At 42.3% G+C, this 56,993-nt stretch overlaps 4 protein-coding genes across 5 annotated transcripts; 1 reads left to right on the forward strand and 3 right to left on the reverse strand.

Moving 5' to 3' along the window:
• Nucleotides 1–5,346: 5,346 nt before the first annotated feature.
• Nucleotides 5,347–13,471, reverse strand: stt3a (STT3 oligosaccharyltransferase complex catalytic subunit A). 2 transcript variants are annotated; one of them, XM_084450175.1, is made up of 18 exons: nt 13,402–13,427; nt 12,385–12,506; nt 12,136–12,196; nt 11,926–12,047; nt 11,458–11,603; nt 11,197–11,287; nt 11,010–11,116; nt 10,712–10,876; nt 9,177–9,357; nt 8,785–8,940; nt 8,413–8,504; nt 7,989–8,144; nt 7,524–7,712; nt 6,866–6,982; nt 6,601–6,703; nt 6,282–6,470; nt 6,037–6,152; nt 5,347–5,800 (listed from the first exon to the last, which is right to left on the reverse strand). In XM_084450175.1, exons 2-18 carry the CDS (start codon nt 12,470–12,472, stop codon nt 5,762–5,764), a joined length of 2,118 nt encoding a protein of 705 aa, XP_084306301.1. In that variant the 5' UTR covers nt 12,473–12,506; nt 13,402–13,427; the 3' UTR covers nt 5,347–5,761. The 2 variants fall into 2 exon arrangements, with proteins under 2 accessions (XP_084306301.1, XP_084306300.1); XM_084450174.1 differs by having other exon boundaries at nt 5,348–5,800; nt 13,417–13,471.
• Nucleotides 13,472–13,959: 488 nt separating this feature from the next.
• ei24 (EI24 autophagy associated transmembrane protein) lies at nt 13,960–19,167 on the reverse strand. The gene is made up of 11 exons (XM_084450431.1): nt 19,058–19,167; nt 18,160–18,290; nt 17,376–17,521; nt 17,160–17,220; nt 16,926–16,992; nt 16,685–16,809; nt 16,401–16,520; nt 16,061–16,172; nt 15,857–15,968; nt 15,655–15,729; nt 13,960–15,535 (listed from the first exon to the last, which is right to left on the reverse strand). The coding sequence occupies exons 2-11, from the start codon at nt 18,199–18,201 to the stop codon at nt 15,373–15,375; spliced, it is 1,023 nt and encodes a 340-aa protein (XP_084306557.1). The 5' UTR covers nt 18,202–18,290; nt 19,058–19,167; the 3' UTR covers nt 13,960–15,372.
• Nucleotides 19,168–24,338: 5,171 nt separating this feature from the next.
• Nucleotides 24,339–30,450, forward strand: LOC311319070 (beta-galactosidase-1-like protein 2; the record flags this gene model as incomplete). The annotated part of the gene is made up of 19 exons (XM_084450521.1): nt 24,339–24,430; nt 24,920–25,105; nt 25,203–25,271; nt 25,794–25,889; nt 26,409–26,517; nt 26,611–26,703; nt 26,846–26,927; nt 27,065–27,129; nt 27,259–27,343; nt 27,571–27,708; nt 28,031–28,111; nt 28,220–28,326; nt 28,481–28,627; nt 28,720–28,791; nt 28,913–28,991; nt 29,091–29,178; nt 29,273–29,384; nt 29,675–29,791; nt 30,364–30,450. 19 exons carry the CDS (start codon nt 24,339–24,341, stop codon nt 30,448–30,450), a joined length of 1,905 nt encoding a protein of 634 aa, XP_084306647.1.
• A 2,954-nt stretch (nt 30,451–33,404) lies between these two features.
• b3gat1b (beta-1,3-glucuronyltransferase 1 (glucuronosyltransferase P) b) lies at nt 33,405–35,555 on the reverse strand (the record flags this gene model as incomplete). The annotated part of the gene is made up of 4 exons (XM_084450522.1): nt 33,405–33,491; nt 33,659–33,955; nt 34,073–34,584; nt 35,444–35,555. The coding sequence occupies 4 exons, from the start codon at nt 35,553–35,555 to the stop codon at nt 33,405–33,407; spliced, it is 1,008 nt and encodes a 335-aa protein (XP_084306648.1).
• Nucleotides 35,556–56,993: the final 21,438 nt, after the last annotated feature.

The following is a 56,993-nucleotide window of genomic DNA, read 5'->3' on the forward strand; positions in this document are numbered from 1 at the left end:
ACTGGTCTCTGCAAGGGAAGTGGAAGGGACAAAACTACCTTGTGCTGAGTGCTTCCCAACATCTGCGGCGGAATTACTGAGTCATATGGGGTTACCAAGAGGTTCATTACGATGACTGGTTGAATGACACCCTACCCTGGGTGTGGAAAGTTCCGGTCGATTACCTTAAGAGTAATGTCTATGGACCTGTCAGACGCGGGGATGTTCTCACAGGCCCATACAGACTTGATATGCATGTCCAGAAACTCCCAACCACAGCCGAGCTACGAGCGGTGCCAACGGATGACTTCATGAAGATTGATGAATGTGTAGCCCGAAAACTGCATGAGCAGCTTAATGACACATATTACGTCAATGAAGGGAGTTCACCCCGGTGCGAACTATGGCAAGTCTGGGAAAATGGATGGGGGGAATGGAAATACAACTGTGATGCCGTCTTGGGTAACCTCACGGTTAAGGGGACGTTGCAAGCGTGGCCTGAGAGCTATGCTAGGGATAAAACAACGACATGGTATGGTTGGAAGGAGAAGGAAGTGAAGGAATGGGTCTTTCCGTGTCTTACGCCCGAACGAAGCTATTGGGCTAAGTATCAGTACCTGGCTACCGTCTACTCCAAACTCCGTAAAATATGGCCTGCTATAGTATACCATGAGCAGTGGTATGTGGAGCCACGGCCTTGGAAGACGACATGTGATACCGCTAACACAACATGCGTGATTGAACTTGCCCGGTCCGACTGCTCTCAGCTCCCTGCTTGGGAGAGTGCATGTAAGGAGTGGTATGATGACGAATACCCTACCTACTATCAGGGGGCGAAATGGACAGGATCTGTCAACGGGTCATGGAGACGAACGGTAGAATCCCGTGACGGTGGATGTACTAAGGCCCTCTTAGGCCGTATGGCTGAGAGAAAGAATCCTGATAACATCAACTGGCAAGTAATTCCATACGTAGGTGATGGCTGGCTGGGTTGGGAAGCTCCTGGCGCCGCTGTGGCCGTACCTACTCGCCCTGCTGGGGCTGGTTGTCACGGGCTTGGTGGCCTACGCCCTTGTTAAAGGCGGGGCTAAAGCCATGTTTGGGGCATGCAGCGTCAGCAAAAAAGCAGCTGCAAAGGATCCGGAAGATCGATGGCCACTCCTACCCTTACGAGAGCCACCCGAGTGTGGCCTCCACCCGTATCTAAGGACGGGCGACGGGTGGGAGCCAGTGGCACCTCCTTTGACACTGGTTGTGAGTTCAAGCCTCAGGTGATGCAGAATAAACATGCTATTGCCTACTCAGGCATTGTACTGTTTGGATTTTAGACACATTTTAAAGATTTTTTAATTTAAAAAGTTTTATAGAGGCTCTCATGCATTTGTCATTTGTCCTTTCTCTTCCTCAAAACGCCCGGCCCCAATCCAGTACTGTGCAGCAGCTGTAATTTATTTTATTTTTCTTAAGATCAGTACGTACATTTTATTTGTAACAAAACTGTCCAGGGAGTGGGTAGGGGTAATATGTAAGTGTGTTATGTTTTTGCCCGGTGTTCAAAAAGGAAAATTATTTGAAAATTAATGATAAAAAAGGATGATCTCACAGGGCAATGAAACTCGCTCTGGACACTGTTATCATTAGAACACTGTGGGCACTGTATAATCATTAGAAACAGTGATATCAATGATTTATTTGATTGTTTATTAAACAAAAATATGAATATATCCTAATATCAGTAACAAAAATAACATTGTTGCAACTAAAATAAAGTTTGTCTTTCTTGTCCACTTCAGCTCAACTTTACAACACTATTTTCTAGCTACCCTCCACCTGGTGCGATCATTTGACGTGAGTAGCAAAGGCTACCTCAACTGCAGGATAGAAAGGCTTAACAGCATAGTACTGTTAGTCAAAAGCGCTTGTGTGAGTAAATGACAAATACTGTCAAGATGATTTCTCCAATAAAACATTGCGATAATTATGAATTTTCAAATAAAAATGCAAGGCTCTGTCCTATGATCAAGGGGATATGTCACTCTCAGACGTCTTGAATATTTTATCCCATAGGCTATTGCACAAAATGATTCAGTAGCCGACCCTCAATCCTCTTCAGATCATGTTTTAGGAGCGTGCCAGTGTTAAGAGAGATAGGGAGGTCCCATTCTGTCAAAAAGGTATTACGTCATATAAATTTAATAGTGGAAAATAATCATGGATAATTATGTAGGTCAGTTATGTAAATTGATGAGCGGAAGTGCAGTCCATATATGTTTTTTTCTGGGAGTGGTTGTGTAAGTTAAAGGAGTAGTAAAGGGAAAATGCATGTTTAGCCCTGTTTTAAGATTACTTATGATCATATACAATGGTTCAGATCAAAACGTTGACAAAGCTAGCATTTTCGAGAAAGCTGATAATTGTTCTACCACCATTTTGGTCATACAATGGATGTGGATGGGCATCTTGAAAAATCATTCAAAAACATGTCAAACTCTCGATTTCAAAGACAAGAAACTCACCTAGGTGTTAGTTGGCGTTCTGACATATAATTCACCATAAAGTAAGATTCTAGTTCATCTGGAAAGGCTTTTTAAAATATTTAGCATAGAACTTTTTAGTCGCAGCACATATGTGTGTAAACTTCCGCAAACTAGGTAGCCTAGCAACATAAACAATAGCAATAGTAGTTCCGCTTCCTGAATCCCCTCTGCGGATTGATCTACACATCTACAATGGTCGCTTCAATACAAGTCAATGGATTTCATAAAATGATCAATAAAACCCTACAGGACTCATACTTTGCGGCGAATTTGATGTCAGAACACCAACGGACACCAATTACACCCTCGGTGAGCTTCTTGTCTTTGAAATCGAGAGTTTAACATGTTTTTGAATGATTTTTCAAGATGCCCATCCACAATCATTGTATGACCAAAACGGTGGTAGAGCAATTATCAACTTTCTTGAAAATGCTAGCTTTGTCAACGTTTTGATCTGAACCATTGTATATGATCATAAGTAACCTTAAAACAGGGCTAAACATGCATGTTCCCTTTACTACTCCTTTAACCGTTTCCAGATGTGGAGACCGTCGGGAAGATGTTTGTTTTCGCACTGCGGTTCTCCCAAAGGAATTATAGTAAAGGTAAAGTCGGTGAGTGATTTTCCATATGGGATTTCGTAATGGAGTTGTGGGTTGTCACATTTATTCAAATGAGTGAAATTTGAATTTCCCGGGCTTTTTTGCCAGCGTTTTTTGTTTATTTTTGGGCATGGGGAGACGAGTGTGTGCTGATTGGTTGTGTCACATTTGAATGTATGAGTGAAATCTGAGTTTTGCGGGCTGTTGATTCTGGGGGGTATTTAAAAGTGTACGAGGGTGTGTGTGTGTCTGTGAGAGAGAGATTGAGAGACCTCTGTCTCACCGAATGAACGGCTGTAATTCAGCCCTCCCGCCTCTCTGCTGCAATCCCCAAGACACATAGCTGTTCCCTTGGGAACTGGTCGACGCGGTCGCTAATTTACGAGTTCCATCGGTGTACCATCCGCAAGTTGAAGCCTCTTCCGACATGCCGGGTGGTCCCAGCCACGTGCTGGCTCAGTCGTCAAAGCTTTCCCTGAAAAAAATAATACATTAACATTAACATTGGTAGCCAATAACATTACACTACCATCTGTTTGTCTCTGTATGTCTCTAGTGGTAATGAATGTGTGTGTGTGTGTGTGTGTGTATGTGCCTGTCTGTGAGTCTCCCCGTGTGTGTGTGTATGCCTGTGTGCCTCTGTGTGCATGAGAGAGAATTTAAAAATGTATTATAGAAAGAATCATACCGTCAACTGTTTTACACTTAGAACCAGCTTTTTTGGAGGCAAAGTCTGAGAGAAAGAAATGATTGAGGAGTGAGAGAGCTGGATAGGTTTTTCAACATTTGAAACATTGATTTTTCAACATCGAAGTATCTCAAATCAGCAAGAGCAAAAAATCAACAAGAACAAAACATTGTACAATCACTCTGACAACACATGCAATGACCCCCATTGTTAGTCTTTGCAAACCCACAGCCTCCCAGTCTCCAGACGGACACTCTACCACCAGTCCACTGAGCCATCATCAGTCATGCATATTTTGATCTCTTTGTAATGTTACCTTGATTTTCCCACCCCCACCCTACCCCCGACCCCTGCCTCTACCTACAGACATACACCAGTCCTGGGCTCGGATCCCCTCCCCCTCACCCGGGTCCGTATCCTTTTCCTACCCCCAGCCTACCCCAACCCCTGCCTCTACCTGGGCCCAGGCACATTCACGCACACACAGACACACACCAGTGTTTGCCATACCTCTCCCATGATGCTCTTAGCCTTTCTTGCTCTGAAAATGTAATTTAATGCTCTATAAATGTTCTTAGCCGTTAGACAAATATAATCCAGGAGCTTGCTCCAGGTTGCCTGTTTTAATATCTGTGTTGCTTTTATGGCTCTGTGTGCTACTAACCCTGTTCTGCCTCCCCTCTCCCTAGTGCCTCTCTCTCTCCCCCTATCTTCTAACCAGGTCCAGTGGATGCCCCACTATCACCAGCAGACCACCCTGAGTCCAATAGATACCCCTGTGTCTGCTGTGGATGTCGTAGCATTTAGTTAATTTAGTATAGCGCATTTCATACCCAGAGGCAACACAATGCGCTTTACAGAGAACAAGGGAGGTGAGCATACATCCCACCCCTACATATTCCAGAGGGAAGCAAAAAAACAGTATCACCCAGGGGCCAGATGTAAATGTGACAACCCACAACTCCATTACAAAATCCCATATGGAAAATCACTCACCGACTTTACCTTTACTATAATTCCTTTGGGAGATCCGCGGTGTGAAAACAAACATCTTCCGATGGTCTCCACATCTGGAAACAGTTAACTTACACAACCACTCCCGGAAAAAAAACTTATGATATGGACTGCACTTCCGCTCATCAATTTACATAACTGACCTACATAATTTTCCATGATTATTTTCCACTATTAAATGTATATGACGTCATACTTTTTCGACAGAATAGGACCTCCCTATCTCTCTAGTGTTGTCTCATTAACCGAGTATGTGTATGAAGCTGATGGCCAAGCACTTTAATTCAAAAAAGAGATTGCATTAATCTGAGTGGTATCTCCAGCAAAAATATTCAAAGGCATGTTTTGGGGACCCCAGAGACCGATATTAACTGGTTGAAAATTAGTATAATAGGGACCTTTAATATACAGTACTGACATGGCATATTTTAGAATTGTGGCTGTCATTTATTCTCCTTGCCAGTGCCTGGTAGTCCTGGTGGTACAACTGAGGTTAACTATAGATGGTACAGGGCTTGCTTGAATGATTTCCAAAATAGAACCACTGAACCTAGATTATGAAAGTGAAATCTTATGGCACATTCTACAACACATTCTACACAAAACAAACACCACTTTGTTTATCTCTCTTTAATTGATCACATTGTAAAAATTCAAAAGCTCTCTGACTGACAATGTGTCTTGGCCACTGATTACAGAAATCACCTCTTGAAACTGGACGTTAGAACACCACTTCCCTGTTACCAGATGAGACACCACATTGGTAGGTAAACAAATCAAAATTAAAAAAGGAAAAAAAACAAAAAAACTTTCCCAATTACTGATTCCCAACAAAAGTATAAAAAGTTTGATTTTCACACTCATCTGCTGACCACAGGGGAAGGCTTTCAGTGCTGTGTGCTAAAAGGGGTGTGTCAACACTGACAAATCCAAATACTTTATTATGTCCGTGAGAGGCCTCGGTTGTCCAGATCTTTTACCTGGAGGGATAAATAGAGGGGATTGTGAAAGATTAGTTACAATGAACACAAACCTGTATTGCTTGAATTCACAATTCAGTTTGTTGTTCCATTAAGGGAACAGAACAATAAAGGTTTTGGAAACAACTAAAATTAGCATCTGTTACTAAATACGCCTAGGCTAGCATTGTATGGTTTATTTGTTTGGTAATTGAAGGGGTTATCAGAAAGAGAGGAAGGGGAAGTGTGAGATTTACCTTGTATATTCTGACCAGCCAGTGCTCTGTTGTGTAGGCCTCCTCCAGCACATCCAGTTCAAAGTCCTTGTTGCCAATCTCAGAATTTCTCACTCTGTCATAGCCAGGAGGGCGCTCTGGAAAAGGGGACAAGTTTAGGGTCATTTTCATACTGACAGTGCCATATACCACTGTGAGAACCTGGCAAAGTATAACAATCATCTCTATCCAAACTTGACATACAGATGACATAGGAAGTTACTCACTGGCCTCTGTGTAGACCTGGCCAAAACGATAGTAACACATCTTATACATGAGGCAGTTGAGAAGGACTGGGGAGCCCTCACGGTCCACACGGAACTCTCCAGTAGGGTTGTAGTAGTCGTGCTCCTTGATGTGCTTGCCTGTGTCTGTGCTGCCCCCGATACGCACCATCCACAGGAATTTGTTGATGTCTACAGACAGAGTGTGAAAACCACTGCTCAAAAAGCTACTAGCTATAATATACACAGTCAGAGTTCATCCAGAGCCAACAGGGCGAGCGTGGGTATTGATACCTCAGTTTAGCTGGTTATGTAAACATACCATCGGATGAGTAACCTGTCAGTCCACCAAAGATGACCAGGACATAGCTGACATCCAGCTCCCTCATGATCTCATAAGCCTTCTCCTCTGTAGAGGCCATGGCCTACAAACAACATTACATTTAGATATGGTTGTGCCCTTCAGAACGGAACCCACCAAAAAACATAACATCTTTTAAAAAAAAATTAAATAAAATCTTTAAAAACATAAAAAAGCAATGGTATTAACAAAGGGAGAAAATAACAAGACCAAGAGGGCCTCTCACCTGGCCCACTCTCGAGATGTGCGTGTTGTTCCATGTGTTGTTGTCCACTAGAATTGTTCGATTTGCCATGGCTGTTATCTGATAGCCGTAGTCCCACCATGACATCACTTTAGCATCCTGGAAAAAAGTATTTATTCACAGAGGGCATTTACTTTTTGAAAAGCAAACTAACGCTTCAGTAGCTGCCTGTAGGGCTGTCAACTGAACACAGAAATTATATTGGTGAGAATTTTTGTGGAACATTTACAGCTTTTTGTAACACACTGAAAGGTTATGCAACACATACAATGAATACTAATGTGGAATTTGTTTTGTCATGATTAGATGATGTTCAGGATTTGGGAGGCTGTGTGACGTCTGACCCGTGCGGTAGCCTACTAATCAAATCTTCATTTTTAAAATTGGTTGTGCATTTACGACTAGTCGAAGTTCGAATATTTATTTTACAGACCTAGTTGCCTGAAGGAGTATTTTTCCCAACATGGCCAGAGGTGAGGGACAATATGATCGTGTTTTTAGATAAAAGTCTATTTTTCTCAAATTTTTATTGGGATGTAAAAATGTGGCGAACACATGGTCAATGATGATATTTTACACAATTTTAAATCCCACAAGTGTATCTATTGATGGTGTGAGGGGATAGAGCCCCGGCTCTGACCTCAGGGGTGTTGTGGCGGAGCCAGTAGTAGGCCTCTCTGAAGTCATCGAAGATGATGCGGCTGCCATCGCCGCCGCGGGCCGAGAGCACAATGGAGGGGGAGGAGTAGGCTTCGCTGGTTACCCAGGTGGAGTGGAAGGTATAGGTGATGAGGAAGAAGGACATGACCAGGATCATACCGCTGGCCACCTGAGGAAGAGTAGGACAGAATCGTACAATTATACTGGACAAAAAGGGACATGATGAAACAGGGCTTAGTGGACCCTATACTAAATGGGCCTGTCAAATCCTGTTCTTACTTAAGGTCTTGAGCTGAGACAAGTTCCTCTAATGCTGTACTCAGCTGGAGCAAAATCTAGTGCAGAGCTGCATTACATTATATTATGAACTCACATCTACTTAAGAACTCACATCTACTAAACAGCAACACCTGGTGGTCACAGCTGACAGTATGGTCGTGCTCACCTCATTCTTAATGGGGTATGTGGAGTCCGTCTGCTTCTTGGCCTTCTTATCTGGCCGGCTGACGTCCAGGTTCTTCATGTAGGTGGTGAGCACCTGAGACACGCCGATGCCAGACAGGATGCACATGACCGGGGCCAGCACCAGCATCAGACGGACCTGGGGGGGAACGCAGCAGGATCAGCTGCACTCAACTAAACTGGTTTGATGACACACACAACGCCATTATTTCTTGTCTATTTAATGTGTGGATGTAGAAAGGATACATCAGTTGAGACGACCTGTAGCCATTCTGTCCTCTGCATGGCAAAAGTAAATCTTGCAGTAGCAGAAAGATGCGGTTTTGAATCACAATAGAAAATACATCCAATTCCACAATCCTAAACATCCGGAGCAATTTAGGAGTCTTGGCGTACTCTAGACTTACCATGACAGCTGAGAAGTACATGCTAGTGACTCCGTACATGATGATGAAAATCCTGGCATCAGACAGGTTGTTGAAGCAGTAATACAGACCCACTGTGAATAAAACCATAACAAATCAATGAATGCAACAGAAACCATTCCTGCTCTCCAGTCCCATGTCTCTGAACGTGACCCCACAGTATGAGCTGAGCCGGAGTGTCTGTGTGTGTGTGTGTGTGTGTGTGTGTGTGTGTGTGTGTGTGAGAGAGTGAGTGAGTGAGTGAGTGAGTGAGTGAGTGAGTGAGTGAGTGAGTGAGTGTGAGAGAGAGAGAGAGAGAGAGAGAGGGAGAGAGAGAGAGAGAGTGTGTGTGTGTGTGTGAGGGAGAGTGTCTACCTGGAAACATGAAGACAAGCAGCTGCAGGTCAAAGTAGTAGGAGGACCAGGTGGTGGGCTGGTGCTCAGAGACGGAGGCGATGATGGGGATGTTGTTCTTGGCATATGAGGGGTCCAGCAGCGAGTAGAATCGTCCCGTCCAAGGGGAGATCTTACCTGGAGGAAACAACAACACAGGATTAGTGGTTTGGCTACACATGTACTGCTTTGTTGTTGACACATATGCGTCAGTGAGATATTCATTATCCCCACATATGCAAGACCACACCTATACCATACCAACAGCTCAACATCACTGACAACCCAACTACCACAGCCCAGCATATATGCATTCAGATGAGTAGTTGAGGAGTATTGCCCTCTGTCAGTAGAGCCATGGTGCCCCTCCTTACCGGTGAGCATAAGGACAGTTCCAACAGAGAGGAGGACGAAGCCCACCAGGGAGATGACGCTCTTAAAGAGGACCTCAAACTGCTGGACATTGAGCTTGCTCCGCAGGTAGTCCACAAAGGCATGGATCTGACACAGGCCAAACACCCCGAAGGCTGCCATGTGTTCAGACGACTGCACCGGCTGGAGGGGAAACAAGGGGGAGAGATGCAGAGTGTCGTGAATTCATTTGATTAAGCCCTAATTAGACCCAACCCTTTGTTCTAATTAAGATGATATTACACGTCTTTGAATAAAAGAGTTTAAGCTGAAGCGAGAAAGTTCTGATGCAAACAGACAAGGCAAACAGGCCAGAATGTGCAGATGTTCTGATACAAAGATACAAACAGACAAGGCAAACAGACAGGAATGTGCAGAGTGATCAGCAGAAAAGTAGAATCTGCACTAAGGAGTGAAAGGCGAATGTACTAGAGATTAAGCAACAGGTGTCTTATCTAAAGAATGACTAAAGCAAGAGGAAAATGTTGTTGCTCCCTCTATGAATGATAAAGTTGACACATGCTAAGATTATGTGCTATTTAATTAAGTCTTATCTACTGAAGGCGGGGTTGTTTTGACAACCAGGTGCACATGAAGTACAATGTTTTTTAAAAATTGGCCTGGTTCAAGGACGAAGCTAATGGTGAATTAAAACTGTGAATCAGCTCACCCACCACCAGGGGGAAGCACTTACAATACAGTTTTAAAACACCATTAGAATTACACGGGAACTCTTACCACTAGGGGGAAGAACTTGCCATGTATATGTTAATACACCATTAGAATCCTGCCAACTTAGGGGTGTGTTTTAAAAAATGGGTTGTGGTCAAGCTAGAAGGGCGGGGATAGCCCAGAGAAGGTATATAAGCTGTAGTCAGTTTGAGTGTGTGTCTTCTCGAGAACCCACCGGTCTTGTTGCCTGTACTGCTGAACAAGCAATAAAGCCTGTTGCATCGGACTCTGAGTGTTTCCAGTGTCTCATTGATTTGACTACAACTACTGAACAAAGAACTTTGAAGATTTGAATTACCTAGCTAAGGCGTTTGACACGTTAAGAGGTGAACCCATAGAATATTGAATAGAATTCATCCTGGGCTGTCCCACTCATGGAATCTTTAATCTTCGGCTTTTATGATAAATGTAAAGACTGGAGTACACATAACTAACCACAAAGGCACTATACCACTTTTTTCTCGAACAGAACAGTTGGCTTTGCCATGATTGTAATCAACGGGGTGTGGCTACAAGGCAATTGGAATCATCCACCTCGGCAAAGCTGAATGTTTTGTTTGGAGTGCTCAGTCACGTAAATGAAAGTGTCTGTCCGCCTCCGTCTTCTCTACATTAGTGTTACCACAGTCTAACTGCCCCATTTTGAGGGCAAATTTACTACCTCCTCATTCTCCCAACAATGGGATGTGAAGTCCATTAGAGTTCTCCAGTTCATCTTAAGTTGTAGGGGGATAGATATACAAGGACAGCCGAGTGGTTCGCTTACCTGGAAGCCGACAAAGGAGATCTGCATGGAGAGGATGGTGCCCAAGCAGTAGACGGTGCAGTAGGCCACGTAGATACGGTGAGAAAAGCGTCCAGTGAGCATAAGGACCAGCACGTGCAGTGGGATGAGGTTGATCAGGAACACATAGCCACCCCAGGAGGACACCTGCAGACAGAAAGAAAGAAATGGTTACTTACTGACAGACACTGACGGGACGGGAATTTTATCTGGGGCAGACACCTGTCAGGTTAGCATTTTGCTACAGAACATATTGAACGTCAGTCTCGATTTAACTCGCCATGTAGAAGTATGCCAGAGCACAGATGGAGGACCAGTAGACAGAGCCTGTCTTGACTGCCTTGATCCACATGTAGTACGTCAACAGCATGCAGAAGATGGCAATACCTGGGTAGAGAAAACGCATGGTCAACTAACGATCAGGGATAATTCCTTTAGAGACCCATCTCTGTGGCTGAGGCCTGTACCTTCATTGTCATAGGAGCCGGCCACAGAACGGGAGATGTACCCAGGCACCACTGCAATCATGGCTGCAGCAAGGAGACCAGCACCAGCATCCTACAGAGAGACACACAAGTCATGAGTCACTGTGCAAGAGTTAGCAACCCCCACCACCAAAGTTCTAAAGCATGAGCTCTGTCAACTTACGATTTATTTTATCAAATCCCCATTAATTATATTGTCATCCAGTGCATGTGATGAATTTTCTGCCGAGACTGCCGATGTACCTTCAGCTCCTTGGTGAAGTGATAGGTGACTATGGTGGTGAAGGAGGAGAAGAGGGGGGCCAGGAAGACGCAGACGTTGCGGATGTCTATGGTGATGTGGAAAAAGTGTAGGACGTGGTACAGGGCAGCAGAGGTGACCATCAGACCTAGAGAGAGAATATGACAAGAACCAACAGTGTCAGTTTTACCTAAGTGCCAAAGTCAGTTGAATCCCAACACTGTCTGTGAGGAACAGTGCAGTGCTTTTTTTGGTCAATCTATAATACTGTGAGGAATGCTTTGTTAATCTTAACGTTCACAAACCCCACCCTACAGCACTCCAAACAAAGCGGATGATTCCAACTGCCTTGTAGCACCTTTTCGTTGATAACAATGGCAAAGCCGATTGTTCCGTTAAAAAATAAGTGGTATAATGTGACTCCAGCCTTCCCAATAGCTTGTTTTACTCTTGACACATCTCAATCCTACCTGGGTATATGGTGCCACCGATGATTCTCCCCAGAGGATACCATGCCCGGTCATCAAACCAGTTATGGAACTTGTAGAATCCCTCTTCAGTCAGGAAGCGGGTGGTGCGGTAGTTGAAGTACCTAGGGTACAGTAAAGCATGCTCTAGCACCAATCTGACCGTGTATGCTTTAGTATGAGGTGTATCAATAAAATAAATAGTGGACTTACGGATCAAACTCATGGATGACACTCTCAAACCTCAACACAGAAAAGAGTCTAGTACAGAATGCTGAGGATGAGAGAAGAGAGAACAGGTCTCAATAATTGTAACACAAAACCCAGGAAACAATTCTATCCATTTACATTTGAACTGTGACAGCACAAAAATGCATGGGCATAAAATGACGTGAAAGTACATAGGCGGGCCTCATCTTAAGTTTGTGGTGAAGTATGAAGGTTTGGAGCAAGAGAACTCACACAGGATAGCAGCCATAGACAGGATGAGCAGCTTCAGCAGTGTGTCCTGTTTCTCATAGGACAACCGCAGGAAGCCCAACTTGGTCATTTTCAAGCAGGGGTGGACAACTATCCCTTAGTACCTATAGGTCGAAAACAAACAGAACATTGACAATGTATGTGTGCTTCACTTAAAGTTGGACATTGCCACTTACTTATATAATATTAAATACTAAATAGAAAGAAATGTGGTAAATATTATAAAGCAATGCACATGAATTGATAACACCCCCCCATCTGTCTCAAACAAACTAGTAGCCTTACAGAAATGACTGAGATCAATAGTCAGCCACTCACTGTCCTGTTCCAACCAGAGAAGGACACGCAAGGTTTATTGTGGCGTGGGGATGCAACCCGGAAATAGCTACTAGCACCAAAAACGCCCTTGTATTTCAGCCAGTTAGCTAGCTAGTTGTAATTCAATCGCTTATTGTCAGCTTTAACCAATAACAACCATACAACACAAGCAATACTCAGTGCACTAGCTGATTAATTACAACTAAATAGCTAGCTAGCTAGCTACCTAACCTAGCTAACGTTAACGCAACGCTGTCACTTGAAAGCAGCCGCAAAGTAAACCCCTCAGCCATAAAGTGATTTGGCAAACACTAGCTAATAGTAACGAGGGAATAGGTGGCATGCATGCATATACTATTGGTGGAATGTAAATGGCCGGCTAGCAGGCTAGCTAATACAATCTGCAACCGTCCGTGTTTTCTGGGGTACGTGGCTCAAACGACAGAGCAACTACCAGTGCGGAGGCAATGCTGCTCAGTCCATCCAATACAAGCCGACGTGCAGTAGCTTCCGACAGCTAGGCTAGCTAGCTAGCTTTATCTAGTTAGCTCTATCATAACAGCAAGGGGCAGGTACTGCATCGTACTTTATATGTTACATTCATCGGAACAGTTGAATTAAGTGCACATATACAAACAGGTTGTTACAACTGAAATACCATGATCGAGCTCGTTTAATTACTTCATTTGCACTTACCCGCTCCGTGCCTGTTTCACGTACACTTTTCACACACAACCTTCCTTGTACCTAATCCCGCCCATTCAGGAAACACACTGTGATTATTGGCTTCGCGTCGGTCCTCGGTTGCCTATCCTTTCTCTGATTCGCTGAAAAACTGTCATTCGAATTTTTGTTCTGGGGCTTGAGTAGTGACGTGTCCTTTGCCTGAGCAGCTTGAAAAAGAGGTTGCAAGTATGGACAGCGACACTCATAATGGATGGATGAATGAATGAATATAAAAAACATGCAGACAGATCATCCTCTGGTTCTGGTACTACTAAAAGTGTTAATAATTTAAATACTGCTAGTTCATAAAGATCCAGAGGAAACGTTCTTCAAAAGTACATGGGAACTTAGAATTGTCATCAATCATTGTCATCATATGACCTGCAGTAACTATGAAATCTATACGAAACACTACAACGCTATAACTAAAAGTCAAAGAAAGGGAAATAATGGGTTTCATCTTGTCAACATGTAGTGTATACTGACCAATTTTATTGAAATTGAATAGGCATAATACTTTTACAAAACCTCACTCACAAATATCAATCTGCATACATAAACACTATGCACTTCTTACAATAATTACATACCGTTTCAAAAACACATCCCCTCCCCCAACCCATGACATAAGATGACATACAGAAAGCTAGATGGTGATGATAGACACCCCATGGTGAGGTTTTGGTTAAACATTCAGAGCCTAGTGACATCATGTGCAGTACAAATGATAAGAAGCCCATATTCTGTATGGATTTATCACTGCTCTAGGGGAGAATATAAGCTTCTCCCCTATTTGATAAGGTATAACCCCCTTTTCAAGGTATACACCCTTTTCAATCTGAAACCTGTGATGCATTCCTATACTACACTGCTTGGTGTTGCGTTGATCAAAATAAAAAACAGATGAAGCAGTTTGGCAGTGTCATCTGACCCAGCAGCAGAGTCACATAGCTTCACCTACCCAATACACACCCATACAAAAATGCTTGTTTCAAACAGTTACCTTCACCCATCACCAGTGATTTCATATTTGGAAGTAAGGGTACTCTTTTCTTTTTCTGGGATGTTTAGACCAGCTCCCTTGCTGAAGTGTAAAAATTAGATAACTCTTAAAAAGCACTTAAAGGAATAAAAAAAAAAAAAACGCTCCCTTTGTTTTTACTGCACAAGATGTAAGCTAGCAATTACACGGCACTTCATGTGCAAGAGAACAACCGGTCTAGGAGTGTCACTTGCAACACAAAAAAAGATACATGTCACAAGAAAACACCTGTGCTTCTCTTATGAACACAAATATTATCCTTCAATTGAGAGTGAGAACTTGTTTCTTTTACTCACACACTTGGATGAACGTCTACAGTTACTGGCTGCATCGGTCTGCTGATTCTTCACACAAAACAATACCAGGAATCACCTGACCATTGTCAAAGACTGGATCTACCTCTGGAAAATAATGTGCTGTAACATGAGTTTTGGTAAAAATTTAACCCATTCCTTTTACTCCTCCATATCAGCTATTGGTTTTTAAACCGCAGTAAACAATGGTAAACATTGCAATTGTATCATGGGATGAAACAGCAGAGAAACCCTATGTGACTGTTTGTGCTGTATTTGAAAACGCTAAAAGCACTCAAATGGCACATCATACATTAAAAAAAAAGTTAAAGGAAAAAAAAAAGATCACATGAGTGTTTGAGTGAGGCACAGGTCAGTCAAATCCCAATACATCATTCACAATAAAAGCGCACCTGATCAGTGCACATAAAGAATATGCAAAGGGCCGTAGAATTAGTAAAAACACTTAAAACACTCCCCTGAACTAAACAAGCATCATTCTTTTACCCGGTGAGAGACTCTTCTCCTAGAATCACATACTCTTCATTTCCTGACTAGAGTTGATGCTCTTCTATCGCCCTCTAGTGGACATCACTGGGAGCACAGGGGTCTCTGGCGGGTGGGTGAGATGTGGGGGGACGGCAGCTTCTCAGTGGAGGTGGAGGAGGTCAGAGAGGACTGCAGGTGGACTGTCTTGTGGAACAAATTGTTGCTGATCAGCACCACCAGGGAAAAGAGGCGCAGCTGGAAGTGGCTATTGGAAATAAGAGTTGAGTGTTAAGAGGGGTGGTTATCAGTGTTTGTCTCTCTGCGAGCAAACTAATTTGGCCTTATGTCAGTAGCTCGTGTTATCTTGTAAGTCACTATACTCACTAGAGCTTCGTTGGGGTCTTGGCTTCATTAGCGCTGATGATGAAGAGAGGGAAGAGTATAGAGAACAGGCAGCCACTGTATAAGAGAGGAAGACATACACATTCAGATTCAAATATGAAAGGTGATGCATCACTACAACTGAAACTGTTTGTGAAACTGTGTGTGTGTGTGTGTGTGGGGGGGGGGGGGGGGGTTGTCTTACCTGATTATATATGAAGACGGTAGAGCAGTTAAAAGAGCCATGGGGAGACCAAAGCCAAAGTAGTAGGGCCAGTTCCTCTCAATGTTGGACAGCCGTTGGTGCATCTCAATTCCTTTAGTAAAAGTAATTAAAAAATGGGTTAAAATAAAACTACATTTTCTTTGAGCATAATGCAATGTCAAGAAAAAACGTCTTTGAGCTCACCATGGTTGAACCAACGATACTCAAAGCAGTATAGGGAGTAGAGCAGAGACATGTGGAGAAGGCTGACCATCTGTCCAATGGCATCGATGGGAAAGAGGCTTACAATCATACCCTTGAGGATCATCATAAAAACATGGTCAGAAAACATCACAAGGTGAAACTGAACAAGCTAATGGACCACATGTGTGAACATGACAAGCCTTGACTGAACTCATCAACACTGTAAATGAGGGAAACCTCAATGCTTTACGAGTATAAATAAAGGTTTGAAATGTAAAAATGATGGTTATCAGCAGTGACCAACCGTCACGAGTCATGTTTGTATGACGTGCAATAGTACCTGAATGAGGAAGAGGGCCTGCAGGAGGAGGTTGAAAAGCATGTCTGCGATAATCTTGCTGACGCTAGGGAAGGGTTGGGCCTTACGTCCAGAAACCTCAAACGCCAGGTCAGCTATGTCCTACAGAGTTACAACCAGAGGAAAGCATGAGCCTCCTGTTCTACTAGATCGGAATTGCAGTACGAATACTCTAGGACAGATTGTGCATTCTCCTTGATTACACTTGTAAACATTCTGTGGGGAACCACAGAACACCACCATCTGTGTCCTTACAGAGGCCTCACCTGGAACCAGATGGCGTTTACTATCTTGCTGAGCACAAACAGAGGGAGCACCCAGAGAGCACTGAACACGGAGGTCAAGATAAACTCCAACCAGGACCAGACGTTGCCATGGAGAGAGGGGTCACCTGACAGGAAATAGCTCTTTGAGTGACAGGTTTTTCAACTGCTTTGAACAAGTCACAATGCAGATGGTTACGGAAGAACCCATCCCACAATTCTTAGTTGACAATTCAGTACATACCGATGATTCTTGCTGTGAGAGTCTGCAGCAGTGGAATAAACACCCGGTAGAAGAGAAACAGACTGAGCTGTGGATGACAGGGGGACAACATTAGAAACAATTGTTTAAGTCTTAATGGTATTCTTTCTCTGTCCCTCTCTTAAATATTCAACGTTTGCAGACATGCATTTATGGTGCTGTGTGTTGAATTGTATGCCATAATGTTATAAATGTGGACATCTGGCTGTATCTTACCCAAAACACTCCCCCGTTCCAGGCACAGCATTGAAAAATCCTACTGGCTAGTTTAGGTTCACTGAAAGAAAAAGCAACATGACAAATGACATCAAAACAACCGCTGCCATTACCTATGGCAGAAAGCTGCCGTACCACGACACTGAAAGTTGAATTGAAAAGTTTGATGTTCCTCAAGAGGAACAACAGCTGTCCTGGGGAATCTTGCATGCTTACCTCTCTGGTTTGCGCTCTTCGCTCTGGGCCCTTCTTTGTGCGAGGGCCCCGCTGGCTCGCCTCCTCCGCTGATCTTCCCTTTTCAGCTGGATGCGGGCGTCCAGCTTGGAGATGGTTCCAATCCCCAAAATGGAGTCCTTGATCCCCTAAAAGGCACATAATCTGAACCTCATCTACTGTAATATGCAACATATAGTTCCTTTTTGCGAGTCCTATGAATCCAAGAATAGAACCTGAGCCCCCAATAGACTGATCTACATTAATAAAACTTAGCTTCTGTATAGACCCTATTGAGCAGCACAATTAGCTTTTTAGCAGAGCCATTTACACTTTATGGAATGCAGCCTAGTTTTCCTAAATGTGCTCCTTCACTTTTCTGAAATGAGCAGTCATGAGCCCATGGTTATGCATAGTGAAAAAAACGAATGATTGGTTAAAACAAAACAAAGGCCAATGGAGATGCTTTTTCAGGGCATAAAATTGCCATCTGGAAGCACACAATGCTAATGTTAAAGGTAAATAACAGGATGTGTCAATATTTGGTCAAGCCTCACAAAATGTAGACTGCCTGAGGGTTCGCCGAAAACAAAGTATGTTTCATGTCACAGACAATTTTAGCAGTAAAATCTAACGGTTCAATATTTGAGCTCAGTACTAGGCTATACAATGGATCTTTACAGAGCTTGTTGTGACACAACCTTTAGAGACAATGCCATAGTTCTGCACTTCTGCACTCTAGCTCTAATTGTTTCACTACTGTGTAATGGCAGGGTGCATTGCTGACCGTCGCAACATTGCGGAGGAAGGCCCTGACGCTGTCTGTCATCTCCAGGCCAGCTGCAGATCCATCAACTGCAGGAGGGAGAACTGGGGACCAGGTCGGCTCTCATGGCAGGGAGGGGCTCACCCAGTAACCTGTCAGAAAACAGTTAAGCCAAAGTTAGCCAGTTAGTCAAAGGGAACTCTAAATGCCCCAGGCGAAGCCAGTTAGGCAAAGGGAACTCTATATGCCCCAAAATAGCAGTTCTAACAACAAACTCCTCCTAGAAACAAAGTAGACAGATGTTGCCATGGCCAGGGTGATGTATTGTATGCTAAATCATTAGCTTGTTATCTTGGCTTGTGACTAATTATATCTTTAAAGTCTGGATGATGGTGACATAATCAATTTCAGCCAAGTCGTCAAACCTTCGTTTCTCCACATTGAATCTCAAGGTCTACAGCTTGTTTGACTTCTGAGTAAATGAATAGATCAGTATAATAATAATAATAATAATAATAATGATAATAATAGAACAGAACTAACTAGCTAGCGTAAATAATAACCTAAATTAAAGCTACATAACGTTACCTCGCTCCACACAGAGACTAGCTAGTACTAACTACTAACGTTAGTGTTGAACTATGTAACGTTAATCACGAACTTTGTTTATGATTGACTTATCAAGTAACATGGCAAATGTAGCCTATCAGTCAAAAAGCAAGGTAAAGAAAGAACCTTGGCAAGCTAACGTAACGTTCGATACGCTAGTTGGCCACATTTTCTTTATAGCCAGGGTAAGCCAGCTAATTTAGCTAGCTAGCTAGTCTGCATAGCTAGCTAAAAAGCAAGCAGGTGATCAAATTGGTAATTTCAAAGACAAGGCAGATAGCTAATTTAGCACATATCCAACTATTCTTACCTCATACGACAGCCTCACTAAAATCTTCACTTTACCCCTTCTTGAGGCTTTTACACTTTTCTCTGTTACAACAACAACAAGCCCTAACATAGGCCCGTAACTTATGTATTGCGCAAGCTCAGCCTCAAGGAATTTTGGGATATGTAGTTACTTCTTGTAGCAGGCAGGAACAGCTCGATCAAATCCATAGTAGGCTATTTTCTTTTCAAGACGTACATGAGGCAGATGTCTCACAGACAAATAGAAAAGAAAGACCTAGAGGCTGAGATTAATAAATGTAGCTCACAGAGCGAAATCATAGTACTTTATATTTTTTCTTGTGAATATATTTTTCTTATTCCAGCTCACGCGTTGAGGGTGAGGAAAGATGAGGTGTGGCTGCCCACTCACCACCTGAGGTCCGCCCGTCAGGACGTCGAGGATCCACCTGCACAGGGGAGTGTTAATTTCCAGGTAGCCTACCTGAGTTTGGTGACGAGTATGGACGGGGGGGGGGGGGTGTAGTGGAATTAAATCTGATCTAAAGTAAAAAAAAAAATTGCCAAGGTTCGCTCAAAGAGGTCCAGTCTAATTTATTGAGAAAACATACGAGCGCAAGGACTTAAGGATAACGCACAGTGAGTGGTATCCAACAGAAGTGCCCCCGAAAGGTGTTGCAGGGTCTTATTCAAGCTTCCATGGATTTGATTGGCTAACCCATCTGTACACGTCGTAATAGAGTGGCGGACATCCCTCATCAACAACCCCCTATGGGGCAGTGATAGGAGGGACCACAATGGAGTGGTAGTGGAGGAGCTCCTAGATAGGAATGACCTGGTAATGTTAAATGATGGGAGGCCCACCAGGTTTCATATTCTAAGAAACTCATGCAGCCACATAGATTCATCATTAGATTCATCATTTGCTTCATCAAACTTAGCCAGAGTGGGAGAGTGGGATGTAATGGAACAATACACGCCGGGGAGTGATCATTTTCCAATTTATTGCAGGTTTGGAAGAGAGTTGAGAGTTGAGGGAGAACAGCAAGGGGCCAGGTATAATTTCTCTCGAGCTAACTGGGAGGAATATCGACTGGTAGCCCAAAGGTTAGCTAGAGAGGTCGACAGTGCTGGGTCAGTGGACACTTGGAATTCTTCCCTTAGTGACATGGTCCATAGAGCAGCTATAATATAAAAGACTAAGGGCTCTTGCAAGGAGAGTGATAAAGGCTGCAAAAAGAAACAGTTGGAGGAAATTCTGCGGGACGTTGGGACCTGAGACTCCGGTGGGGGACCTGTGGTCAGCAGAATGTCAGGGATTTACAAGAAGAGATCTATTCCTGTGTTAAGGACAGGGGATGTGGAAGCTGCAACCAACTTAGAAAAGGCTGATATGTTTGTGGACTCATTCCAGGCAGTGCACAGCTCTGAGAGTATCGGGGAGGAGAGAGGTAGGAAGAGGAGTGAAATCTTAGCAGCCAATCAGTGGAAGCTGGGGCGGAGCTCTGACAACGTATGCCCAGTACTGAGAGATGCAATCAAGTCAGGGGCCAACACATCCCCAGGGAGAGATGGTCTGTCCTATGAGCTCTTTAAACATCTGGAGGAGGAAGCTTTAGTGGAGATTTTAGCTTTGATTCAAACTGTGTGGGAGGAGGGAAAGCTGCCATCTGAATGGAAACACGCAGTAGTAATTCCAATCCGGAAGCCAGGCAAAGATGGGTCTGATCCGACATCATATCGACCTATAGCTTTAACGTCAGTACTCTGTAAGATCATGGAGAGAATGGTCACTAATAGGTTAGTGTATTTCTTAGAAACTAGGGGTCTCTTGACAGAGTATCAGAAAAGCTTTCAGTAGGTCTACCATGGAGTCAGTGGCAGTTCTCGAGCAAGACATCAAGAAGGCATTTGTGAATAAAGAGGTTGTTGTAGGAGTGGTTTTGGATATTGAGAAAGCCTATGACTCTTTATGGAAGGAGGGGCTGCTAATTAAGCTGTATGACTGTGGAGTTAGGGGCAGGATGTTAAACTGGATCCAAGACTTCTTGAGGAAGAGGACAATTCAAGTGAGAGTGGGGGGGGAGCTCTAAGATAGTGGAGATAGAAAATGGTACCCTGCAAGGAAGTGTTATCAGCCCAGTCCTGTTTAATGATGGTATATAAAATACTAGTCTTTCTCTCCACTGAAGGAGGGGAACTGTGCATGTCTGAGGGAGTAGGCAGCATTGCATGGAACTAGGTATTGCTTTAGATAGATGGGAAAGTTGAAAAATATAAATTTGGGTGTTCGCATTACACTAGTCATTTACTGTAGATAACCTTCAATTCGGATATGCAGGTCAAATGCAATTTCAGATTAGGATAAAAATTAGAACTCCCATAATGCCACACCAGTTCCACTTCAGAGTGCTATCAGACCATCTCAGCGTGTCACCCAGAGACTTTGAAGACATTCTGATGTGGCATTTCAAAATAAAGGCCCTCTAAAATGTCCTATACAACCTATAACGTTCCTCCAATTTTGGATTAGGATAAAAAGGAGACCCCCCATAATGCCAAACCAATTCCACTTCAGAGTGGTAGCAGGCCAAGTAAGACTGTCACCCAGTGATTTTCAGGACATTCTGATTGGCATTCTCATGGCATTTCAAAATAAATGGGTAACACTTTCCAATAAGGGTACATTAATAAGCATTAATTAATGCATTTTTAAGCATTAAGTAACAGTTAACTAATGTCTCTATTAACCATTTACTAATATTATTTATGTTAACTAAGGTTAACTCACCTAACCCTAACCCTAACCTTAACTAAGGTATTAAGTTACATTAGATAACAGTTAACTAATGTTTTTTGTTATTGTAAAGTGTGACCAATAAAGGCCCTCTAAAATGTCCTATATGATTTACTATTTCCTCCAATTTCAGATTAGGAGTAAAAGGAGACCGCCCATTATTCCACACCAATTCAATGTCAGAGTGCTAGCAGACCACTACAGGTTGTCACCCAGTGACTTTCAGGACATTCTGATGTGGTATTTCAAAATAAAGGCCTTCTTAAATGTCCTATATGATTTACTATTTCCTCCAATTTCAGATTAGGATTAAAAGGAGACCCTCCATAATGCCACAACAATTCCACTTCAGAGTGCTAGCAGACCACCTCACAGTGTCACTCTGAGACCTTCTGAACATTCTGTTGTGGCATTTCAAAATAAAGGCCTTCTAAAATGTCCTTTATGACCTAGTACTTTCCTAAAATTTCAGATTAGGATTAAAAGGAGATGGCCCATAATGCCACACCAACTCCAATTCAGAGTGTCACCAGTGATCTCTGTTTTTTTAGTTTTGTTTGTTTTTTGAGAATGTTGGCTCTTCATTTAAATGAGGAGTCATCGGCTTTAGATAACATTCTATACAAACAAAATAATATGATTCATGAGAAACAAATCACACTAATCACTGACTGTATTAGGAAAAATTACATTTTCTTAGTCTGGATCTGTGGTAGGCTATTGTAACTACAATTTTAAATTAAATTGAAAAATAGGTAAATTAAATTTAATTCAGATATGCATATTCAGATATGCAATATTATTCCTATAGCATCTATAGCATCTGCTGCACTGTAAACGGAGCTTGGATTTGCAATACATTGGCAGAGCCTATCCACCAGTGCACTGTAAACGTAGCATGTTTTTCTCAATCAATCAAGCTTCATGTGTAGGCCTATAGCACATTTTATACATGGAGGCAACACAATGTGCTTCACGTGGCAAAACAGGGGAGGGGATATTTAGGCTATATACCCTGATCATTTTCGATATCTGAATCAAGATACATTTTCAAGAGCCTTTGATTTAAAAATCGATGGCGATCCCTATGAGCCCTTGTCGAGAACAAATATATTAAATAGGCTACTCGGTCTAGATTCCCATTCATCCTCTATTTAACTTGAGTCGTTTTCCCAATGAGACGTGATAATAGCACACTAGGCAATTCATGTCTAAGAGAGGCTATGTGATAGATTAGAGAAATATCTCCTTTATTATAATCTAGAATGGATTTCTGCAGCAGAATGAATTGCATTCAATTGAGTTCACCCTCGGAATTGACAGATCGCCTACAGATCGCCTACATTGTATCAAGAAATGAGTCTACTTCTGAATTTAAAGGTGCTCTGTTCGATTTACTGCACTTTTTGTAAAAAAAAAACTTTTTTTTTTTCCAATATATGCAATAAATAGGTCCAGGGGAGTCATAACTATCTGTACAGAAAATAGCCAACGGTGTAGTGCCTGTGGAGCAAATGCAGAATTTCATTTTATTATGAGCGAAGCCGCCCGGTGCTGAGCCTCACCCCCTGAACGGCATGGAGTGAAAACGCCCATTTCTTTATATCTGATACGCTGCACCACTGCCCCATCTAGTGGCCGAAAAAAATCGAACTGAGCACCTTTAATAAAACATGCGGGAACGCGCCCCAGTCCCGGTAGTGTCAGGCGGAAACTCGGGCGAGTTCGAGCGCCGTGGCGAGGACTCAAGGCAGCCCCCAGGATGAGTCAGCCCCCAGGATGAGTCAGCCCCCAGGATGAGTCAGCCCCCAGGATGAGTCAGCCCCCAGGATGAGTCAGCCCCCAGGATGAGTCAGCCCCCAGGATGAGGCAGCCCCCAGGATGAGGCAGCCCCCAGGATGAGTCAGCCCCCAGGATAACGCACAGCGCGCCGAGAGCGCATTGAGGTAGAGAGTTGCGGCTGTGGAGGCAGGGTTAGGGTTAGGGTTAGACGGGCGAGCCATAGTAACAACAACATTGACATTAGAAGCAACTATAAGGGCTTCAAAATTCACAAAACTAATGTCCTGTTATATTGAATTTGTAAATTGAAAGTTTCACTTGTATATAGGCCTAGCCTATGTGATCTTGCATTAGCAGAGTAATGATGTGTTTGAAATAAAATGCATAGGCCCCTATCTAGGACCGTAGCCTGAACATTTCATGAACACAAATACATATTTACAAAATAAATACTAATTTGTGGTCTGAATTTATTTTCAGTAGACCTATTATGCAAATCTTCACATAAGCCCTGCCCACGCTCACTGGATGGGGAGATCGCGATCCCTTCTCTCATCTTTACTGCCTACTCTGGAGTTCGATCGTCGTGCGTCTGGCCTATTATCCTCCTGGCCTTTTCATTTTGCGGAATAAACTCCCAGTCTACGGTAGAAGTGCCTTATTGCTCTCATGTCATTAAAAGTGTTCGATTTCCTCTAGTAGCCTATCAAATTTTAAAAGATCGATGGTTGTTCTAAGAATAAGGAATGCTCATAAAAGACATTATGCACTTCTCTGTTTGAGCGTCGTTGGCTTTCTCGTGTACCGATACCTCGGGTAAGTCACCATAGGCTAACAACGTGATTAATATAACTTTCGTGTGTAGCTGGTTTATGTAACGATATTGAAAATGAGAAATGTAGCCTATACTTTACTGGTTTAGATAAATTTTTTCAGATGAAGTTAAAGTCCAAGTTGGTCATATTGCTCAAATCTACTGATCAAAAAGATAAAACAATTTCCATTTGAATTATCATAAGCCAGACTTTTCTCTTGAGCTTTTATGAGAACTGTGGTTGTATGTACCATAAGGTATGACAGTGAAATGGAATGAGGGTCACTGTCCTGTGTTGTGATATAGCCATGGGTATTCCCCTTATAATGGACCATGCACTTTCAGGAATTCTAGATTTCTTATGGTCTCCACAAGTGCAAAACCTAAAACCTAAACCTAACCTAAACCTAACCTAAAACCTAAAACCCAAGAGTTGTTTCACTTGAATGACTTTGACCTAAATCACTGTGATGTGACCCATTCTTGTCCAGTCTGTCTTCTGGGGGCAGGAGGATGAGCCGGAGGGTGGGTTTGAGTGCCAACTCATCTCAGTTCACTCTGGAAGGGGAACCTTTCCGCATTCTGGGGGGCTCTATCCACTATTTCCGGGTCCCCAGGGCCTACTGGAGGGACCGCATGATGAAGATGAAGGCCTGTGGCATCAACACCCTCACCACGTAAGTAGGCTTACATGTATGAACCCTCACTTCTCTGTTACATGTTATGATTGTGGCTGCTTGCTGAATGTTGATGCAGTGTCCTGTCCTCTCTTAGACATGTCCCATGGAGTTTACACGAGCCAGAGAGAGGGGTTTTCCAGTTCCAAATGCAGTTGGATTTAGAGTAAGAGAACCCTTCTACTTCTGTTACATTAAATCAGTTTCATTTAATCAAAAACAAACCCGTTAAACCTGCAACCTCAAAAACAAAAACGCCCGAGATGCACCTATCTAACGTCTGCAGCTTTCTGTTGCTTTATCCTTCTTTAGAGTAGGAGTAACATTACAAATGCAAACACACTGCTCTCTCCTCTTTCCCTTGACATTAAAACCTGGTTTGAAGCTCAGTAGGACATCCCCCTCTGATGTTTGGTATCAGGAATAATCATTGCCTTGGCTCTGAAGCTTTGGGGAGTTGGAATCAGATGCACCTCACCTGACGACGCTAGCATTTCCACAACATCAGTTACCGTGATTACCCTCAGGGGTTTGTTGTTGCCAAGCAGAGGTCACAGGCCTCAAACAGTGAGAAATATGATGTGTACACAATGTAGATTGTAAAAATGGGTTGGATGATCTTTTCTTGGGGTGAAGTAGTTGATGGTATAATACCGTGTGCGCTCTCCACCTTGTTTTGGTTTACCAGAGCCTACATAAACCTGGCAGCTGAGCTAGGACTGTGGGTGATTCTACGCCCAGGGCCTTACATTTGCTCTGAGTTGGACCTAGGAGGGCTACCAAGGTAATTCTACTGCCTGTCCAAACGTTATATGCACCATTTTAAGAGATACTGGTTGAGCGCAATGGTAACTATTCTCCCTCAACTTAGAGGAATGACCCTCCAATTTAGAACAGCTTCATGTCCACATTTTTATCACACACACCTCATAGTATAGATTCTCCTCATAGATAGAATCTATTACAAACTCTGTAGGCTTCAGAATGAGTATCTTTTCCAAGCAGCATTCCTGAGTAAATGCAATAAGGATGTTGGAGAGTGTAAATCTGTTCACACAGAGGTCACTTGATCTAGCTGCACAATGTACCATTTAAAAAAAAATAAAAAAAAATATGTGGCCATGTGAAGCAGGATAAACCAATTAGATGCTCCAGGGAGAGAGAGAGTTGGGGGTGGGGTGGGGATTTTAAATACACAACAACAACAACTGTCATCTCCTCAGTGTGATAAGTACTGTGTTGTGGATAAGATACATTAAAAACACATACAGTACAGCATGCTTGTGCCTCTCTCCTGTGTTAGTTGGCTGCTTCGTGATAGGAATATGAGGCTGAGGACTACTTACCCAGGATTCACTGACGCAGTCAACACATTTTTTGACAAGCTTATTCCAAAAGTGGTTCCACAACAGGTAACTGTTCAGTAACCAAATGGAACTAACTCCTTAGCAGTCATTTGCCTAGTTGTGTACCACTATCCTTGTAAATCATTTCCTTTTTTCCAGTTCAAGAAAGGAGGTCCAATCATTGCAGTACAGTTGGAGAGTGCATATGGATCCTTCGCAATGGACGACAGTTACATGCCTTTCATCAAGGAGGTAATATGCTGATTAGAAAAACAAATTCACATTCACACATATTAATGACCACAGATAATGCTGTTATACCTGATGTACTGTAATGATGTGTTGGTAAGGTCTTTATCATATGAGTCTTTGTTGTCACTGCATTCCTGCAAAGGCGATTCAATCCAGAGGAATCAGTGAGCTCTTGCTCACATCAGACAACCACAAGGGGCTGAAGGCAGGGGGCATGAATGGAGGTATGCTATTTATTATTGCATATATTGTACATGTACTCAGAAATGATGATGTGACGTGTAATGTTTTTTGTCAAATATTACATGATCAAAGTTCCACAGCAATTTCACAATTCACTCATGGTGTCCTAATTCTCCAGTCCTCAGAGCAGTTCATCTTCAGAAATTGAATCAGGGAGATATAAAGTATCTGAATTCTATTCAGGTACGCACAATACCATGCATCTAATTTCTCTCAACACCTGTTGGTTATGCCAACAATTAAAATGGTTCCTGAAAGAGAGAGAGAGAGAGAGAATATATTGTTGCTTGTTTATGTTTTCATTGGTAACAGCCCAACAGCCCGGTGATGGTGATGGAGTACTGGACTGGCTGGTTTGATGTGTGGGGAGATCTCCATCACGTCCTCGCCCCTGAGGGTAACACAACATCCTTACATCACTTCAACCAACCAATATTTCCCATCTGATATTGTTCTTTCTCCCTTTTAGGCAATTGTGACTTGTTGTTGAACAACTTTTATTTTAAGTTTCAGATTCTTCTCATAGTTGTGCCTTTGCCTGTCCCCTGTTTCCTTTATAAGTCTAAACTATGTTTATCAAGAATATCAGATTAGCTAGCCTGAGCTTACCTCTCTGTTTGGCAGATATGGTGTCTGTGGTGAGAGAGATTCTGAGGCGAGGCATGTCCATCAACCTCTACATGTTTCATGGAGGGACTAGCTTTGGCTTCATGAGTGGAGCACTGGCCAATCCCTCTTACAAGGCCTTAGTCACAAGTTACGGTTGGTCTGTTTCTCTCTCTTTATTCACATACGAGTTGTTTTTTTTAGACATACCCATTGGCAGTGTGTTTTGAAGTGCGCTGCAGACTCGCTTGATATAATTGTTCCATACGTTTACATGCAGAATACTATCTGAACTTGACATGAGTTATTTGTCCTGGCAAGCTATAGAGCCAGTGATTGAGCCTTCCTTGTAAATAAGTATATTGTTATACAGTAGCTATTTTCTTATCTCCTTTCCTGAAAAGTTCAATTACTTTAAGTCACCAGTAGGTGGCAGTGTGGGTTAATTTACCTCCCTCTAATGGTTGCTATCGTTCAGATTATGATGCTCCCCTCTCTGAGGCTGGGGAGTACACTCCAAAGTACCACCTCCTCCGGGATTTGTTCAGTCGTTACCACAGTAAGTTCATCACAGAGGTAAATGGGGACCACTGGTTAGTAATATGAGCAGTATTTGGGAGATGGCATTTGACCTTTAGACTGATGACTCCCTTGGCCTTTGTGGGAGGTGAGAAGCTTCCTGATATGCCGGCCCTGCACTGGAGGGAGGCCTATGAGCCAGCCATCATGTACCAACACCTATCCTTGTGGGATGCTCTGAGCTTCACTGAAAAGGTACATGTGTGTGTGTGTGTGTGTGTGTGTGTGTGTGTGTGTGTGTGTGCGTGTGCGTGCAAGTTTGTGTGTTTGCACATAGCATGCATCAGCATATTATTCATCAGGAGAACAGTTAGGATCAGTGTGTCCCCTTTCCTCTCTTGCTGTCCAGGCTTTTAATTCACCTACACCTGTGAACATGGAGAATCTCCCGGTGAATGATGGGAATGGTCAGTCCTATGGTTATACCCTTTATGACACAATTATCACAAGTGGAGGTCTACTCAGGTCTGGAGACAATGTGCAGGACAGAGCACTGGTGAGTCTCAAGAAATCTCACCTGATAACTGAGAAGTGATGGAATCCCCTTTGCTTGGCATGTAACTGACATTATGAGATATTTGTGTCTAGGTGTTTGTGGATAGAAACTTCATTGGCATCTTTAAGCACCGGACTCTGGAGCTAGCGGTTCCCGATGGTAAGGTATGGCAAGATGGACCTTGGAAGCCATGTTTTAATGCAACATTCCATGTTATATCAATAAAGAATGATCTAGAACTATAACCAAACATAGCCCAATAGTAAAGTCACACTCCACCTGCAGGGAAAACGGACATTAAGCCTATTGGTGGAGAACTGTGGACGAGTGCACCATGGGAGAACTCTTGATAACCAGCGCAAAGGTACCAACCAATTCTATTCACACTATTTCTGGAGCTGATGATAAATGTGCTCATTCCAATGATAATGCTTTTTTTTTTTTCTTTTTTCTTTTTTTTTAGGTCTAGTAGGAGAGATTTTATTGAACAACACACCATTACGAGATTTTACAATATACAGTTTGGATATGAAAACAAATTTCATTGATAGGTTTGTATACTTTATTGAATTGCCTTTGTTTCTCAAAGCACTGCATAATGTATTTTTGCCTTAGTGTATATTGTATTTGAATGCTCTATTTCAGCCTCTACCTGGCGCCATGGAAATCCCTTCCCCACATTCCTAGTTTCCCAGGATTCTTCATGGGCAGGCTGTTTGTGTATGGCTATCCCAGCGACACTTTTGTGAAACTGCCTGTGAGCGAACTGCACATGCTACTATGTTTACTCTGTATTCCAACCTATGCAGTCATTTCCCACTGCTGAAACACCTGAATTTCCTCCCATGGGGATTATTAAAGTACATACAGTATCTATCTATCTATCTATCTATCTATCTATCTATCTATCTATCTATCTATCTATCTATCTATCTATCTATCTATCTATCTATCTATCTCTGTCCGTCCGTCCGCCTGTCTGTCCTTCCGTCCGTTCGTCCATCCATGTCTACAGGGCTCATCTACTGTATCTATCTATGTCTACAGGGCTGGGGAAAAGGTGTGGTATTTATTAATGGACAGAACCTAGGTCGGTACTGGTCCATCGGCCCCCAAGAAGGTCTCTACCTCCCAGGGCCCCTTCTCAACAGTGGCGTTAACCAGGTATGTCCACTACGTCGTCATGCACACTCCTCTCTAAACTATACAGATTTTGCTTTCCCTGTCTTAAAGGAGAATGCTCGTTTTTGACAACCTGGACCTTTTTTACGGCATATTATAAGACGTTTCACTCACCGAGATAACTTTGGTGTAATTCGGTTGCTCCAGCACGCTGTGCGCATGCGTGCTGGAGCAAGTGGGGAAGCTATTTCGTTTCTAAAGACGTTTCTAAAGATCATATTACAGAGGCATGTGAAAAACCACAACAAGCCCTCGCTCTATGTAAGCACAACTAGCGATTCATAAAGACAGATTGATGAAAACAACTGTTTCGCGGCAGAAAATAGATTTTTTCGAAGCTGCATTCTCAGTGCCCCGTCCGCCGCCATTACATGGATATACTTGGCTCACGCTGGATTTTAAATTTCTTCTACAGGACTCGAAATTACACCAAAGTTATCTCGGTGAGTCAAACGTCTTATAATATGCCGTAAATAAGGTCCAGGTTGTCAAAAATGAGCATTCTCCTTTAATGTCTCTACTTCCTGTGTTCACCTCTGTGGCTCATCTCTAAGGTCATTGTGTTTGAGGAGCAGGAGGCCGACTACAAGATTCAGTTTGAGGATACTCCTGATCTGGGTATGGCTGTGGACATCCAGTGACTGCTACTACCATCTGTCTTTGAGGGAAAATGTTGAATATGGATTATACTTGTAATTTCCTTTATACTGTGACTTAAAGGGCCGGACATTCTATTTGTGTCTTTTCATTTCCTATTGATATAATTATCTCTTTGTTGAAAGAAAATTGCATTCTAACTGAATTCATTGAAGCAGCCTTCAAAATCAAAATGCTTATATCTTGAACTGGGATCATCATCTTGCTCTCTTGGTTTTTTATTTATTTCCTTTATTTACATTTCTCTATGTGTTAGTTGTGTTAGTTGTTATTAAATGTGAGCACTCTGGTGGATATGGATATACCATTTTGATTGACTGGTGGTTGTTATGAAAATGGTTTCCTTTTTTGTATTTATCACAGTCTCAAAGAATATCCTATAGACGGCTGGTGAAAATGAGTCATTGTGCTCTCTGTAGCTATCTGTGTGTGTGCTGGGACCAGGGACCAGGACTGTGTGAGGGCTAGGATCATCCGTCTACAAATAGAAAACAATGCTATGATCATTAACAAAGGAAAATAAGCCATCATGGTCACATCAGACAATGGCATATGGAGAACCATTTTTATTACTACTGTATATATTTACATACTTACAGTGGCTCTTTATACACTAAATGGACAAAAGTATTTTGACACCTACACATTACACCTACAGGAGCTTTTATGACATCCCATTCTAAATACATAGGCATTAATATGGAGTTCGTCCCCCCTTTGCAGCTATAACAGCTTCCACTCTTTTGGAAAGACGTTCTACAATATTTTGGAGTGTGTCTGTGGGAATTTTTGCCCATTCATCCAGAAGAGCATTTGTGAGGTCAGACACTGATGTTGGACAAGAGGGCCTTAAATCAACAAGCGCAATGCCAAGCATTGGATGGAGTTGAGTGTGGAGTGACAAATCACACTTCTCCATCTGGCAGTCTGATGGACGAGTCTGGGTTTGGCGAATGCCAGGAGAACGTTACCTGCCTGACTGCATTGTGCCAACTGTTAAGTTTGGTGGAGGAGGGATAATGGTCTGAGGTTGTTTTTCTGGGATTTAGTTCCAGTGAACTGAAATGTTAAGGCTTTAGCTTAACAAGACATTATGGACAATTCTATGCTTCCAACAGTTTGGGGAACGCCCTTTTTTGTTCCAGCATGCCCGAGTTCACAAAGCAAGGTCCATAAAGGCGTGGTTGGTGTGCTTGACTGGCCCGCTGCCCGCACAGAACCCTGACCTCAACCCCATCAAACACCTTTGGGATGAACTAGAACGGATTGCGCGTTAGGCTCTTTAGTCCTACATCAGTGTCTGACCTCACAAATGCTCTTCTGGATGAATGGGCAAAAATTCCCACAGACACACTCCAAAATCTTCTAGAAAACCTTCCCAGAAAAGTGGAAGCTGTTATCGCTGCAAAGGGGGGACCATCTCCATATAAATGCCTATACATTTAGAATGGGATGTCATGAAGTTAAAGTTAAAGTCCCACTGATTGTCACACACCTGAGTGTGTGAAATTTGTTCCTATAGGTGTAATGTATAGTGTGTAAGTGTCCCAATACTTTTGTCCATATAGTGTATCACTGGCAGATTCCTGAGAACCTTCAGTCACCTTTGAATAGTATAATTGCCCTTTGGGGGATCCTTGCTGGAAAGAAAATGTCAATGTATGGGGACATCAACACAGGAACTTGATTGACATGTATCATGTTATTACACATGATGTACACAATGTCGTAAGCATTGTGAAATAATATTTAATTTACCAACACTATATGTTAATAATTTATAAGTAAATAAATTCAGCAGTGTCAAATTTGGGAAAATGGAATAGCGTGATACATAAATCACACTAAGTTTAACAACCAACATAAATACAGTAGAACCTGATCTTGATGAAAGTGCTGAAATAAATCAGTAGTGTTACATGATCAGGAAATGTGTGCAAATGAACAAACATTTACATAGGATAAACTGAAGCTTGGATTACAGTATATGTGTTAGGTCAACTCATTTTCATTGTGTGTAAGTGTGAAGTGTATATTTGTGTGTCTGCGTGTGTTTATGTGAGATTGGTCATAATGAGTAATGGGTTTGAGGGTGCTTTCTGAATAGCTCAGTGTTTTACAGTAACGGGTTCATGTCCTCCCTGACTCGTCTGTCAGTCATTGCTGACTCACATCAGACAAGGGCCCCTTTTTGCTGCCCTGCTCTACACCCAGACAACAGGCCAGTCCTTGACAAAAGGAGTCAAATCGCCCGCAGACAGGAGCCACCACTGGGGCACTGATTGGTCCAATGCAAGGTTCGAGAACACTGATTGGACGGTTGGCTTGTTTTGGCTGGTTTGAAGATGCTTCTTATTGGACACAGTGTCGACCCATCTTGTAGTCTGCAGTGCCTGACATGCTTTGTCTTTGCTCCCTGGCCAGCAACTCTTGGCAGCCTTCATTAATGCATCAAAGCACTCAGCTGAATATCGTTGTTTCTTTGAGTTTGTGCTTTGATGTTCTATGCCCATATGGCTTTGTGCTACAAGTATGCTACCCTCTCCAGCCTGTCTTCATGGAATCCAGGTATGCGCCTATTGTACAGTAAATACACTACTGACTGATTGATCATGTCTTCAACTTTTATGTCCATTTGGAATCCCAGCCTGAGGAGTCGCCTGTAACAACACAACAGTGTGTTTAGTGGTTCAGCAAATACATTTTATATGCAACGTCTTGTATGTTACTTGAAAAATAGCTATTTGCTACAGCACATCAGTCAAAGTTTGATCTTTGAATCGTGCAATACTCAGCAGGATAGGCGTATATCTACAGCATATTATTAGGTTTGCAATGTCCCAGGAGGCTCAGAAAGGTAGGATGGCCTTCCACCATAATCCCTCAGTGGGAGCAGTTGATCTCCATATCTTTTTCATTACCTGTGTCAGAGGAAGTATCATATCTCCACGTCGGAGTCAGTGAAACCTTTCTTGCCTTCGTTCACCAGAACAGGCTTTTCTGTTCTTGTGTGCCATACTAGTACCTGCTCATAGCAAAGGGCAAACAAGAGGGGTGTACGGCTGGAATACATGTCACTAGTAATGCTACTGTTTTTAAACAAGTTGATTACTGATCAAGAGCGATTGTGACAGTCCCTGAGAATATTCAATGCTTCTGACACAAATATCCAAATCCCTCTCTCCTTCTCACCTTAGTGCAATTAGCAGCCTTGGGCTCCAGGTCGTTAAGAGTAACCAGCTCCCTCAGTAAGCTGCTCTCCTGATAGCCCCCCTTAACTCCACGCAGCTTGAAGTAGGCCTGAGGCTTATAGAGAATGAGCTTCAGGTTGACCGCAAAACCAGCCATGTCAATGGCGAAGGGCCGGTGAGGGTCAAATACAGTCTTCCAGCCGTATACCTTGCCCAGCGTATTGACCTTAGGGGATTCGTACCGCAGCCCTCCTACAAAGGCCACAGGCCACACCGACACCTTCCTGGTCGAACGCATCTAGGAAAGATACAGCCAAGAAAGACGTTGAGCCACTAGACAGTGGAATAGTTTGTGGTGATGACCATGTTATTATGGCAGTGTACAGCTATACAATATCTACTTTGTGCCACTCACCTCTTCAAACAGCTCCAGGCTGTAGGTGTTATCATCGTCTGCAAAGTAGACGATGCCAGATTGGCTGTTGTTCACACTGAAAGTTTCTCGGAGCCAGCGCAGTGCCAGATTCCTCTGCATGGTACCCCGGGGGATCCGTGGATCCCGTGTGTCCCCCTTTAGCTTATAGTTCCTGGGTGTCTCCACATTGAGGTGGGTGTAGTTGAGCCCTGTGTCTCGGAGCAGCCGGGTGACCAGGGGGGTCCTCCTCTGAGAGTCCTCCACCAGGATCCAGTGCAGGTTGGGGATGTGGAGGAAGGTGTTGGCCAGCCGCGTCAGCTCTGCCTTCTGGACCGGCCGGCTGTAGGTGGGGGTGATAATGTGGATGGTTGGCAGCACGTCAAACCAGGGTGGGGGGCGGCTGTAGACGTATTCTGTGCGGACCACCTCCACGATGTCCCTGTTCTCCATGGAGCAGGATTCCGTGAGGCCAAAGGTATTCCTGGAGTCTCTCCGACTCTCATGTCTGTCATCTAAGGCAAAAAGGAATGTGATGTTCTTGACACAAAACTATTGCTACAGTAATACTAACTTGGTAAAATGCAGTTTCTATAGAGGAGAGCTTCCACACACTTTCCATAGCCCTGTTTTGTTTACAATGCATGTCTTAATGATGAACATGTTAAATTCATTGTTAGCTGACCCAAAAAAAAACAAAAAACAAAAAAACAAATCATTTAAAAGTGAGCATCCAATTATAATCCAATTATAGTATAATTATAGTAACTTTTAACTGACTGTGCTTCAGTTAATGGTGTTCTCAGGCCACTGCCTGACTAAGGGGCATTTCCTCTCAGACACTCATTGGATGTTCCACACATTATTTGTGAAGACAAACATTCTCACATTATCATGCTGGAATTTTTTGTAAGACATTATGAAATTTGTACTCAAAGAGAAAGGAAGCAAATAAAAAGTCTACTCCACTACATACACAGCAATGACTGTCAGCTTAACAGTGAACTGATCAACGGAGCTTATAACTACTGTGAAAGTCAGTTACTGACTAACCCTAAATGCACTATGTGAAAAGTATTTGATCTTTGTATTTGATCCAGGTCTGTCATATATTTATACATACATATAAATGATTCTTCAGTTTCAGTTGTCCCTGTGGTGGAACTCTGAAAAACCCTTTAGAACATCTGTTGATCCCTGGTAGAACCTTTTATTGGTGAAATTGTTCTAGTTGGAACCTTTGCTTGAGGGAATATTTCTACCAGGAACAAAAAGGATTTCTAAAGGGTTCCCATACCGGGACAACTGATCTAAATGGTTCATGAAGCACCTTTTTTTTGAGTTACAGAAAGTAAGAGAGGGAATGACCTTTACCCTTTCGAGCAGCTAGCAGGGGGGCAATGGTACTCTGATGCCAGACAGTTATGAGTAGCGTCCAAGGCAACACGATCAACACAATGGCTAGGATGTCCCGTCTCTTCGGCATCTCCGGGGTCAGACCTGAGCCACGTCATTACCTGCAGCATATAGCACAGTACAAAGGGTTAAGCAACAATTCAATACATACAAAGCATGTTCTTGAACGCACCATCAATCAACCTTCACCCTGAGGGTGCCACACACTGCTACGGTGTAGATGCTACAGTAGACCAAAAGACCTTTGCTTTTGTCCACATAATGAAAGAATGCTTGTACTGATGATACACACAGTTCCTCCTTCCCTTTACGGTGCTCTTTTGATTTACCTGTTTGAAACTAGCTACTGTACATAATGTAGTCTATGCTCTCCTGAAAGTGTTTTGACAGTCCCATCTTTGCGTCTTGCTTTTTGTGTCTTATGAGGTAGGCTGTGATTAGGCTTAGGCTCATTAAATCATTAAGTCAAAAAGAGATACCAAACACTCAGTGTAGAATGCATTGTTTGATAATGGTCAAAGACATAACTTATCCCACAAAATCTGCTCACAGGTCTCCATTAGGTAAGAGTTAAAAGGCAGGTTGAGGACTAGCACTGGTCTAGGGTGTTAGTGAGGCGGGAGCTCTCGTTTACACCCTGTCAGGGACCATACATTTCCAGATGAGCTTTTTTTCACTCAGTCTGTTTTTCAGTATTTACAGATAATATATTTTCATTTCTCACCGAAGTGAAGACAGTTTTCGAAAGTCTTCTCCAAGGTGGCTTGACTATTCGCCCCCCAACCCTTTATATAAGAATAACTATTGTGCACTTAAAAAGCACATACTGTAAACTTGGCTTCGCCATCCTGATCAGAGAGATCACGTGATCTAGTGGATATGTACTATTTAAATGCCAAAAAGTGCATTTTATACAAAGGATTGATCCAAGATCCAAGTCACCTTGGAGAAAAGGCTCATCATTCGAAAATATATTATCTGTAGATACTAAAGAGCAGACTGACTGAAAAAAAAACTAATGGAGAAATGTATGGTCCCTGAGAGGGCATTAGGGAGGGTTCCTGCGTCACTAATGCCCTCGACTAGAGCTACAGTAGGTGAGGACGATCATCTGCTTTCTAAAGGGCTATATTTATCCTGCTCTCATAGCCAATGAATGGAGTGGCTGACCCATGGAGCTGTTGAGTAGAACTGCTTCCTTCTAATGGACCATCAGTGTGGCACCATGTGGATTCTGTTTGATTCACCACATGGTAACCCCCCCTCCCCACCCCCCCGGTACTGAGGATCTAGCTCCCAAGGCCAACTCTGCAGAAGCATTAGCAAAAGATCCCTGTGCCGCCACCAGAGCCTCTACACCCCAGAAAATAGGTCAGCGAAGGCTCCAAGCTTCCCCTTTTCTGCCTCATGGAAAAGCAAGCTGGAGAACTACATAGGCTGCAGAATTCCTCTGTTAGATCACGGTCTCCAACGGTATAGGCCTACAGTATGATACTAGGCTGAAATTGTCGGTTTTGAAACCTACAGTTTAGTTGGATTCTACACTGCGAAGATGATCATGATTTGCCACACAGTTCAGATTTATATACATATGAAATAAGCACAATAAGCTGATATGATTCGGGTATGCAAGAGGCATCTGAACTTTTCTATGTACTCTAGAACCTACGAGATGTACAGATACTGTATGTACAACCTGTCAAGTGATGGCATGAGCCTTTCACACCTTCATAGACATAACACATGACATAGTACTGTAGATCACTGCATGGGTCCAACATCAGACCAGAATATGTGGAATATTTTCTCATACCATCAAACATGAACTGTTACATATTCTTTCTTCTTTTTTTTACTTTAGGCCTAGCTATTTATGTGATGTTTCATGAGTCTTTAATTTTAATCAGATTGGCTGGTATGTTTAATTTCACTGATTTCTTGAGGATCTAGGTAATTCTGATGCCAGAGAGACCACCTGGTCCTACTTATGTGCAGCCGACCAAGTGTTCTGAATCACTGCAGGAGATTGCCGGGCCCCCTGGAGTGAAACGCTAGCAATAAACAAACTCAACAATCAAACACATATAAATGCATGTACATGGAAACAGCAGAGGATGTCAGGCTTGGAGATTGTCATTAGTTCTGCCCCCAAACACATCCCAGACCAAAACAGTGGAGATAAATAATGCAGAACCCAGCAGACACCCATGCTCTCTCTCCCTCACCTTTATTGTGTGATCAAGACAGATCGTCTGCTTGTTAATCACTGCTACTTAGATAGTAATTAATCCTTGATTAGAGGGGATAACCACCAGTCTAACAGATCAAAGGGCACCATTGGTAATTATCGCAGCAGGCTAGTCTTAATGGGGTCCCTGTGTTAATTAGATGTCATTAATATTGGCATGGTAATTAACAATGCAGAACATGCTGGCAATCAGCTGTAAGAAACACAGTCCAAAGGACTTTATTCCTTAAGACTGCTGCACCAGTAGTCTAGTGCTGGACGAGATACGCAGTTTGTACAATACCTCAGCATTGAAGGCTTTTTTCTGGTCCATTCCAAGAGAGTGCTTTTTAATGACATGCAGACAAAGAGGAAGCCATATGAAGATGCATAATACCACCCATATCTCACAATGCAGTGGAGAGCTGTTCCAATCACAGCCCCTCAGCCATACGGATGCCTCATTGGTCGATACAGATTGATTGCAGGGAGACAAACATTCATGTCCCTATGACAGCTAAGAATCCTGACAATAACACATCATTATAGCGAACAAACAGCCCTGCATGCATAATGGTCAGAGCCTTATTATTATTGCCCACATTATGCAGTATTAACGTGGCAGAGGAATGGAAATCGGTGTTGTGTAACCAGTCCTAGGCATATTATCTCTGCATGTCCCATTTTAAAAGAGTTTTTAAAACGAATTTGTATAGGTTGGCCTTCTGGTGTTATGGTTTTACTGTGGTTTTATTGATGATGGTTTTATGGTTTTACTGTGGTTTTATTTATTTTTTTAAAGAAAAAGGTTTTTATACGTTTTATTGATTCTTGGTTTCTATCTTCTGGTTTGGTGGTTTTATTCTGCGTTGTCATTTATATGCAGACCTGATTCTTAATTTGTATTTTGTTTTAACTGTGAAGCACTTTGTAACTTCTGTTTGGAAAAGTGCTATATAAATAGTCATTAATTAATGAATTCATCTCACTGCTGTGGACCCTTCTCCAGTGTGGAATGGAATGTGATGTTCATGTGTAACGTTTCTGCCCCTGCTTATGGTTTCCAACAATGTGGACGGATAAACACTGTGGTGAATAGAATTGTTAAGTGACAGCTGTGACAGGGCTCTGCTCCACCGAGACAGAAAACTGTCAACAGCAGAAAAGGACCCCTGGGACTATACCTCTGCAGTAAATGCCACTGCAACAAAATAGCGTGCAAATCACACAGCAGGGTGCATATTTCAACCACTGTGCTGAACAGAAGGCTGCATGTATCCAGACTCACTGTGCTGGATGATAACGTAATCACGTTCATCTGATATTTACGTTTCCAAAAGTGTCAATGTTGTGTATTTTCAAAGCTGTCAATTACTGTAGGTATCACTAGGATCCTTAAAATGCTTGCACATTATGATGATTATGTCAGAAGTGGCTGGGTCCCCTTGGTGGAAGAGCTCATTCTGTATATATGCACTTTACTGGGTCGTACAGTAAGAGCATGATTACCACAGATTCAATTATATGATAGAACTGAGAGAACATGGGCATCCCTATGGAACATTGATGGAAAATAAGGACAGCTGTATCATCCCTTCATGTCTGGGTGTTTCAAGGTGTGAGCGGACTACAAAATATGACCCACTGTCTTACAGTATGCCTTTGAAGATGAAGCAGGCATCCACACCTCCAAAGCAAGGCGGTGACCAAATAAGGTATCAGGTGTCAGTATGAAAATAAAGACTAGCCAGAAGTCTAACCAGTGAAAACGCTTTCTGGATTGTTTGAGCCTAGAGGTCAGCCCACCAGAGTCATGTCAGCTTATTTGATGAGCAAAGCTTAAGGACAGAATAATACCAAACCACATCAAACAATGTACAGTAGTTTCCTGTAATCTTTAAGTTTTGTAATGGAAATGAGCAAAGGTACACACACATACTATACACATTTACAAAGGAATAAACAACCCCCCTTGATCACCAAGTTACTGGAAGTGTTTTGAGTGCAACTATTTAATAATGTAATTTATTTGGGACAATTAGCACATGGTTTTGCATATGTGACAGACCAGTCTTATTTGATATCTCACTTGTGATTTGCTTGCATGTTCATTAAAACTTTTCTCCAAAGCTTGGCAGTTTGAGAATTCATTTGGACTTGGCAGCACTAGAGGTTCTGCTCTGATGACTGCCATCGATTTGGACGGCTAGCAGAGGGAGTCTGAATAGGAGCACCATGGTGACTGAGGCATCACGAAGAGACCCAGAGTGCACAAACACACACACACACACACACACACACACACACACACACACACACACACACACACACACAGAAAGAGCTGGACAGAGACCACACCATTAACTGCACTGGAGGAAACAAGACAACGTACAAATGGACACCACTGGGGATGCAGGGTCACATGTGGAAAGAGCTCCAATGAAGCAGTCCAGACATAAACTCTGGTGGACTGAGCCTTTAATCAAACTGATCAAACAATCAGCTGAGAATGCACAATTAGAACCTGGAGACTCATAAATCAAACACAATGCCATTGGTTTACTGGGACCTGTTGAAACAACACGAGAATAATTTCCCTCTTACAGTATTCCCATACCTAATCTTTTGTTTGCAGTCATCAGTCTCCTTTAACTGTTTGTAATATCATTTACATCAAGCTTTTGATGTCAGATTGAGTTTGTGGCTGTTCTCACGACATACTGTATCTTCTTGTGTGAAATGACTTCCACAGGGAGGCCTGGATGCACCAAAGAGCTTCACCGTCATCTGAACCCTGGCATCCAATTGAAACGGCCAGATTGATTCTTCCCCTCAGAGCCCAGAGCCATATTCCCTCGTCAGCAAATGGAATGATGCCGAGATACATAAAATAAGATGGGATTTTTTGAAGATGAATTGCTCTGCACATTTATTTGTGTGTTTCTCATACATACTTAAGTCACGAATGAATCCATTTATTTGGATCCATTGGACACATGCAACGCTTAGCAATGCAGCCACTTTTCATCCGCTGTAGTGTAAACTGTACTGTATATGGATGGTATATGCAGGCTCTTCTACCATGAATTCAAATCACCACCAACAGTGAATGTGGTATATGGGGCCTCCTGGATAAAAATAAATCTGATAGGAATAAATCCATAACCATAACCAGAGCCAAGCTACACACAATCTTTAGTTGACAGTATGGTAGATTCAGTATACTGTGAGTGTAACTGATAGCAGAGAAACCCCAGTGTCATCCTGCTCAGATTGCACATCCTGAAAGATGTCAATAAGCTTTCTGATGCATGCGTAGATAGACAATATCCACAGAGTTAGTAACACAAATAAATTGCATAGAAAATGACCAAACATTACATGAGGGATTTCAAACTGGATTTCACAACTGAAATATTTCAGTAGAAATTAAGCCAATAATACATACGGCATTGAGTGGCACATGTGACAAGTGTCAGAGAAGGCAGTGGTGTTGGGATCAGACTGACCATGTTAGACCAGCCGACCTCTGGCCTGTCAGCTCTTATCTGTGGTCACTAACAGCACAATTAGGGCTGGATCAAAGAACCAGGAGAGCCGACTCTCAGACACGTTTAGCCCTTAAAAAGATTGAAAGCTCCTTACAAGATTCAAGAGATTCAAGATTTGTTAATGTCTGTGGAGCTCACCAAAACTATAAACTATAAAACTATACATAGGAAGACTCTGATATCCAACCTCTCAGACAGGATATGTTAACTCCAGTCTCAGAAGAAAAAACCTAGCCAACCAATGTCTGTTTTAACGCTAGTCACATGGCAGGAGCGGGACAGGATGCATTTGATACACATGGGTATGAATGTATCTGCACGGTGGTGAACAAAGCTGCTCAGACATCATGTCAGATACTGTACTTAAAACAGAGAGAATGCTGACCTGGCGATGCAGAGTGTGTGCTATGTACTGTACAGTAGGCCTACTGTCGGAGTAGTAAACAGGAATAGTGTACTGCTGCTCTGTACAGTCAGACGCAAACACAGTTGCACTTGTGCCCTTTATAATAGAGCTTAGTTTAGCTTAATCTGCCCAGACACTAAAAGCTTGATTTCATCCAGGATGAATCCTTGTTAAAGCCAGACAAATCCTAATGATGATTATCATTATTTCATCAAACCTATACTGACCAGTCTAGCCTTGGTAGACAGCTGTTAGCAGTATAATATGGACAGAGCCATAGAACATCCATCACAAGCTATGAGTGAGTAGAACCCAGTCCACGTGCTGAATGTATTTTCTGATGTTGAAGACTGCTCTGGAGGTGTATTGTTTTGTGTGTTCTTACACCTTTTGGGTCCGTTGACTTTGCTCTCTATGCCTTGTCAAAATACAATATAGAATATAGACTTACTGTATATTGGTTTTAACTGGCAGAAGAGGGGGGGGTTTGTGACAATATTGTCCCGAATTGAGGTTAGGCCCTTCCAAACAATCTGTACTGATTAAAATCAGATGAGGTATTAATCTAAAATGGCATACAGTGTAGAAACTCATACTCACATACAGTAGGATCCTCCCCTCTTCCCATGCAGACAAGTCCAAACCCGTTGTTGTTGTTGTTGTTGTTGTTGTGATAATGTGTTTGGCGTGTTAAATATCCTGGTCAAAAGGGTCCATCAGGTCTGTATCCTCCTCACCAGTGCACAGGACAGAGTAGTGAGCCCACTGAGCAGCACTGGACAGGCTGTTGGCTGCACAGGACACAGCGTCCAGGCACTGTCCAATCAACAGGCAGGGTGGGCAGGGTGGGCAGGGTCGTGTCCTCAGTGCCAGCCCCTGCGGAGACAGAAGAGGTCATCCCTCTGGAAGAATGCTGCTTCTCATTCCCTAAAACAAAGGCTGGGATTGTCAAATCTGACGGAGAGAGAGGGGATGGAAGAGTGGGCTGCAGGGGGGTGGGGGGGTGTATGGGGGGGGGGGTGGTCGGGTGGATGAAGGGCTGGGGGACTAGAGACAATGGAAATAAATCACATCAAAAAATGTCAAAGCCCCTCCGGGTGGAACTTTGCTTGGTGACGAATTTGGGTTTGCCAAATGGAGAGAGAGCAATGCATGACGTTCGGAAGGGTCGTTTGTCTGCATAAGCAGCCAGTCACATGGCCTAGTCAGTCGGCGGGTAGGGACATTTCTTTTCATTTGCTTTCATTTCCTGACAAGGCATTATGAAAGGAGCACATTCTGTACGGACTTCCTGTGCAGCCACATAGTTGATGTGATAAAAATATGCCTCCACTCAACTGAAATTTCACAAAGGAGAAAAGCCTTGTGAGAGTGAGATGTGCTACACTGCAACATTTCCTTAATAGATTGGATTAAATGACATTGGTAATTAACCAGCAAATTAGATTAGAATTCTTCTGGCATGGTGCACACTACAATGTCGGCGAATAGTGCTTGCAGCAGGTGTTTTTGAGGAGTGTGTGTATGTGTGTGTGTGTATGTGTGTGTGTGTGTGTGTGTGTGTGTTTGTGTGTGTGTGTGTGTGTGTGTGTGTGAGTGCGTGCGTGCGTGTGAGACCTCTCTGTCCTTTGAAAGATTAAAGCAGAGAAGATCAAAGTTACAGTGTTACAGTCTGTGAAAGGCTGAAGCGACACTTACATTTGCACTTGATTGAAATGAATATTTGGAATAGTGTCTCTCAGCTGAACATAAAGTAACTTTCTCTTCACCCTCAATCAAAAAGGTTATTGGGTAAATGTGTCAGTTTTATTCTTCCAATTCTTCTATTCTTTTAGACCGCTGAGACTGAAGGCATGAACCTCTTGACAAGTTGTACACATGCCCTCGCTTTCCTGTAACAGATGCGGCTGTCGGTAAGCGCCACATCATTCCAGAGATCATTTACCCTTGAGAAGAGGCTTCTCACTCTCAGGGTTCCAGGGGGTAATGTTTCTTCCATTTTAAATGAATGGCTGGGTGGGATCTCAGCTTGCCCCCTGTGACCTTGACATTGACCCTGCAGACACAGAACATCAGCAACGCATTCTAAATTTCAAAAGACAGAATCTCACAAAATGTAGTTTAGAAGGGCACGCAACAGAACAGTGCTGTTATATTATGTCAGTGCATCAAATTGAAACTATTAATTTAATTATTTTATTAATCCATCTATCTGGCCTAGTGGGCTATTGAATCTAAAATGATACAGTATACAACATATTTCACTGATAAATCCCTATTCACTCACACTCCTCCATTATTCCAGAGTATGAGACAGCTGGAGTCTGAATGAGTCAAGATGGCTGTGTGCTGCAACAGAGTTATATGATTCATATGTTTTACAAATTAGTAACACCTGTGAGTGGTGCCAATGCTATATTACTACAGCCTTTTCATTGATCTTTCTACTGCTCCTAAGTGGTCTGGTTTGCTTTGTAACTTTGTATCAGCTCATTGAGAAATCCAGGCCACAGAAGGACAAAGAAACAGACTTGTGTTCGAAGACTTCGAACTCCCACTACCTGTCACTATGGCAACAGATGGAACACATCTCAAGGCAGAGAGAGCGAGAGAAAGATAGAGAGAGAGAGAGAGAGAGAGAGAGAGAGGGGGGGGGCAATTGAGAGGGGGAGAGAGAGTTCTGGGAATGGTTTTATTGCTGTGCTGGTTATTTCACACCTACGGTATGCCTTTCCTTCATTGGACTGTTTCATCATTAACCATGCTCTAATTAGATAAATATGCCATCCTGGCTTTTATTGTAGATGTATTCCATACAGCCAACCAATTATGACAGATTCAGAATGCTATATATTTGTTTTTGAACCTAGAATGTGATCAAGGTACTGCAGCCTACTCAGTAAAGATTGAGAGCAAGAAAAAGAGCAAATCCTTAAATGATAAATTAAATGATATACAGTAAGCAAGGTTAAACAAGGGATGAGTCTACTGTTATCTGGTTCATTTACACAAATATTTTATATATGGCAAATAAACCACCTTAACCTTGAACCTCAAACCTTGAACCCTGAAACTTAAACAAATAGAGGTGGGGAAGGGGCAAGATGTAACATTCTACAATATAGTAGGACTCTGACTCACTAATATTGTGACTGCTAGCTGCTATTTGTTCAATAATAGAAATGCAATCCAATTTCCAGGGTTTGTTGTCAGTCCCCCCTTAGTAAACTTTGCTAAATCTCAATTGTTATGCTCACTGCACTGCCACCTGCTGAAAGTCATTACTGAGGTCTCCCTAAGGGAGGAAACAAATGACACTGGACTCTCTATGGCAATGATGATTTAAGACCAATTAAATATTTAAATGTCTCTAATCAGCAATAATGTTTATTCATGCAGATTCTCTGCCACTCCTGCATCCATGATATTATCAGTTATATCATCACTGATGTTGACGGAGAAACAGGAAAATAAATGGAAAAGTAAGGCTGACCTTTTTGGCATGAGGGCCTGCCCCTCATTAAATAAACTAACCTTTATTTAGTTTCAAGAGAAACTAAATAAAGGTTATGATGATGATGATGATGATGATAACAAGATGTGGAATAAGACTTGACAATCCACAAACAAGAAAATATTGTAATTAGAAATACAGCAATACATTTCAAGTTTGGCTTTCTCTATACCAAATATCATTATTCCAGCAAAGGACCAATAATGTTCTCTTTTTGTCCTCTGTGGAGTACAGAACATGATGTGTGCTATTTGCTATGCTTCCCAGACACATGCAACATGAGTAATAGGTGACACAACAGAAGCATACTGTAGGACCAAGATATATCCCTCCCAGCGTGATGAGACCCGACTAAATCTACTACTGTATATAAGGCTATTTCCCTCTGTGATGAGACCTGACTCTTTTGGAGACACGCAGTTTGCTGTGCTATAGACAACAGAGAGGACCAGATGTGGAGGGTGATGATGATACGTATAATTATGCTTCAGAAAGGGCTCTTCCTGAGGCCTGTTGGAATGAAAGAAGTGGTTTGAAGCGAGACCTACTCTGAGTATTGATCAGCAGTAGGAGATAGTCTGTGATCGTCCTTAGAGCGAAGGTGTTTCAACTTTAGCAAAACAACCTCAAAAGAACTGACTCAAAAACAATTGTTTTCAATACATCAAGGAATCAACAACTCAGTACAGGCTAAGCCTGTGGATAAGATGAGATTCAAAAGTCATGATGATGCTTATAGATTAAAAAAAAAAAAAAAAAGTCCAACATCTCCTGTTCAAAAGAGTATGGTAAATGGACTGCACTTATATAGCACTATACTGTATATCCAAAGCGCTTTACAATGAAGGCATCTCATTCACCCATTCACACATACATTCACACACCAATGGCGGCAGCTTCCATAAAAGGTGCTAGCCTGCTCATTGGGAGCAATTTGGGGTTCAGTGTCTCCAATGATCCTACGATCATTGGACGACTCCCTCTACCTCCTGAGCCACAGCTGCCCAATACCTAGAAGTTGAAGAAGAATAAATCTTTATTTGTCATACAATAACCTTGAACAATATCCTTACAATATAACAATATCCTCTCTCTAACTTCAAATGCATAATCGACCAAAGCAGTTTGCATACTGTATATGCCGATTGGATGATCACAGGTGACTGTGCCATTTGTCACAAATTGATGCTGATTTGTTGGCCTTTCTTCCGGGTATTTTTACAAATAGCCAGATAAACTATATACATTATTAACTGTTGACTTGGCTCCTTGCTGACTGTGTCATTGAATGCATCCTCAACCTAATGCATAACATTACTTTAAGAACCCTGTGGGATTGGGAGAATATACTGTATATGTTTGAGAGGAGATGTGGTTGTGTGTTCTAGAAGGACTCGTGCAAAGCTACCAGTCTAATTCTGATGCACTTATTAGTATGGTTCCAGCAGGAATTAAACCATAACAGCGGTGCCCCTGTGGCTCATCGGTTAAGGTGCGTACGTGAAGACTAGTCCTTATCGCAGCGGCCCAGGTTTCATATCCGGGCCCTGCGCTGAATGTCTTCCCCTCTCTCTCTCTCCCACCTTTCCTGTCAGTCTACACTATCCTATATAGAAATGGTCAAAAAATATCTTAAAAAAAGGAGTTAAACCATAACAATCAACTGAGCCACGCAAAGACGTGACTACGCATGCACACACACACACACATACACACACACACACACACACACACACACACACACACACACACACACACACACACACACACACACACACACACACACACACACACACACACTTTGTTAGTTACTATAGCCAACCAGCCATAATTCTTCATGATACTAGGAGCAGTGCTCTACTAATAGCTTAAGAGAGTTTCCCTGGGGAGACTTCCAGCTCCAATTTAAAGACTTACTTGTCAAGAGAACAGTGAGTAGCAAGATTAATACTGTACCTCCCAACAAATTGGAGTATGTGTAGTGTTGATTGTATACACTGCAATGCAACTCATTAATCAGATGTTAGAAGTCTTATTTTCTCTTTCCATCGGTTCAATCAATACAGTGTTTATTGATCACAGCAACATGGAATCAAGTCTAATGAACACTGTTCTAGTTTCTCATCTCCTCTCCTGTATGCGTTTCCCTTTGCTTAAGAAGCACATACTCTAGTATCCCTTGACTGTAACTGTAGGCACATTTACACAATGAGCCTACAGTAACTGTGTAAGCTGTCATACTGTACATGATATTTAACATCAACTATTTATCTCTGTAGGGGAGCAGACTCCACCGTTAACAGCTGTGTTCCTCTTCAACATGGTCACTGGAGTTACACAGAAAGTGGGAGTCCCCATTTACAGAAACTATAATTAAACATTGAGTATATATTACCCCCTCCACTGAAATTGTTTAGACAGAATAGATACAGTATTCATTCAGAGTGTAAGAAGTTACCTCTTAATGTAGACTCTTGTTTGACAGCTTTCCCACGACTGTGTGTAGACTGCTGTAAAGTCCGTTGAAATCCATTGAACTCACATGTATCAACCTCTATTCTCTCTTCAAGATCAACCTTGAATACAAAAAGCCTAGAGGAGAAGCGCATATATATAAAATGCTCCGGTACTCAGTCTGTGCTCCAGTGCACATGCACGTATCTGTGGGAATAGTGAAGGCAGCACATTCTGGTGGACCCCTCAGACTCTCTTTCTCTCTCTGTCTCTCTTCCTCTAGTGCTCTTTGTCCTCAGCTCACATGCCCCTCCTCTCTCTCTCTCTCTCTCTCTCTCTCTCTCTCTCTCTCTCTCTCTCTCTCTCTCTCTCTCTCTCTCTCTCTCTCACACACACACACTCTCTCTCCTCTCCCTCTTCCTCTATCAGTGCTGGTGCCGGTGTTAAGAAGGAGAGAGGCAGACACAGCTTGGAGGGAGACATCTGTGAATGTGTTTGAGAGAAAGAGAGAGAGAGAGAATTTCTTTCCTAAAGGAAAGATTTCTGTAAACCTGAAAATGTATAAAGTGCTTGTCCGTAAAATTATCAAAACCTGCTATTTGTATTACTGTTATTTTACAATAATATGTATATTGTTGCTTTACTGAGCATGACAGTATATGACATTAAAATATATCCAATATATAACCAATTTTCTTTGTCCGGTTTGATATTTAGAAGAAATACAAAAACAAACTCAAACCTAATCATTACAAAATAATGAGAAGAAGCTATCCTGTACATCAAGTGACAGTATAGTAATAGTAATTAGCAGCATAGTAATTATTTAGTGAGATGTATTCCAATGTGTATATTATAATGCTATATTATTTGGAGTTAGTATTATTATTATTAGTAGAACCAAAGGTAATATACACTTGGCTGGTTTCAAACCATTGACACACAAACTACAAAAAGCCAATGTTATTACAATCTCTTCCATCCTCAAATAAATGCCACATGCTGCATTTGTTGTTTTGTGTGTACCTTGATAAATTGCTTTTGGGGAAAGCTATTGCTTGTTGTCTGTACAAGTGAAAAAAGAAGTCCTACACAACATGCATATGCTTTAAATGAAGATCTTCACTAGAGATTATAATTTCACGTTACATTATGCCTGAACAGCTTGCCTCGCCAGCAGCACAAGTAGGTCAAATTGCCCTGGGATCTTGTAAGAGTTTTGGACCAGCAGACTCACAGATCCCCAGGAAGTGGGTCTCCAGAGAGGGGATGGGCATATTTAGGGCAAGGCCATACACAGTGATCTCGATTTTGTTTGGTATCAAGATGCTGAAGCCTGTAAAACTTTGATTATCTCACATTTATTGTCTTAACATTTTCAGATCTCTTAATATTATAGCTATAGACATACTATTCCCATAGCAAGGATAACTTGTATAGCCTCACAATTTTTAGCCTCACATACATTTTTTACATTTTGGCAATATTGATATTTGTGAAACAATTTTGTGTCTGAGTGTCAACCTGTGGCAACCTACAGTGTGTGCTAATTCATCCTCCACAAAGGGCCTTGGAGCAAGGCACTCCCAAACCAGCCAACAACATGTTTTTCCAACTCAATTGGTATTCTTAGAGGATGACTCTCCAGTCTTTGTTTAGTAAACCAGATGGGAGAAGTCTTCACGCCTGATTCAAGGTTCAAGTCGTCTGTTTTTTTAAATAGTTTTTACAAACCAAGTAGGCTACTGCTTCTTTAGTATGTGCACACATGCACACAGTGTGTAGCTAAAATGAGACCACTGATGAAATACTGCAGTGGGAAGACTAATGCAGAGAGTCAGCTTAATAAGTGCTAATGTGCTTTTGTGGATGAGGAAATCCCATTTGGACCTGCTGTGTGTTGTATCAGCAATTCTTCCCTTAATTTGGAGAAATCTCTGAAAGGGGAGATGAGTTTCTGAACCAGGGTTCTGGTCCAAGCATAACTTGTATCATGTTATTAATTATTGATCATCCAAATGCCCCTCCTTCATTATTCAATGACTGAGTAATAGGGAAACAACATTGTTGATGTAGCTTGTTGATGAGGTTAGGGGATCCTGCAGGGGTGTGTACTGGGATCAATAAATATTTAATTAAAAACAATTCCAAAATGTTTTGGTTACAGTACTAAAGCCTTTTTATAATTAAACCTGTGAAGAGCCCAGCATACACGTGAACAGGAGGAGATGCTTAGGGAGTGGGAGGTGGTGGATAGCAATGTTGAGACTTGCAAACTTTTTGCCTACATCAGGATAGACTTATTATTTAGTGAAAGGACAATGTTTGTACAAGACACAGGGTGTACACTTCCAATTAAGTTACCAGTGCACTCCTTTATTTGTGACCAGAGTTGTTGTAGTAACTGAGCTTTTTTCTTTTCTTTCTTTCTTTCTTTCTTTCTTTCTTTCTTTCTTTCTTTCTTTCTTTCTTTCTTTCTTTCTTTCTTTCTTTCTTTCTTTCTTTCTTTACAATAAAAATACAGCAGCACATGTGTACGGGAGGGTATTGGACACTGTGTCTTGCTCAGGTCACCTCACCTATTGACTATGGACAGACTGTGCTTTCCTCCCCACTCCTCACAACCGCAATGCCCAAGGCTACAGTACCGCTATGGCTGTTTACCATTCCAATACATGGAGATCTCCAGAGAGGAAACTGTTTCTTATTTTCATGCCCTCCCACAACACAGGCAAAGAAACAACATAATCCTGATGTTAAGTAATGAGATATCAATCAAGAAGGCCTTTATCTTGTGTGGAGGCTGGGGAAATAATGGGAGTAATTAACTGAGCATTTCTTCCCGAAGAGACCTCCCGAGACCTCCCACAGTCATTACACCCACCACTACACTTACTCCCTGCTTCAGCCAATGCTTCTGTCTGGCCTGCCACGCTTCCAACATGCTGCAAATGCCTGATTCTACTACTTGTTAACATGGGGAGGCTAATTTCTCTCATTTGTGATCAATTTCAAACCTCATAGCCTCCAATGCAAACCTGTACATAAAAGAACAGATGAATAGTTGGGCTTTTTTATTTTAATTTTAAATTAATTAATTCATCATTGTTGACTTTCCAAGCCCCCAACTTTAAAACAGCCCCCAAACTTCCACTGTTGTCAATTTACACATGATCCTGCAGCTACAACGAGATCTATATGGAAATATAATCCAATCCACCGTGAGTCATGTACAATAAGAAGCTATGTTCCACAGCATACAATCATGGTGCCTTGACAGGTTACAATAAATTATTATTTCTCAATAATTTATAACAGCGTGCAAATGGGAGATTTGATCATTATGTTTGGATTGCTCACACAGTACCTAACACTCACAACACATACTTTAAACGAGGCAGGCCCGCCTCATTCATCTGACATGCTTGTTATGCCAAATGAGCTAGCTGCAGGATGGCGGGTACTATGGGATATTGTTTCAGGGATATTTTTTTATTTTGCTGTTGCTGTTGTTGTTGTGGCTCCCAGACAAGATCTGCCCAGATATAAGGCTCATTATATTCTTTATAGTGTAACCTCGTAAATATGACAAGCATGCTATGAGGACAACATGTTGCCTCGATTAAGTACAGCACACACCTTCAGAACTGTCTGCAAAAAATATAGCATAAAGCTCTCCTGATACACAACTTTAAGGTTCATATAGACAATTTAATAACTTGCTGGCAGATTTGACTTACAATCTATCACCTGGAACCAGGTTACTTGTGAAATTATATCACAATGGATCAATATGTACTGTGCATCCTTCTATCCCAACCAAGTTTCTCAAGCAATACCTGATAATTGTCAGTTTATTGATGGAGAAGAATAACCTCTGAAATAACCCTGATATTTACCTCAATTGAGTTTGGTTTCCCCACAGACCTGATACTGTAGATGTCCTCCACAAGATTGTTGCCGACAGGTTGTTATTCGCTGCACAAGGCCAACTCTTGAGCCTCAGTCGATGCTGTGGTCTTGGAACAGTACAATCTGGCTCTAAAGTTGGGGGGAAGGTTAATAGTCCCCTAGAGTTCAAAAAGGTCTGGATGTTACCTAAATTAAACTGTACTTTTGCATAAAGAAAGGAATACAGGCGTGTTTGGATTCTGCCACAGTGTCTGTGAGGCAGGGTACATTCTGAGTGAGACTTGCTGGATTGATCTCTGGTCTGCATTCAGCCGAGGAAAGGAGATCTCACTGAGACCAGCTCTACAGACAGACCTGACATCACTGGCTGAGGAGCAGATGTACATCGGCCACTGTGACACTCTGACTGCTTAGACCAGCCTGTCCTGCTTTCATAGTCATAGTAGGTAGGCAAGGTACTTTATTGATTCCTGAGGGAAAATTGTACTGTTACTCCAGCCACATTAAAGGGACATGAATAAAGGGCATTATTCAGGTATAAATATAATAAACAATACAAATACATAAATGTAAATATCTAGATGAACTGTACATTACATTACAGTAATTTAGTAGACGCTTTTAGGATACAGATGTGCTGTTCTGGTATTGTGTGTGTGTGTTTTTTTGTTGTTGTTGGCCAGTAGGAGAAGCCTCTCTCTACTTGTTCACCTGGGGTCATTGCAAAACAAATCTCACTGCTTTTGTGGCTACTGTAGCCTGGAGTGCCTTCACACAGGGGTGGATGAAACAAGCCCAGCTCATATTTTGGGTTGTGATCTGATATAAGCATCTGGGTCCCTGAGAGGGTATTAGATTAGCTCAAGCTCTCAGATATGAGATCCATTCTTCTCTGTCTGCCTGTGAGCCTTGTCGCTCCCAGTCAACATGACAAATAACACTCATTTTCTGGGTAAGGGACCGTACAGGGAGAACGGAGGGCTCTCAGAAAGACATGAAAACACATTGTGCTTCAGAAAGTAGTTGGGCAGTTGATGTCAACAAATGACATTCTAATATGCCAGCTAGCCTCCCTGACAGTGCTGTCATGGGTCATGACTGCACCGTAAATCATTATATGTAATGGACTCTTAGGTTTCACGCACCACACAGTCTGTCCCTTTGTGGTTTGATTTGTTTTTTTCAACATACGTGATTGAAATGTAAATTCCGATGCCATGCATTGGAATCATATCTCTAAGAGCATGCTACAAAGCCTATTACGCATGCATGAAAAACAGTTCAACAAGGTTGTGATCCATTGTATGCAAGAGTAATTGAAAAGGCTCATTATTTTGCCAAATTGCACAAACTCTTTTCAATTTGCTAGGCCCCTCTCCGAAACAACAAAGGAGGCTTAAATATTATAAACTTGATATCTAAATGAACAACTGTTGGAAAAGACCTTCTGAGATTTGAAAGAGCTCATTATAGGGAACTAGTGCAGTGCCAGTTCAAAACGTGTATGTTCAGAACAGACTGCCAACTGTGCCTGGCACAGCGCCCTCTGGCTACACTCCCTTGGGTCTGCCTGTTGAACACGGGCCTGTTCGGAACAGGATGATTAATTGCAGCTTTCTCAAGAACTGCTCATTCAAGTAACTTCATGACACTGCACGTCCTTGGGTCCTGAGCAATACACCTGACCGGATTTTTTACTTTACACAGTGCCCGGTTCTTGAGAAAATCTAAATACAGACAGATAACCAGAAATTGAGAGAGGTCCATACAGAGTGCAGAGAGGGGTCCTTCCATTATTTATGATAACCCTGATATAATTTGTTGCGTTCTTAGTGAATCAATTGTTTTGTGCTCTGTATAGAGTATTTTCAGATATGATGATGATGCAGCCAGCCATGTTGATGATGTGAATGTTTTAGTCATGAGCTGGAATAAAGAGTGTGCCCCTGAAGGGTTGATAACCCTGAAAGTAAACACTCGCCTCTTTAGTTTCAAATACATTATTCCGTAGAAAGACTACCATAGAGATTTACAGTTCATGTTGATTTTTTGTCTTTTGAGCTAAACCCTGTAATTTGTTTTTCAATGTAATGAAGTCTGAGGGGAGTACCGTACAAGCTGCTTCTCCACCTAAATATCAATAAATCATTGCAGGGGTTTGAGGTGAAAAGTGGTGCTTCGTAGGGTTATGAATATTCCATGTGCAGCGGAATTGTCTCAAAGGCTGAGAGAAAAAGACATCAAGGTGTTTTATACAGTACAGATCATTTATAGTCATTTTTCATAAAGCTGATCTTAGTTCACACTAGAAACACAGGTAGAATGTTATTTTGTACGTTTCTTCGCAGAAGACATTACCAAAAAAAAGCAGCTTTCACCCTGTACAGGAGCTGTAAGAGACAATGATATTGTTGTCACCATTCACATATATACTATATCTCCTCTCGCTCCCTCACAAAACATGGAGCTGAAGTCCCACTGGCTGCTCCTGTTCTGGTGCTATCTCCCACGTTATTGGATATCTCTGTCACCTTATGTCAGCCCACATCTCACATGGCAGGGCTATTCTGTACAGATTCTCAAAGTAAAAAGGATTATAAAGGCCTATGAATCTCTGAATGGGTGCATTTGAACATAATGTTATCATGCCCAGGCAGTAAGCTATGCTGGGAAAATTAGTTTATCGCCTGCCAATCGGGATTCATTTTAAAATTGCAAATGACGTCAAGCTTATGAACTGAACTGAACAGACAATTAATTATTAATGGCAACAGGTGGGGAGAATGTTATTGCACAGTCCGTATGGAAGTGAAGCATTTCACAGTACATGGTACCCATATCTTGTACATATGACAAATAAATGACTCTTTGAAGCTACAGCAGCACCATGGACAACACACCGTGCTCCGCCAGACCATTCAGGACCATGGACAGCGCTGGGGACTTCCTCTCAGTGTGGTGCAGCAGGTTAGCCCTGCATGTGAATGAAAAGCCCAAACATCCGCCTTGGACCTTGGGGATTTCCTCTTTGGCTTCCTGTGCAGTAGGTCTCTGGTATCAGTACCCCTCTGTTACTAGTGGTGGTGCGTCGGCTACATTTACTTAACTGTGAACTAATCTGTTTACACTCTCTGGTGTGGCCTTAATAGTCATTGCCAGTTTTACCTTAATGAAAGTTGATTGGCTTAATTTACTCCGCCAATGGGTTTTTAAAGTAATAGCTTTATTGTGTGTGTTTTTTCAGGCCTATATACTTTGTCTATAAAATGCATTTTATTGATATATAATATACATTTTATTGATCGAAACTCCAAAATCGCCATCGAAGGGGGGGATACCAACACCCACCGTCCCCCCCACCCCCACCCCCGGTGTGGACTGACAGGTTTGACAGTGCTCTCCACCACCATCATCAAAACACCAAATGAGGGAATATCTTTTGGAAGAATCCCTCCAGTAGATTTCCAGAGACTTGTATAATCTATGTCAAAGGCACATTGAAGCTGATCTGGTGGCCCAACACTTTAGTAAGATACTTTATGTTGGTTTTTCCTTTCATTTGTTCCCCATCTGTAGCCCTATGTGCAACTGCAGACAAGTCTCAAGCATCTGAAGTGACTACTACAGTGATTACTACAGTATCTTGAATCTTGAATTTGAATTATAGAAATTAGATGGAGCAGGAGCTGGATCTGTGTACTAACTTGGAGTGGTCTTTGAGTTCAGGAGATCAGACAACATCCACACATAAGTGAGACCAGCCCCGCCAATACTGCTGTAATGATCTTCAACACTGAATACTGTACCTCATACTACCCCTCTCCGCCTGGCCAATATTGCTGTAATGCCCTCACCTTCTTGCCTGGCTGTCTACCCCTCTCTGATGTGGGGTCTCATATTCCTCTCTCTCCTTATCCCAGAGTGGAGGTCACAGAGGATGCAGACTACCACCTGTGCTTTCAAAACAGTTTCAGTAAGCTGTCAGAGAAGATGTTGATTTTCGAGGTGGTCCTGGAAGGACAGGAGGGGGTGAGTGAGCCAGAGAGCCTGGCTCACTCACCACTGGCTCTCTGGCAATGTAATGTAATGTAATGTAATGGTGGAGTACAAACTGGAGGACATCAGGGTGATATGGAGAGAGGGGGCCACTCAAATAACAGTGTCCACTGCTTGCCTCTTTACAGTACATATTTGGATTATTGCAGTGTCCGAACGTTATGGGTGTAACGATACACTAATCTCACGATACTATATGATACACGATATTGGGTTGACGATAACAATACGATACGATATACTAAGGACAGGTGTGAAGCGTTGCAGTACTGCTGCTGTTCACACCAATAGTGCATTTCTCCACATTTCTACTCCAATACACTGTTAATTTAGAGCTTAACTGTTGTAATATCATGGATAGGCCTAGAGACAAAAGACGTGTTTGTTACCAGCGTTGTGTAGCCAGTGTTCACTGATATACAATAAACATATCACAATATTATTTTCACCTTGACGATACGTATTGTGACGTTTCTGTATCGCAATATATTGTGGCACGATATATAGTTACACCCCTACCGAACGTCTTCTTCCATCTAGCATTATTCACACATCCTCCTTCTGCCCCAGTCTTACCCACGTGTCTTTATCTCACTCTCTTCTGCCTTCATTCTATGTGCTATGTGTCCCATCCACATTCATTTGTGTCTTCGTGATTTCTTGAGAGAAGAGCTGAAAAGGAATATGGGCTGTGACAGCCAGAGTTGAACTTATTACTGTAAAAGGAAATAGTGTCCCTCACAGCTCTCTCATTAGGTGAAGAGTTCTCTGCCGTATACAGTAGTTGTAGTAAAATGCTATTGAGTGGGTGGTACATCCACTGCTACTGAGATCACTCTCTCACTTCAGCTCACAGCAAACATGCCAGACCTGCACTGATGTTGTCTACTGCAATACTGTACTGTGTGTGAGTGGAAATAATGCTGACACTGAACTGTAGGACACACAATTCATATATTATTCCCTTAAACTATTAAATTATTAACAAAAGTGTTGCATCAGCACTGCTTACATAAGCCATACAACACTTGCATAGTCCATACAACACTTCTGTATGGATTATGCAAGGTGAGATAAAAATGCATATTAATCAGTCTATGGTACTATTACATAGGGCAAGGGGAATGCTGATTACATTTTTGACTTTAGCATGAACAGTGCACAGTGGTATAATGAGCACTCAGTACATGAATATCATTTAGTTATCTCTTCATTATCGATATCTAATTACCTCTGCCCCAGCGACAGCACAGCTGGTGATAAATGGAAAAAGATCCACACATTCAGTGCTTCTTGCCACACATTATAAATACAGTATGCTCTTCTTCTTAGACCATGTTCTTAGCTGAAGAGCAGAATGCACAACTTCATTATATGCGAGGCCAAGT

The sequence above is a fragment of the Borostomias antarcticus genome (assembly GCF_949987555.1).
Source record: "Borostomias antarcticus genome assembly, chromosome: 15".
NCBI classification, from domain to species: domain Eukaryota; kingdom Metazoa; phylum Chordata; class Actinopteri; order Stomiiformes; family Stomiidae; genus Borostomias; species Borostomias antarcticus.

Bases quoted from the DNA above. Each gene is read 5' to 3' on its own strand.
- stt3a (XM_084450175.1), bottom strand. From the start codon at position 12,472: ATGACCAAGTTGGGCTTCCTGCGGTTGTCCTATGAGAAACAGGACACA. The intron at 11,117-11,196 runs GTACAGGCCTCA...TTCTCTACCCAG, and splicing joins CGGCTCCTATGACAATGAAG to GTATTGCCATCTTCTGCATG. The intron at 6,983-7,523 runs GTCAGAGCCGGG...ACTTTTTTCCAG, and splicing joins TCCGCCACAACACCCCTGAG to GATGCTAAAGTGATGTCATG.
- ei24 (XM_084450431.1), bottom strand. From the start codon at position 18,201: ATGACAGACAGCGTCAGGGCCTTCCTCCGCAATGTTGCGACG. The intron at 17,522-18,159 runs GTCAGCAATGCA...TGTGCCTTTTAG, and splicing joins TCCTCCGCAATGTTGCGACG to GGGATCAAGGACTCCATTTT. The intron at 17,221-17,375 runs GTAAGCATGCAA...TTTTTCTTTCAG, and splicing joins GAAGAGCGCAAACCAGAGAG to TGAACCTAAACTAGCCAGTA.